This window comes from Salvia miltiorrhiza, chromosome 7 (assembly GCF_028751815.1).
Source record: "Salvia miltiorrhiza cultivar Shanhuang (shh) chromosome 7, IMPLAD_Smil_shh, whole genome shotgun sequence".
Classification (NCBI taxonomy): domain Eukaryota; kingdom Viridiplantae; phylum Streptophyta; class Magnoliopsida; order Lamiales; family Lamiaceae; genus Salvia; species Salvia miltiorrhiza.
Window position 1 is genome coordinate 59071202 of NC_080393.1, and position 60948 is coordinate 59132149.

General features: G+C 38.1%; 2 protein-coding genes and 1 long non-coding RNA gene across 3 annotated transcripts; 2 read left to right on the forward strand and 1 right to left on the reverse strand.

Annotated features, from left to right (window-relative positions):
• Window positions 1–32340: 32340 nt before the first annotated feature.
• Window positions 32341–34150, forward strand: LOC130995221 (uncharacterized). The gene is made up of 4 exons (XR_009092101.1): window positions 32341–32676; window positions 32756–32842; window positions 33240–33669; window positions 33762–34150. It is a non-coding gene; the product is annotated as an uncharacterized LOC130995221 (long non-coding RNA).
• A 4335-nt stretch (window positions 34151–38485) lies between these two features.
• Window positions 38486–45451, forward strand: LOC130995187 (F-box/LRR-repeat protein 15-like). The gene is made up of 17 exons (XM_057920339.1): window positions 38486–39546; window positions 39954–40134; window positions 40224–40356; window positions 40867–40966; window positions 41047–41244; window positions 41325–41595; window positions 41672–41770; window positions 41888–41976; window positions 42062–42161; window positions 42275–42445; window positions 42602–42754; window positions 42948–43108; window positions 43218–43416; window positions 43582–44048; window positions 44148–44211; window positions 44989–45075; window positions 45158–45451. Exons 1-17 carry the CDS (start codon window positions 39089–39091, stop codon window positions 45236–45238), a joined length of 3012 nt encoding a protein of 1003 aa, XP_057776322.1. The 5' UTR covers window positions 38486–39088; the 3' UTR covers window positions 45239–45451.
• A 4816-nt stretch (window positions 45452–50267) lies between these two features.
• Window positions 50268–55970, reverse strand: LOC130995193 (ankyrin repeat-containing protein NPR4-like). Its single transcript, XM_057920348.1, has 3 exons — window positions 55248–55970; window positions 53519–54052; window positions 50268–51143 (listed from the first exon to the last, which is right to left on the reverse strand). Exons 1-3 carry the CDS (start codon window positions 55821–55823, stop codon window positions 50520–50522), a joined length of 1734 nt encoding a protein of 577 aa, XP_057776331.1. The 5' UTR covers window positions 55824–55970; the 3' UTR covers window positions 50268–50519.
• Between the last annotated feature and the right edge of the window lie 4978 nt (window positions 55971–60948).

The window sequence follows — 60948 nt, forward strand, 5'->3', positions numbered from 1 at the left end:
GGGTGGCACGACCAACTTTCACGGCTTACGATTAAATGGTAACCCCCTGCACGGAGCATGGAAAACCCGGGGGGTGCGACCAGCTTTCGTGACTTACGGTTAAGGGCAACCTCTGCGCGGAGCATGGAGGACCCGGGGGGTGTAACCAACTTTCGCGGCTTACGATTATGTGCCACCTCTGCGCGGAGCATGGAAGGCCCGGGTGGCACGACCAACTTTCGCGGCTTACGATTGAAAGAACACCCTGCACGGAGCGTGGAAAACCCGGGGAGTGCAACCAACTTTTGTGGCTTACGGTTAAAGCAACCTCTGCGCGGAGCATGGAAAACCCGGGGGGTGCAACCAACTTTCGCGGCTTATGATTAAGTGCTATCTCTGCGCGGAGCATGGAGGGCCCGGGCGGCACAACCAACTTTCGCGGCTTACGATTGAATAGCTTCCCTCCCTCTGCGCGGAGCATGGAAGGCCCAGATGGCACGACCGACTTTCGCGGCTTACGAGCGCTGCCCTCTGTCTTTGGTGGAGTGTGATCCCTCTGCTCTGTCGGAGCGTGACCCCTCTGCTTTGTTGGCGCGTGATCCCTTTGCTTTGCTGAGAAGGGATTTTTGAATTTAAAAATTGGGACCTACGGGTATACACCCTACTCCCCCCTCTGGTGACATGTGCAATACTCTGTTATGAACATGTTGGCCCAATTATTTCTTACTCCCTTCTTCGGCCCATAAGTTCGTGCGGGCCCATTACCCCTTAGCCCATTTCTTAAGCCCCATACTGCCTCTATATATATCCTCCACCCTTCGCGATTTAGGTTATAATTTCCTCATTTCTTTTCCGTCGCCCCAAACTGCTCTCTTTTCCAACCCTAGATCTCCTACTCCTTTGGCACCAGCTGCCTCCTTATCCTGGTTGTAACGCCCTCAGTCGGGGGAGTCAGTCCTTTTGAGAAAGTACACCGGCTCCCGTTGATGGCTGAGAAAACAGGACTCTCCTCCGCCTGAGGGTTTTATCTCCAGGATTCCTGAAGAAAATTTTCTCGTTGCCCTTTCTGATCTCTCAAACCCTAGATCTGCCGACATTTTGCCTCCCTAGATCGGTTGTAAAGCACTCAAGTAAGGGAAGTTCCCCTCTGAACACTCACATCCCTGAGGGCTCCGCCTTTTCCTCTGTGCTTCTGGTGCAGATCCCTAACTTTGTGGTTGTAATGAGCGAACTTCCCTTGCTTGAGAGCGTTATTACCAGGTTTCCCAGATCTAGACGTTGGTCCTCCGGATCTGAGCGTTGATTCCTCGGATCTGGGCGTTGATTCCCCGGATCTAGTCATTGGTTTGCCCCTTTTCTGTATTTCTTCTTTGTAGCATTTTGACTTGTTATTTTCCTTGATATTCTGCAGACACAAAGTGGAGTTGAAGTAGATCTGAGAGATGAGCGTGTCCCAGCGACGAAGAAGAACTCGGAGTGTTGGATCGTGGAAGAAAAGGTGTTCATCCCTGATGTTTGTTTTCCCTCTGACCTGCTAAGAAGCAGTTTTTTGTATTTGTTTCGCCCCTGTCCTGTTAAGAAGCAGTTTGTATTTTGAATTTGTAAATTGAGGATTACGGGTATACACCCTACTCCCCCCTCTGGTGACATGTGCAATGCTCTGCATGAACATGTTAAGTAGCATTTGTAATGTAAGAAAATGATAAATAAAGTAAATAAAACGACACCAGGGAATTCCCTAGAACCATATATCTGTTTTATTGATATTATGGCCCCGGACCTCGTTAAAACCCCTGTGGGGAAAAAGAGTATCCGGTCTACAAATGATCATTCTTGCTAGGTAGCAGTTACACATAGAACTTTTTAAGCGTGTTTATATTCCATGGTCTGGGGAGAGCTCTGCCGTCTGAATCCGACAATATGTATGCGCCGCCTCCCAAGACTTCCGTGACGATGTATGGCCCCTCCCAATTGGCCTCGAACTTGCCCACCGCCTTTAACGCGTCGGCTCGCTTGAGAACCAGATCTCCCTTTGACAATTTCCTCACTCTGACCCGTTTATCATATCCCGCTTTGATGATGCCTTTATATTTGGCCGTTCTGACACGGGCTTCATCCCGCTGTGCTTCCACCAAGTCCAGCTCTGCTCGACGGAGCTCCTTGTTGTGCTCAGTGTTGTACGTGATGATCCGGTATGATTCTAGTCGTGCCTCTGCTGGTATCACCGCATTTGATCCATACACCAGCGTGAATGGTGCATCCCCTGTTGCCGTCTTTGGACTAGTTCGATAGGCCCAAAGAACGGTGTCCAGCTCCTCCACCCACTTCCCTCTGCTCTGAGTCAGCCTCTTCTTTATTCCCTCACATATGGTCCTATTAGCTAATTCCACTTGTCCATTGGCTTGTGGGTGGGCCACCGAGACGAAACGCTGTGTGATGTCCATTCGGTCGCAGAAATCCGCGATCCTTTGCCCTGTGAACTGAGTCCCGTTATCAGATATAATGATTCTCGGTACCCCGAATCTGCAACAGATGTTCCTCCAGATAAAGCGTTCCACTGTAATTTCATCGATCTTGCTCACAGCCTCTGCCTCGACCCACTTAGAAAAATAATCTACTGCCACAATGAGAAAGCATTTCCCTCCAGGTGCTGTAGGTAACTTCCCGACTATATCAATGCCCCATTTGTAAAACGGACAAGCAGCGTACATGACCCCCATGGGCTCCCCTGGTATGTTGATTTTCCCGGCGTGCCTCTGGCAGGCTTCACACTTGCGGACGAACTCTCTGGCTTCCTTGTTGATATAAGGCCAGTAGAACCCTGCCCGAATGATCTTGCGTACAAGGTCCCGAAATCCCGTATGCCCACTGCAGCAACCTGCATGAATTTCTTTCAGAGCAAAGTTAGCTTCATCTGGCGACAAACATTTTAACAGAGGTTGAGTGAAAGATCGTTTGAAGAGTTGATCATTGATTAGGCAGTAATTTTCATAGCGGGCCCTCTGATTGGATTCTTTGCTTAGCCGTTCCCCTGTCTTTAAAAAGTGTATGATCGGAGCCCGCCAATCATCTCTGATTTCTACCGAGAACACCTGCGAAGTCTCCATCTCTCTGGTATCACAGAGTAGAATAATCTCGTCGCTCCAAGTTTGCTCTACTGCGCTAGCCATGCGCGCCAGTAGGTCGGCCTTCGTGTTCTCCTCCCGAGAAATCTGTTCGAGCTTAAATTCCATGAACTTTTCTTTCATTTCACTAATTTTGGTATGGTACGCCTTCATCCTCTGATCCTTGACATTATAACTTCCCGAGAACTATTGTGCAACCAACTGGGAGTCTGTCTTTATGATGACACACTCGGCTTTAAGCTCCGACAAGATGTGAGCCCCTCTGACCACGGCCTCATATTCCGCTTCATTGTTGGATAACCGACAAGTGAACTTGATGGCGAACTGGTATGTCCCATAACCTGGTGAAGTGATATAAACCCCGATCCCGTACCCTTCTTTCGTTACGGATCCATCCACGAAAGCCACCCAAAATTCCGGTACAGGACGACGGGTCGTTTCTTGTATGAAGTCTGCCAATGCTTGCGCTTTGATCGCCGTTCTCGGCTCATAGTCCACATCATACTCTCCCAACTCCACAGCCCACTTAACCATTCTCCCCGACAAATCCGGGCGTCCCAAAACTTGCTTGAAAGGTAGAGCAGTGCGCACCACCACCCGATGTGACAAAAAGTAAGGCCTCAACTTTCTCGCTGTGACCATGACTACCAGAGCAGCCTTCTCAATCTCTGTATAATTCAATTCAGAACCTTGAATAATTCGGCTGACGAAATAGATGGGCTTCTGATGACTCCCCTCTTCCCTGATAAGCACAGAGCTGATCGCATCCTCCCCTACCGCTATATACAGATACAACGTTTCTCCCGGGACCGGCTTGGTCAGAGTCGGGAGCTTTGCTAGATATATCTTAAGATCCTCAAATGCCGCTCGACATTCCTCTGTCCACAAAAATTTAGTTCCCTTCCTTAAAACTTTGAAAAACGGCATGCTGCGTTCTGCCGAGCATGATATGAATCTGCTCAGGGCAGTGATGCGTCCATTCAGAGTCTGTACCTCCTTGATTCCTCTGGGCGGTGTCATTTCCAAAATGGCTTTGACCTTTTCGGCATTGACCTCAATCCCTGCAGGCGTGACCTTATATCCCAAAAACTTCCCTGTTGTGACCCCAAAGGTGCACTTGGCTGGGTTTAACATGAGTCGGTGGTCTCTGACTACTGTGAAGATTTCTTCCAGATCGGAAACATGATCCTCTGCCCTGACACTTCGCACAAGCATATCATCCACGTAAACTGAAATGTTCCTTGACAATTGCTCTTTGAAAATTTTCTCCATCATCCGCTGATATGTAGCTCCCGCATTTTTTAAGCCGAAAGGCATACTTCTCCATCCATATACTCCGCAACAGACGGCAAATGCTGTTTTGGCGATGTCTCCCTTATTCATCTTGACCTGATGGTATCCCTGATATGCGTCCATCATGGACAATAAAGCACACCCTGAAGTGGTATCCACCAGCTGATCGATCCTCGGCAGAGGATAGTGGTCCTTTGGGCAGGCAGCATTTAGATCTCTAAAATCCACACACATCCTCCAAGTGTTTGTTTTCTTGGGTACCATCACCGCGTTTGAGATCCATTCTGGATATTGCACCTCCTCGATATGCCCAGCTTTCAGTAACTCATAAACCTGTTCTCTGATTGCAGTGTCCTTTTCAGCCCCAAAATTCCTTGTCCGATGTTTCACCGGCTTAACCTTAGGATCCACATTGAGGCAATGCTCTGCTAATTTTCTATCAATTCCTTTTAAATCTGCGGTGCTGAAAGCGAACACATCCGCATTTCACCGAAGACAACCAATGAGCTCCTCTCTGACTTGATCACTCATGGCCGATCCAATCTTAGTCTGGAAACCCTCTTTCCCTGGAAATAACTCGATCATGTTGCATACATCACTGGTGGACACCAACGCGGTTTTTCCTGTGGAGTCTCTGTTTTGCAGTAAATCTGTCAATTCTTGGCGCTCCTCGGTTGGGGCATGCACTTCGCCTACCTTCCCCTTCTTCCGACTATCTGTCCCCTCTGTCAGTCTTTCCCTTTTCTGCCCCGCTGACTGTGTCAGCATTTGTACATGGCATGCTTTTGATGCCGTTTGATCGCCACAAACTTCTCTCACTCTCCCTCCCTCGATGGGAAATTTCATTTTCAGGTGAAACAAAGAAATAACTGCTCTGAACGCCGTCAAGGCAGGCCGGCCGAGTATGACATTGTACGAGGGTTTAGGCATATCCACCACTAAGAAACGTACCATCCTTGTTTTGTTGCCCGCAACTGTACTGCCAAGAATCAATGGCAGCTCTACATATCCTAAAGACATGACCATTTCTCCCCCGAACCCAAACAGAGGAGCATTTGTCGGCTCAACATGAGCGTTAATTCCCATATTTTGGAGACATTCCTTATACAAGATGTTTACAGCGCTGCCCGAATCCACGAAAATACGGTGGATAATGCAACCGGCGATGTCTGCCGTTATGACCAGTGCATCATCATGCGGGTACATTAGTGTACGTATATCCTCTGTCCCAAAAGTGATCGCCGGCTCCTCTGCCGCGCTGGTGACTTCCATGACCCTTTTAGGATAATACCCTGTTTTAACTGCTCTGACAACTTGCTTTTTAGCCCTATTTGATGTGGGCATCCCGTTTTCCCCACAAATCATGTGAACTTCCCTTCTATACGGGGGAAGAGGAGGCGCTTGCCTATCTGCCCCCTCTCTGCGATTATCGCGGTTAACATCCGCTCTGCGATCCCTGTTGTTCCCCTGCTCTTGTCGGTGATCACGGTTATTCCTTTGATCCCTCCGATCTCGCTGATCCCTCTGATCTCTTTGATCCCTCTGATCATTCTGCCTCTGACCCTCATTTCCTCTATCAATGAACTGGTCGAGGTATCCCTGGCGTACCAGTAGCTCCAATTGGTGCTTAAGATGCCCACAGTATTTTGTGTAATGCCCGAAAGAATTGTGATACTCACACAACTTATTATTAGACCCCTCATGTGGCGGCCCAGTCCGGTAGGTTCCTGGTGCCCGAAAGAACTGCTGATCTTTTATCAAGTGAAAAATTTCGTCCTGTGGTTTATTCAGGGGCGTGTACTCGGTGAACCGCGTAACCTCATTCACAGTGCGCTGTTGTTGGGGCGGCATTCCTCCCTGGGGTGGGAGTACTCTCGGAGGCAACCCTCTGAACGGGGCCCTATCTTGATGTCTTTGTCTTTCGGGTGCTTCCTCAGCTTTCTTGACCCTGTATTTCTCATTTTCCACCTTCCTCGCCATTTTGGCATCCTCCAACTGTAGATAACTCGGCAGCCTTTCCATGATGTCATCAAAATCCCTTGCTGGTCGAATTTGTAATTCGTCAAAAAAGATCCCCGGCCTGAGTCCTCTGACATAGGTGCAGTTTTTAATTTGCGATTCTGCCTCTGGCACCTCCAGAGCGGCAAGGTTAAACCTTGCTGTGTACTCCCGTAGCGTTTCTCCCTGCTCCTGCTTAATATCCATCAGCGAAAGGGCTGACTTCCCTACCCTCCGTGAACTCGCGAACTGACGCAAAAAACGAGTCTGTAATTCTTCGAAAGAGTGAATGGAATTTGGGGGCAGCGTCCCAAACCATAACTGAGCCGGTCCGGTAAGAGTAGTGGAGAAGATTCGGCACTTAATGCCCTCAGTGTACATGTGCAATGTGACTAATCCCTCAAACCGATTGAGATGCACTTCCGGATCGGTAGTGCCATCGTAATCCAACGAGATGGGCTTGTAACTTCTGGGTAAGGTATCTGCCAGAATATCATCAGAGAAAGGACTACGGTTGTTGATGGGGTGAAATCGTGAAGTCTTAGCCCTCTTGTCCCCCTTGTGCCTCCCCTGCTCCCTTCTGTCCCTGGGTGTGTCGTGAGCATGGCGCTTGTGAATTCTATATTCATGTCTGCCAGAGGAATACTCTGGCTCCCTCTCCTCTGATCTTTTCGTGTATCGGGATTTCTCTTGACGGTGGGACCTCTCTACTCTGTACGACCGCTCCCCTCTGTTCGACCTCTCTGATCTCTGTCCCTTGTCGTCCCTCCGGGATTTCTCCCTCAAAGATTCCTCCAGATCCTGGAGTTGATGTTTTAACTGGGATACTTGGTTTTTCAACCGTGCCTTCTCATTTGGTCTCTCTTCTTCGAACACAAGGGAGACGGATTGACTATCAGACTCGTCAACCCTCTCCTTTCTAACAACGCTGTTGAGCCTGACACGGCTCCCCTCTGGTCTTCTTTCCACTTCCCTGTCAACGGGATCCCCTTGCACTTCCAAGGGCATCACCGCCTGTTTGTTGATTGCCAAAGTGTTTACCTCCTGAACAGCGGGAGGTGGGGCCTCAGTGCCCTGCAAAGTAGCCGTTCCCACTAGTGGAGCTACAGTGGGAACAGTGGACAACATGGGAGTTCCTAGTGCCTGACGCACAGCGGAGTAGTGAAGCAGCGCCATCATCTGTTCCATCGACCCAAACGTGAGCTGTCCCGCTCCAGACGCGGGAGTTAAGCATGGCATGTCAGATCCTGGAGTCATCAGAGCAGATCTCTGGAGGCTTGCATTCAACCCTGTCAACGGAGTGGCGAAGATAGCCTGAAACCCTGGTGGGGCAGTGAAGGTAGCATTGCCCTGTAGGCCAGTGAACAATGAAGGAGGCACCTCAGTGGTGAGAGCAGCGGAGTCGAACTCCTTCTCCAGGTTGCGGTGAGCATCTGATGATCCCATGGTACCTACATGTAGACAAAGTGAGAAACAATCCTAACGACGAAAGAATAAACCCTCCGTTACCGATGTGAGTTCCGATATAAGAAACCCAATAAAGAATCCCGAGCACCGGTACGAAGACCGTTAAAAAATTCCCTTCCAAGTAATTCTACACTCGGGGAAATAAACCCAGAGTATAGATTGAGAAAACAGAGCCCTCAGTAAAATCCAACAGACGCAAGATACCCAGAGATAAGTACAAACAGAGCAACCACCAGAAGATATGTTAGCACGATTCATTAAACATGATAAGAAAAGGAATTATGTAAGAAAACAAATACTGCCATAATACGAAGATTAGTCAAGGAAAACATGGAGAACATGAATAATCGTTTCCCATAAGTGAAGATCGTCCACAAAACAATAATACGAATCTCACCACAACAAAGACAAAGTGTTAGTTATCATATTATTGAGGTAAAGCCCTCGCATCAACGACAATAAATACCCTTGAAATCGAAGATGAGCCACAAAAACCCATATATCCATAGCAAAAAACCCCAATATATCAGGAACAGAGCATAACTTCCCAATTCAGACATCGAAATCGAAGATTAGCCACGAAAAACATGAGAAACACCCCTAAATACCCTCTCTTAAACGAAAATCATCTGTAAACTCACGGCACAGAACCAACATACCAGAAACAGATTATCACCCCCGATTCAACGATACAAAGCGAGGATTAGTCACCAAAACATAGGAAGTAATGGTAATTATCAATCGCAAACAAAGAATACCCACGGATTAACAACGCGAACCCGAGCACAACAGAAGCAAAGTACTAATCGACGTATTGTCGATGCAAACCCACGAATTAACAGTAATAACCACACGCTTCACCAAAAATAGGATAAAACACGAAGATCGCTCACAATTATCGTATTAACACGCAAAACAACCACATACAAGCAACATAAACCCAAAATATCGGGGGTCCGTAAGGAAACGACGAACACAATCGGAACAGAGCACCCAATTACAATTTCCTCATGCAAAATATTAGATCGGTGAAGAAAACCTCAATTCTACAAGAGAACCCCTTATTCGCAGATAACTGCCCCAAACAAGCGGTAAATAAACGTAAATTTCCCCTGATTCATGTTTTACGCCCGTCGCCACCTTTCCCCATGCACCCAAAACACAAATCAACGCAGAGCTCAGCAGATTAACAACATATTAACCCAGAAAACGCAATTAACCGATTAAACACAGCTGGGTGTCCGGATTATCGGACCAATCGGTGCCAACGCCCGCAAATCCGATTGGATTCACAGATCTGCGTACGCCGGCGACTGTAACCTCACGTCTTAATTCAGTAGCGTTCCCACAGACGGCGCCAGTTGGTGTTTACGAAACCAACACCTAAAACTATAGAGAGAAACCGCGAACTATACCTAATGTGGTGACTTGAAGAAGACGAAGTAAAAATGATCGGAAACCTTGCCCCAAAGATAAAATAGCGGTTGTATTCGAAAATATGAGATAGCGTAAGTCACAGTACACGAGCTCGGGCCCTATTTATAGATTTAAAAACGGAGGGGTAAAATAGTAAAAACATCTGCGGTGCATGTGTAACACCCCGCCTATTTATATTAAATTTAGAATTATTTTGAACTTAGATTAAGATGATTTATGCCGGAGAAATGAAAATGAGTTTATTCCAACAAAATTATTTTCAAAAGCTTTTATAAAATTTAGTCTTTTGAATTTTTGTGCATTGCATAAATTGAATTATATGAATGTGATTAATTCTATATGCTAATATTATTTTTAATACTACATGATTTAATTTATGTCAGGCTTTAATTATTTAAATGTGTTGGGCTTTGACAAATATTTATTTGGGCCTTAGTTTTTTTTTTTTTATTATTGAAATGATATTCTATAAATACCAAAGCCCAAAAGCCCACACCAACCTCCTCATTTGTACCACAGCCATAAACAGTATGTTTCACCATGCCTCTACAATTGCTACACTATTCACCCATGCGCCCACTCCTACAAGTCATACAAAATCCCCTAATCTCAGGGATTTTGGGTAAATTTTTCAATGCTCACCTCCCTCTTTTCAATCCTTCAATCCTTCACGCATGCTTCATTTCTCCTATAAAATATCCTCCTCATTCATCTTCTCTTCTTACCACAACAACACAACTTCTACGGTAAAGAATTCTTCTTGTTTATTCAAGCCTCAATCTTCTCATTCATTTTCTAATATCAGCAGATTTCTTTCATATGCAGAGAAAACCATCAAATATCTGCCATTTTTACAGAAACCACCGAACAGAATTCATACAAAAAGGTTTCACCTTTCAATTCCTCTACTTATTCATTCATGCTCAACATCATAGTACGAATAAAACCAACTGTAGATAAAACAAAGAGATACTGAATATTGTTCTTACATTTGGTAACATAGATGAAAAGATTAAATGATACAGAAATGAAGAATTTATATGAACTGGACTTGTGTGTTGCTGTGTTGGCTTGATGTTGAGTGTGTGCTTGCTGTGGTGAGAATCGAGTAAGGAGAGAGAGGGCAGGCGGCGGTCAGCGGTGGCTCCGAGCTGCTGTCTGGCCGGAGCGCGTAGAGAGAGAGAGAGTGAAGCCGAGGGTGCGTGTGTTCTGTTGGCTGGGTCGGAGCTCGGCGACGGCGGCGGCGGCCTGGCAGCTGCTGTCCGTCGAAGCTAGAGAGGAAGAGGGAGAGAGATGGGGCGGAGGCGGTGACTCGACGCCACTGTTGTTCGGCGGCCGGAGTGAGTGGAGGAGGGAGTGAGACAGAGTCATGGTGAGGGAGGAAGGCGGCGATTTCAGATCTGGGGTCGGAGGCGGTGGTGGCCGGCTCTTCGCTGCTGCTGCCGTTGACTGCCGGAGTCGAGGAAAGGGAATGGGCGACGGCTTCCAGTTTGTGTGGGTGTGTGAGCTGTCGTGAGAGAGGGAGACAGAATGAGAGGAAGGTCAGGGGCGGCGGCGGCAGCGGCCGGAGGCCGGCTGCTGTCGTCCGCCGGAAGAGGGAAAGGGGGGAGCTGGGCGGCTGTGTGGTGTGAGTGTGTGCGTGTGTTTCTGAATTTGTGTGTGTGCGTGACTTAGGTGTAGAAGAAGGGTGAAAATTTGGGTATGAGAGTGGGCCTTTGGGCCGAAAATTTTATTTTTGAAAACTTAGAATTGGGCCAGATTTATTAGGAAAATGGGCTACTTAATTTTAACTGGGCTGCATTTTATTAAAATGTTGGGCTGCAAAATTTTTGAAATAAAAATATGGACTTCCATTTAATTGTTGGACTTGTTTAATTAATTTATTAATTTGACTCTTTATTTGAGTTTAATTAATTATTTTTGAAAAAGTTTGCATAATAGTATTTTCTTATTATGTGCATATGTTAAATATATTTATTTAATTATGTGAGTTAAAGCATGAATTAATTTTGCATCAAACATTTTACATAAAATCATTTATGATTAAATTGACTTTATTATTAATTCAATTATTTAAGTAAAATCGAGCAAGGATATTGTTGGTGTCCTTGACTCAAGAAATTAGTTTTCAAATATTTATTAAATTTTGAAAACCCGGCTAAGTGAATCATAGAAAGATAAGGACTACACTATGACTTAAGATTAGATTCAGGAGACCTATTAAGATTATAGATTTCTTGTAGGCTTTGTGGATCGTGAGGAGTAGCACTACTATACCAATTCAGAGTTAAGAATAAACGACAGGCATTGCCTAATCAGGTGGGCTTATTTTCCAAATGTATGGTTTAGCTATTGAGCTTAAATGTTTTCAATAAAATGAAAACTGTTTATCCGATAAAATATTTTGTACACTCTGCTCTGTTTAAGGCTCGCAACTATGAATCGATCGAGGTTCTCTCTTGACCTAACACGTTATTTGAGAATTGTGTACACCTATTAGCTGACTCGGTGGGTTGATCTCCATTCGGGCACTAATCATGTATGAGGCGTTATAAGGGTGCTCGACGGGATGTGTTCCGGAGCATTGGGTCCCAAATGGGAACTTGACTGGGTTACGCCCTCAGTTCAAGTAAAGCAGGAGTAATGGATCCGTCGGTGGCTAAAAGGTCCGGGATCACAGCGAGTAACGGAAAGGGAGTGTGACAATTGCGCGCAATATAATAAAATGTTTTAACATGCTTAGAAGTTCTTTCAATTTAAAACCTTCTAAGTCATGTCATGTATAATTGGATAAACTGCTCTTATGATTATGAAATGTTTATAAAAATGCTAGCCCACTAAGTACATTAGTACTTAGCCCAAAATTACTTTCAAATGTTTTCAGGTTGATTGGTCGGTGCTGACGGGGCAGAGCTGAGGCTAGGGTTCAACTCCGTATTTTGTCTTCCGCTGTTGCACTAGCTCTTATTATCTTTTGTTTCTCTAACTGGAGACTTTTATGTTAAGATTCTAAATTATGTTTCTTATCGAGCTTAGACTCTCAACTCTAGCACTATGTTAATTAATATTGGTTATCAGAAGCATGAAACCGAACTTGTGATCCTAAGGCTTAGAATGTTGTTGATTTATTAATATCACTTGATTTTTGTCTTTCTTCACTCAAAGGCTGTTCCCCGACTTTTATCCCATTATTTGAATCCCACAAGGTTCTTTCCTTATTTATTTCTATGATTTTAGTCGCACCTCGATTATATTTTATTCGTTCAAGAATTGGGGTGTGACAGAATGGTATCAGAGCATAAGTTTTCTTTCATGTCTCTGATAACCGTAAGCTTCTAATGTCGAGTCTAGAATAGTTCCTCTAGGCTTCTAAGAAAATTTGTTGACCCTCAGCTCGCCGTCACACTGCCGCAACAAAAGGTACGACTTAAAAAAAAAAATTTCAATGATTTTAAATGCTTTCAAAGTTTTTAAGAAGTGCGCGCTTTCAATGTATGATGTTATATGAATTGCTTATCGCTTTCATATTGTTATTTTGGACCTTTAACTCATATAACCAATGTATGTATGTATGTCGTGTTTGGGACTACCCGAGCCCTTAACGAATCAATGAATTTATGGTCGAGTTAGATTCCATTAATCTTTCCGGTTTAAGAAAAATTTTATGAAAGGGACATTTATTGTCCATATATTTAAAGGTTTCAAAAGAAACAAATGATTAAATGAATGAAAAGTTTTATGTTATCGTTTTAGGTCCACTGCCTATACGATTTGAATGATGAGTCCTCTTACAAATGGATTGAGAACTACCCAATGATGCCTTAGAAATGTTAGTCGTGAAAGCTCCGCTTGATCGATTTAAGTAAGGAATGATAAGATAGCAACGTTTAACATAGATATGTTACAACGTAGAAGAAATGTCATGAGATTAAGGTTTCACTTAAGTTATTCCACTTAAGTTTAGATTAGTTTCCACGTAGAACTAGTCTTTCACATGGTTACACTATAGAAGCGATATATCTCGTGTATATCTATATATGTATGTATGCCGAATAAGTCTCTTCGTCTGCTGATTCTCGTCCGTCAATCAGAATGGAAGGTGCACCAAGAGGACGTGGTAGAGGGCGCGGACGTGGCCGTGGGCGCGGTAGGGGATTTGTACCCGAAGAGCCTATTCCACAAGTAGCACCAAATCGCACAGCCGAGGAAAAGTTTCGCAAGGAAAAACCTCCAACGTTTGATGGATTGGGCGAACCTGCGGATGCCGAGAAATGGGTTAGGGCAATAGAACGGATCTTCAACTACATCCGTTGTGATGATGAGGATAAAGTGGCATGCGCAACTTATCAGTTGGTGGACGAAGCTGACTTTTGGTGGGAGTCAGTGAGGCGGACTATGACTGACGAACAGTGGGAGAATTTCACATGGGAAGAATTCAAGGCTGAATTGTATGAGAAGTATATACCAGGATGTTACCGACTGGTGGACGTCGTTTTCCACCAAATAATTCCTGCAATAGCTAAGAATTAATATAGTTAGTAGCAAGCAGGGTCGAACCACAGGGAACGGGTAATTGCAATCAATTTCCTAAAGATCTAATTTTTGGTGTAGCCACCACGCCTTAAAGTGATAGAAAAATTAATTAACTAAGAAAGTAAATTAAATCAAATCAAATAGCACTAGAAAATAATCAAAGAAAAGTAACTCGGCTCGAATAAATCCATATTAATTTAATGACTCTGATCATCGACGCAATGATTAATTAATCCCTATCAACCAACCAGTTATAGGATACCGTGAAACGCAACGGACGTACCCCAATTCCTACTTACTGTATCGATAAACAGCTGGAGACGCCAGACCTGCTTATTTCCCTTATTAAAATATAACCTAGCTGGAGACGCCAGACCTAGATTTAATATTCTAATAGCATTAAGATGAAGGAACCCAGTTTAGACCAATTATCCTAGATACGCTAGTAATAATTAATCCACCAATTTATTCCTACTACGAACATGGTAGCTTTATCACTAATCAGCCCTATTCCAACAATTACGGATTGGGGGAACCAATTGACTGTAATCCAATTTAACCTAAGTTGATCAGGCTTAAATTAAATCAGAACTATCTTTAAACACAAGGAACAAATCAAAATCAACAGGAATCAATTATAGGCTCAATTAGGTCTCACAGGTTATTAAATCAATACTTCATTATTCTCGCCGAATCAAAAATTAGCTACTCATAATTAAATTAACAACGATCAAAGAAATAACAGAAAGCATAATAATAATCAAATATGATAAATAAATAAACTGCAAATTAAACAAACTAACGAAATAAATAAAAACGATTGAATTAAGACTTGAAATAAATTAACCACAATTCTTCTGCTCCTTAAAAGATCCAGCCGCAATTGCTCTCCAAAAACAAAACTTAGAACTAATAACCTAACCAAACCTTAAACTAAAAAAATCGTGCAGAATGATGATTAAAGGAAATAAAAAGTTGTATGAATAATAAATAATCAAAGTCAAACTAGCTCTATATCTAAAGTTGCGGCTGCTCTCCAAACAAAAAGAGTCCTAATCTATGCGGCTGCCACTAACTAAGCGAAACAAGAGGGATTAAAAACCCCTAAGCGCCGCCCTTTAGCTCCAAAATAAATGGGCTGATCGGCCCTTATAAACATAATAAGGACCAAAATTAATTAAAATAAGAGTTTTGGGCTAAACTAAATCTAAAATAAATAATTCCAAGCCCAATCTCTAAATCTCTTCCAAAAGCAACGCCAACATCATCAAATCCTCGACTTTCACCGACTTCTCCCATCCACGCAATTCCTGCGCAAAATGCCAACGAACTTGGACAAAATCAAATAAAAACACACGATAAATAACTCGAATCTAGACAACTAAATCACACACATCAAATCTCCTCACACTTGAATCATACTTGCCCTCAAGTATGAAGTGAAGAAAAGACTCAATAGTAGAAACAATTATCTAGACACAACCTTCCCTCGACTCAACACACTAACACACGAAAAGGAAAAGAAAGATGGAAGATAAGAAGTGAGACACGAAAACACAATAGCCAAGTAAATGCCAACTGCTAGCTTGTAACTTATACTGCCAAGATGAACTAAGTAATTCATAAATAACTCTCAACCTTCAAAATAAAAAATTTAGAATCTTCAAGAACGCATCTCTATCATCAAATTAGTCAAAATCAGGCAATAGCAAGTACAGCTCACGGTTTCACTCATTCGCTCAATTTTCTCCATAAGATATGAGGTAATTCACACACACACAAGAAAAGATCCACTCGATCAAGATATATCGCGGTCAAATAGTGACTCAAAAAGGACTTTGTTCATTTGGCGTAATGGGGCTAGGGACCATTCATAATGTTGGCAAGATCCTAGGGGTCCTAAGCTTAAACATTGAAGATCAAAGTGTGCACATCTAATCCAAATCATCATCCACAATTTCAAGTTCATAGAGAAAGAAAGCAACCAACTAATCTTGGGGAAAACTCCAACAATAATAATGATACTACATGCTCAACTCAAATTGGTGCAACATTTTTTTTTCTCTTTTTTTTTCGATTTTGTTTTCCTTTTCTTTTTTTTTTCTTTTTTTTTCATCTTTTTTTAAAACAGCAGCACCCTTCTTTTTTCTATATCCCCAATCAACATGCAATCATCATCTAGAAAAATATCCCCACAAATCATCTCCCAAACCCATCTGAATTCACTGCCACTGTTTGGCCAAACGGATCACAGACCCTTATCATCTAGCACAAGACAGCAGTTTGGGCAAACGGCATATGTAACCACAGCTTAACTTTCTCTAGTAATTAATGGAATGAAATTCAAAATTAGACATGCATCACTGGGCCAAAGAGAGAGTCCAAAACAGGCCTTGACTAATTATTTAGTGACTAGTAAGAACAAAAATGGTCAAGGCTTCAAAAATGGCTCACTAGGGGTTAATGTATGGGTAGGCAATGAAACGCAGGCCAAATGGGCTTTCCTAGTGCCTTCTATCATTTGTCACATATGACACACTTAATATCACGACCTCATGAACATCAAATCACTCAAAAAGGAATATAGTAGAGAGTGCTCTACTCTATTAAGCTCAAATATCACTTATGTGTGGTTTTTTTACTCACTTATTGCCTTTATTTGTCATCCCAATTTTCATCTAATAAAGATTCATCCAAAAAATCACAATTCTTCAATTCCAAAAGTATCAAGTCATCTACTTCATCACAAAGTGCAACTTGGCAGCATGCATAGACAAAACTAACAAACTAACACTCACTTGGCTAACATGCAAGCCAACAACGACTCAACATAGACACACAAAAACAAAGACACATCCCCCTCCTCACACTTAGACGTTGCTTGCCCTCAAGCAAACAAGAAAAAGCATAAAAAAGGGAAGGACACAAAATAATAACAAAAACACAAGACAAAGAGAAACAAAAAAGAAAAAAACAAACACAAGGGAAAGACATCACCGTGGCGGCGGTTCTGGAGGGGGTCGCGGCGGCGGCGGTGCTTCAGCCGGAGAGATGCGAGTGGAGATGGAGGGCGGTAATGGAGGTTGGCGATGGTGATTTCCAGATGCAGACGAAAAGATATGATGGCCGGAACAGGAAGGTGTTGGATTGTGGAATTGGAGAGCAGCGGCGGGTGCAGGTTGGAGATAGAGGCTGGAGGTATGTGGCTGCGGCGGCGGTTCTGGAGTAGGTCGCGGCAGTGGTGGTGTTTCAGGCGGAGATATGCGAGTGGAGATGGCTGGAGTGGGTTTTGAAGGAGGTGGAATTGAGAGGGAAACGATGGGGGAAATTTTGACTAGGTCAAATCCTCCATCAAATCCCAGAATTGCAGTTGACTCCACCACACTTAGCATAGTGTCCAATTTGACCCCAAATTCTCCAGAATCTTCAAAATGACACTCAAACCCTACTTCTTTCAAGTCTACCTTCGATGGCTTCACAACAGCTGGCATAATCGGTTCTGTGCTGGTCGATTTGGGCATCCTGCTCGATAGGTGCCGAATTGGAATTTCGTCCGTGGAGTATAGCTGCATGATAATCTCTCGAATAGCATCATTCTCCTCTGTTTTGGCATCCTCATCATTCAGCACACTGAAAATAACTTGATCGAGCTCCTCTTCCCTGAAATTCTCAACAACATCATCTACCAAAGGATCAATCACAGTCATGAAAATAGATTCAGGATCCACTTCGATTTCTGTTTCTGCCTCTGAATCAGGATCCGTTTGGGCAAACAGATCCTCTTCCGCAGTAGAGGCACTGAGATCAGCCATGAAAAAAGGTTCCGTCCGGGCAGACAGAGCAATCTCCGAATCCAACAGACCTTGCAGCTTCCTTTCCTCAGCCTGGAGTTTTTTTTTTTTTTTTTTTTAATCCTGCTAAAAAAACAACAGAAAAAAATAAAATAAAATAGAATCAATAGGAAAAAGAAATTAATTAACACCGTTCCCCGGCAACGGCGCCAATTTGGTGGACGTCGTTTTCCACCAAATAATTCCTGCAATAGCTAAGAATTAATATAGTTAGTAGCAAGCAGGGTCGAACCACAGGGAACGGGTAATTGCAATCAATTTCCTAAAGATCTAATTTTTGGTGTAGCCACCACGCCTTAAAGTGATAGAAAAATTAATTAACTAAGAAAGTAAATTAAATCAAATCAAATAGCACTAGAAAATAATCAAAGAAAAGTAACTCGGCTCGAATAAATCCATATTAATTTAATGACTCTGATCATCGACGCAATGATTAATTAATCCCTATCAACCAACCAGTTATAGGATACCGTGAAACGCAACGGACGTACCCCAATTCCTACTTACTGTATCGATAAACAGCTGGAGACGCCAGACCTGCTTATTTCCCTTATTAAAATATAACCTAGCTGGAGACGTCAGACCTAGATTTAATATTCTAATAGCATTAAGATGAAGGAACCCAGTTTAGACCAATTATCCTAGATACGCTAGTAATAATTAATCCACCAATTTATTCCTACTACGAACATGGTAGCTTTATCACTAATCAGCCCTATTCCAACAATTACGGATTGGGGGAACCAATTGACTGTAATCCAATTTAACCTAAGTTGATCAGGCTTAAATTAAATCAGAACTATCTTTAAACACAAGGAACAAATCAAAATCAACAGGAATCAATTATAGGCTCAATTAGGTCTCACAGGTTATTAAATCAATACTTCATTATTCTCGCCGAATCAAAAATTAGCTACTCATAATTAAATTAACAACGATCAAAGAAATAACAGAAAGCATAATAATAATCAAATATGATAAATAAATAAACTGCAAATTAAACAAACTAACGAAATAAATAAAAACGATTGAATTAAGACTTGAAATAAATTAACCACAATTCTTCTGCTCCTTAAAAGATCCAGCCGCAATTGCTCTCCAAAAACAAAACTTAGAACTAATAACCTAACCAAACCTTAAACTAAAAAAATCGTGCAGAATGATGATTAAAGGAAATAAAAAGTTGTATGAATAATAAATAATCAAAGTCAAACTAGCTCTATATCTAAAGTTGCGGCTGCTCTCCAAACAAAAAGAGTCCTAATCTATGCGGCTGCCACTAACTAAGCGAAACAAGAGGGATTAAAAACCCCTAAGCGCCGCCCTTTAGCTCCAAAATAAATGGGCTGATCGGCCCTTATAAACATAATAAGGACCAAAATTAATTAAAATAAGAGTTTTGGGCTAAACTAAATCTAAAATAAATAATTCCAAGCCCAATCTCTAAATCTCTTCCAAAAGCAACGCCAACATCATCAAATCCTCGACTTTCACCGACTTCTCCCATCCACGCAATTCCTGCGCAAAATGCCAACGAACTTGGACAAAATCAAATAAAAACACACGATAAATAACTCGAATCTAGACAACTAAATCACACACATCAAATCTCCTCACACTTGAATCATACTTGCCCTCAAGTATGAAGTGAAGAAAAGACTCAATAGTAGAAACAATTATCTAGACACAACCTTCCCTCGACTCAACACACTAACACACGAAAAGGAAAAGAAAGATGGAAGATAAGAAGTGAGACACGAAAACACAATAGCCAAGTAAATGCCAACTGCTAGCTTGTAACTTATACTGCCAAGATGAACTAAGTAATTCATAAATAACTCTCAACCTTCAAAATAAAAAATTTAGAATCTTCAAGAACGCATCTCTATCATCAAATTAGTCAAAATCAGGCAATAGCAAGTACAGCTCACGGTTTCACTCATTCGCTCAATTTTCTCCATAAGATATGAGGTAATTCACACACACACAAGAAAAGATCCACTCGATCAAGATATATCGCGGTCAAATAGTGACTCAAAAAGGACTTTGTTCATTTGGCGTAATGGGGCTAGGGACCATTCATAATGTTGGCAAGATCCTAGGGGTCCTAAGCTTAAACATTGAAGATCAAAGTGTGCACATCTAATCCAAATCATCATCCACAATTTCAAGTTCATAGAGAAAGAAAGCAACCAACTAATCTTGGGGAAAACTCCAACAATAATAATGATACTACATGCTCAACTCAAATTGGTGCAACATTTTTTTTTCTCTTTTTTTTTCGATTTTGTTTTCCTTTTCTTTTTTTTTTCTTTTTTTTTCATCTTTTTTTAAAACAGCAGCACCCTTCTTTTTTCTATATCCCCAATCAACATGCAATCATCATCTAGAAAAATATCCCCACAAATCATCTCCCAAACCCATCTGAATTCACTGCCACTGTTTGGCCAAACGGATCACAGACCCTTATCATCTAGCACAAGACAGCAGTTTGGGCAAACGGCATATGTAACCACAGCTTAACTTTCTCTAGTAATTAATGGAATGAAATTCAAAATTAGACATGCATCACTGGGCCAAAGAGAGAGTCCAAAACAGGCCTTGACTAATTATTTAGTGACTAGTAAGAACAAAAATGGTCAAGGCTTCAAAAATGGCTCACTAGGGGTTAATGTATGGGTAGGCAATGAAACGCAGGCCAAATGGGCTTTCCTAGTGCCTTCTATCATTTGTCACATATGACACACTTAATATCACGACCTCATGAACATCAAATCACTCAAAAAGGAATATAGTAGAGAGTGCTCTACTCTATTAAGCTCAAATATCACTTATGTGTGGTTTTTTACTCACTTATTGCCTTTATTTGTCATCCCAATTTTCATCTAATAAAGATTCATCCAAAAAATCACAATTCTTCAATTCCAAAAGTATCAAGTCATCTACTTCATCACAAAGTGCAACTTGGCAGCATGCATAGACAAAACTAACAAACTAACACTCACTTGGCTAACATGCAAGCCAACAACGACTCAACATAGACACACAAAAACAAAGACACATCCCCCTCCTCATTGGAAAAAGAACAGAAAAAAATAAAATAAAATAGAATCAATAGGAAAAAGAAATTAATTAACACCGTTCCCCGGCAACGGCGCCAATTTGGTGGACGTCGTTTTCCACCAAATAATTCCTGCAATAGCTAAGAATTAATATAGTTAGTAGCAAGCAGGGTCGAACCACAGGGAACGGGTAATTGCAATCAATTTCCTAAAGATCTAATTTTTGGTGTAGCCACCACGCCTTAAAGTGATAGAAAAATTAATTAACTAAGAAAGTAAATTAAATCAAATCAAATAGCACTAGAAAATAATCAAAGAAAAGTAACTCGGCTCGAATAAATCCATATTAATTTAATGACTCTGATCATCGACGCAATGATTAATTAATCCCTATCAACCAACCAGTTATAGGATACCGTGAAACGCAACGGACGTACCCCAATTCCTACTTACTGTATCGATAAACAGCTGGAGACGCCAGACCTGCTTATTTCCCTTATTAAAATATAACCTAGCTGGAGACGCCAGACCTAGATTTAATATTCTAATAGCATTAAGATGAAGGAACCCAGTTTAGACCAATTATCCTAGATACGCTAGTAATAATTAATCCACCAATTTATTCCTACTACGAACATGGTAGCTTTATCACTAATCAGCCCTATTCCAACAATTACGGATTGGGGGAACCAATTGACTGTAATCCAATTTAACCTAAGTTGATCAGGCTTAAATTAAATCAGAACTATCTTTAAACACAAGGAACAAATCAAAATCAACAGGAATCAATTATAGGCTCAATTAGGTCTCACAGGTTATTAAATCAATACTTCATTATTCTCGCCGAATCAAAAATTAGCTACTCATAATTAAATTAACAACGATCAAAGAAATAACAGAAAGCATAATAATAATCAAATATGATAAATAAATAAACTGCAAATTAAACAAACTAACGAAATAAATAAAAACGATTGAATTAAGACTTGAAATAAATTAACCACAATTCTTCTGCTCCTTAAAAGATCCAGCCGCAATTGCTCTCCAAAAACAAAACTTAGAACTAATAACCTAACCAAACCTTAAACTAAAAAAATCGTGCAGAATGATGATTAAAGGAAATAAAAAGTTGTATGAATAATAAATAATCAAAGTCAAACTAGCTCTATATCTAAAGTTGCGGCTGCTCTCCAAACAAAAAGAGTCCTAATCTATGCGGCTGCCACTAACTAAGCGAAACAAGAGGGATTAAAAACCCCTAAGCGCCGCCCTTTAGCTCCAAAATAAATGGGCTGATCGGCCCTTATAAACATAATAAGGACCAAAATTAATTAAAATAAGAGTTTTGGGCTAAACTAAATCTAAAATAAATAATTCCAAGCCCAATCTCTAAATCTCTTCCAAAAGCAACGCCAACATCATCAAATCCTCGACTTTCACCGACTTCTCCCATCCACGCAATTCCTGCGCAAAATGCCAACGAACTTGGACAAAATCAAATAAAAACACACGATAAATAACTCGAATCTAGACAACTAAATCACACACATCACCGACAGAAGAAACAGAATGAGTTTTGGAATCTGAGACAGAAAACGGGAACTGTGACTGAGTACGACAGGGCCTTCAATCAGCTATCAAGATATGCTCCGACGTTGGTGGACAGTGATGAGAAACGCGCAGAGAAGTTCAGAAACGGACTGCGTCACGAGATAGCGATTTCCCTAGCAAGTCAAGGGGGTCTCACATACGCGCAGACATTGAGCAGAGCCCTCACTATTGAGTCATTGTTGCCAAGGGAAAAAGGGAAATCCCCCGAACAGTCTGGATTTGTACAATCTCAAGATGGTAGTAAGGGAAAGCGAAAATGGAATGAAGGAACTGGTGGAAACATTGGAAATGGGAAGAAACCATGGGTGGCGAATCAAAATCGGAACCAACATCAGAATCCACAACCTCAAGCAATGGTTCAAACTCCTTGCCCAAAATGTCAAAAACTCCATCCGGGAGAATGTCTGAAAGGAATGAACGTCTGCTATAACTGCGGAGAGGCCGGGCATTATGTCTCGAATTGCCCAAAGAAGGGAGGTGGAGCACCCCAACAACAAAATCCCGGGAACCAACAGCGACAAAACCAAGGTCCTAGAGGAAATCAGGGGCAACCACAATACGTTAGGGCCTATGCCATTAACCAACACCAAGCAGCAGGAGATCACGGAAACGTGGCAGGTACGATTAATGTTGTCGACATGTCAATTATAGCTCTATTCAATACTGGAGTATCCTATTCTTTCATTTCATATGCTGCTTGTAAGATATTAGAATTGACGCCACAATCGTCCATAACAACGTTAGAAATTAGTACAACTGACGATGAAAGACTGCTACTAAGGACGTCACCGCGAACTCAGAGCTCGATATAGGCGTGGAAACATTTAGACATACTTACATGTTATTCCTATGATAGAATTTGATGCAATCCTCGAATTGGTTGACTTACTCAAGTCAGAGCCACGATACTTTTAAACAAGAGAAAGATCCCTCTTCGATCTTCAGGAGAGGACGAGACAAGTTTCCACGACATAACGACGTACCAGAGTTTGAGGAAAATTTTCTAGTTTGCTAAACGATATCGCGCTGTTAGGGAATTAAGTACGTATATGATTTAGTGCCGCACAAGAGTTGAGTGGAATGAAAGTCTAGTATCCAAACTAGATGACCCAGATATGCAATTTCGAGGACGAAATTTTTATAAGGAGGGAGGAATGTAACACCCCGCCTATTTATATTAAATTTAGAATTATTTTGAACTTAGATTAAGATGATTTATGCCGGAGAAATGAAAATGAGTTTATTCCAACAAAATTATTTTCAAAAGCTTTTATAAAATTTAGTCTTTTGAATTTTTGTGCATTGCATAAATTGAATTATATGAATGTGATTAATTCTATATGCTAATATTATTTTTAATACTACATGATTTAATTTATGTCAGGCTTTAATTATTTAAATGTGTTGGGCTTTGACAAATATTTATTTGGGCCTTAGTTTTTTTTTTTTTTTTTATTGAAATGATATTCTATAAATACCAAAGCCCAAAAGCCCACACCAACCTCCTCATTTGTACCACAGCCATAAACAGTATGTTTCACCATGCCTCTACAATTGCTACACTATTCACCCATGCGCCCACTCCTACAAGTCATACAAAATCCCCTAATCTCAGGGATTTTGGGTAAATTTTTCAATGCTCACCTCCCTCTTTTCAATCCTTCAATCCTTCACGCATGCTTCATTTCTCCTATAAAATATCCTCCTCATTCATCTTCTCTTCTTACCACAACAACACAACTTCTACGGTAAAGAATTCTTCTTGTTTATTCAAGCCTCAATCTTCTCATTCATTTTCTAATATCAGCAGATTTCTTTCATATGCAGAGAAAACCATCAAATATCTGCCATTTTTACAGAAACCACCGAACAGAATTCATACAAAAAGGTTTCACCTTTCAATTCCTCTACTTATTCATTCATGCTCAACATCATAGTACGAATAAAACCAACTGTAGATAAAACAAAGAGATACTGAATATTGTTCTTACTTTTGGTAACATAGATGAAAAGATTAAATGATACAGAAATGAAGAATTTATATGAACTGGACTTGTGTGTTGCTGTGTTGGCTTGATGTTGAGTGTGTGCTTGCTGTGGTGAGAATCGAGTAAGGAGAGAGAGGGCAGGCGGCGGTCAGCGGTGGCTCCGAGCTGCTGTCTGGCCGGAGCGCGTAGAGAGAGAGAGAGTGAAGCCGAGGGTGCGTGTGTTCTGTTGGCTGGGTCGGAGCTCGGCGACGGCGGCGGCGGCCTGGCAGCTGCTGTCCGTCGAAGCTAGAGAGGAAGAGGGAGAGAGATGGGGCGGAGGCGGTGACTCGACGCCACTGTTGTTCGGCGGCCGGAGTGAGTGGAGGAGGGAGTGAGACAGAGTCATGGTGAGGGAGGAAGGCGGCGATTTCAGATCTGGGGTCGGAGGCGGTGGTGGCCGGCTCTTCGCTGCTGCTGCCGTTGACTGCCGGAGTCGAGGAAAGGGAATGGGCGACGGCTTCCAGTTTGTGTGGGTGTGTGAGCTGTCGTGAGAGAGGGAGACAGAATGAGAGGAAGGTCAGGGGCGGCGGCGGCAGCGGCCGGAGGCCGGCTGCTGTCGTCCGCCGGAAGAGGGAAAGGGGGGAGCTGGGCGGCTGTGTGGTGTGAGTGTGTGCGTGTGTTTCTGAATTTGTGTGTGTGCGTGACTTAGGTGTAGAAGAAGGGTGAAAATTTGGGTATGAGAGTGGGCCTTTGGGCCGAAAATTTTATTTTTGAAAACTTAGAATTGGGCCAGATTTATTAGGAAAATGGGCTACTTAATTTTAACTGGGCTGCATTTTATTAAAATGTTGGGCTGCAAAATTTTTGAAATAAAAATATGGACTTCCATTTAATTGTTGGACTTGTTTAATTAATTTATTAATTTGACTCTTTATTTGAGTTTAATTAATTATTTTTGAAAAAGTTTGCATAATAGTATTTTCTTATTATGTGCATATGTTAAATATATTTATTTAATTATGTGAGTTAAAGCATGAATTAATTTTGCATCAAACATTTTACATAAAATCATTTATGATTAAATTGACTTTATTATTAATTCAATTATTTAAGTAAAATCGAGCAAGGATATTGTTGGTGTCCTTGACTCAAGAAATTAGTTTTCAAATATTTATTAAATTTTGAAAACCCGGCTAAGTGAATCATAGAAAGATAAGGACTACACTATGACTTAAGATTAGATTCAGGAGACCTATTAAGATTATAGATTTCTTGTAGGCTTTGTGGATCGTGAGGAGTAGCACTACTATACCAATTCAGAGTTAAGAATAAACGACAGGCATTGCCTAATCAGGTGGGCTTATTTTCCAAATGTATGGTTTAGCTATTGAGCTTAAATGTTTTCAATAAAATGAAAACTGTTTATCCGATAAAATATTTTGTACACTCTGCTCTGTTTAAGGCTCGCAACTATGAATCGATCGAGGTTCTCTCTTGACCTAACACGTTATTTGAGAATTGTGTACACCTATTAGCTGACTCGGTGGGTTGATCTCCATTCGGGCACTAATCATGTATGAGGCGTTATAAGGGTGCTCGACGGGATGTGTTCCGGAGCATTGGGTCCCAAATGGGAACTTGACTGGGTTACGCCCTCAGTTCAAGTAAAGCAGGAGTAATGGATCCGTCGGTGGCTAAAAGGTCCGGGATCACAGCGAGTAACGGAAAGGGAGTGTGACAATTGCGCGCAATATAATAAAATGTTTTAACATGCTTAGAAGTTCTTTCAATTTAAAACCTTCTAAGTCATGTCATGTATAATTGGATAAACTGCTCTTATGATTATGAAATGTTTATAAAAATGCTAGCCCACTAAGTACATTAGTACTTAGCCCAAAATTACTTTCAAATGTTTTCAGGTTGATTGGTCGGTGCTGACGGGGCAGAGCTGAGGCTAGGGTTCAACTCCGTATTTTGTCTTCCGCTGTTGCACTAGCTCTTATTATCTTTTGTTTCTCTAACTGGAGACTTTTATGTTAAGATTCTAAATTATGTTTCTTATCGAGCTTAGACTCTCAACTCTAGCACTATGTTAATTAATATTGGTTATCAGAAGCATGAAACCGAACTTGTGATCCTAAGGCTTAGAATGTTGTTGATTTATTAATATCACTTGATTTTTGTCTTTCTTCACTCAAAGGCTGTTCCCCGACTTTTATCCCATTATTTGAATCCCACAAGGTTCTTTCCTTATTTATTTCTATGATTTTAGTCGCACCTCGATTATATTTTATTCGTTCAAGAATTGGGGTGTGACAGCATGCGTCTTGCGTGATGGAAGGGTACGCTGGTAATTTCGATAATATGCGGGGGACCTTCCCGCGCGTTTGTTGGCTCCTCTGATGGAAATGTCTTTTCTGGCGAAGGCGTCTTCTCTGGTGATGTTGACATCTCTGGTGGAGGTGACTCTTCTGGTAAACACGTCTTCTCTGGCAAGGGCGTCTCCTCTGGCGGTAGTGACTTCTCTGGCAAGGATATACTTTCTCTGATGGCAACGACTTCTCTGGTATTGACGACTTTTCTGACTAGGATGCTTCCTCTGATGAAGATGACTCCTCTGACGAGGATGACTCTTTTGGTAGTGATGGCTCCTCCGTCGAGGATGACTCCTCTGGTAGTGATGGCTTCTCTGGCAATGGCCATTTTTCCGCATGATTCTTCTGATGAAGATGATTCCTCTGATTTATGTCCCTTCTCTACTCTACACATATTACTCCTCATCACTTTTTCGACAGATGAATGTCGTCGGAAAATTGAAGGAATCCAGCCAGAGAAGATGACCTGAATTTTTTTTAAAAAAAATCCTTTAACGGCGTTAAACCGCAGTTAAACGTGATGGGTAAAATGCACCTTTTTCTCGGGAGTTCAGGGAGGTCATCGCGCCTTGACCGAGTGGAGGGGGGGTTAATGCTTTAGGGGGGTCGAATTCAGGGATCAATCTGCACCTTTGCCCTTAAAAAAAGAGGGAAATTGTTGGTCTTCTTCTCCGTCTTCTCGATATAGACTGACCTTGAATCCAGCCACCTCTTCTTCTCCAAATCTCGGCCGCCGCCTTGCTCCTGGGTCGGCGAAACGCCGCAACATCAGCACCAACCACCATAGATCCAAAACAGAAAGCCCCATTCTTATCCAAATCTTGGCCGCTGCCTTCCTCGCAGAAGGGGAAGAAATCCCCAGATCTGCAAATAGAGAGATGTGAAAATACGGTTGCAGCTACTTCATCGACTGCTCAGTCCTAATTTCTCATCACTTTGCAACTTCTCATCTCCAAACCCTCACAGGACTCCATTTTATGTCTCACTTCGCGCCTCCATTTCCCAAAAGACTAACAACCCACAATCCTCCTCCAACCTCCCAAAACCAGAGTCGACCTCTGAAGCCTCTCGGTTCGCGCGGACCGTGCTATTTGTGCCGCCTGGAGTTGAGCCGGATGAAATCATGGAAGAAAAGGTCCTCCCCGGCCGTAAAGAAGAAATAGAGTGAGTCAGAGGAGATGGAAGGGGATTATTTGTTTTTTCACTGGTTAATAATAGCATTCACTAAATATAACATACATTTGGTATAATAAAAATAAGATATAACCAAAAAATAATCGAGTGGTAAAATATATGGTATAACTAAAGCCCCCTTCAATCGGTAGCGAAGTCAAAAATTTACATTTGAGGGGATGAGAGGTTTGAACTTGTACGGGGTTTCGGGGGCGGTAGCCTCCAGCCCAAAAAGAAATTAGATATTTTCTCTTACAAAACAAGAATGATAATAGTAACAATAACGAACAATATTTTTATACATTATATAGTTTCAATATATTACAAATAGCTTAAGAATAAATAATTAGCGAGCTAATTATTTATGTTTGAGAAAATAATAACAATTAATTTCAATGTTTTCGATGTGTATTTATCAATTGAAAACATTACAATATTTTTTTTATTGTTCTCACAATGTCAATCTACTTTTACTCTCTCTCTTTACATATTAAAATTTGAAATGAAAAAATGAGGGTAGACTTCAACCCAACCTAAGCCCATTGAAATTATGGAAGTAACTTCCATTGAAACTGAAAGCCCATCGATATTTTATATGTTTTGCGTTTATTCCTGCAAATAAATACACAAATAGCTTTGTTTGTTCTTCAATTGACACATGAATCTGAGATCCAATCTATCTATCTATTATATAATGGAATACATATTGGAGAGCCCACAATGATTCTCTATCCTATGTGGCGCTCTAAAAAATCTCCATTTCGTGCTCTTTGAAATCTTCTGCTTCACGCCTATTATCTCCTAATCTTTTAGTAATCTACCGTTTAGTTATCTATTTATTTATTTAAGGCAATCTTAATCATTAATTAAGATTTTCATATCAGCGTTAATCACTCAAACGTTATATCATCTTCTCCAAAATTCATTCAATCAGCCGAGTATTAAGATTTCCATATCAGCCGTTACTCACTCAAAAAGTTATATCATTTTATATCATCTTCTCCAAAATTCATTCAAACGTTATATCATCTTCTCCAAAATTCATTCAAACGTTATATCATCTTCTCCAAAATTCATTCAATCAGCCGAGTATTAAGATTTCCATATCAGCAGTTACTCACTCAAAAAGTTATATCATCTTCTCAAAAAATCTTCTCGAAAATTCATACAATCAGCCGAGTAGTTTCTTAATCTTCATTCATATATTAGCTTATCATCGTTCTTAACTTCCTGACCATGAAAAAACTGTATATAAAATGATACTTTTGAGATGCATTTAAAATAACTAGATTATTCAATTTAATTTGATCATGAAAAATAATTTCAAATAAATTATCATTCTCGAGTTGATCTAACACATTCTCATATATATTGAATCTATACTAAATTTCATAATTCAAAATTTAAATAAAATGATTATTAAACTTTACCATTTGAAAATTTAAATGAAAAGATACTTAACTTTGAAAAAATAATAAAAATATGTATTTGAAATAAATAGGTTCTTATTGTTTGAAATTTTATCGAGATTATTAACCAATCATTGTTTGATATTTCATTTGTTTATATACATATTTTATAAATTTAAACAAATTCAAAAAATTAGTTGGTATTATTATATGGGTTTAGGACGAGAATAAGTATTAAAATAATCACATATCTATTAGGAAAATGGAATACTCCTATGTGGCATCACCATATTTTTACATTTTTATTTATCCTAATTCTCAAAACATTTTCATATCTATTCATTCTTATTTATCTAAATCTTCTCATCCCACATTGATTTTTTATGAGATTTCACCAAAATAAGATCTATATAAAAGGATGCTCTCACTCTCCAAACCAAAAACTCACGTTTAATTGGTGGAGTGATTGAGATTAATACCATTTGAATTGCTTTGTCAATAAAAGTTGATCAAAATTATTTAGTTAAATAAAAAAATATTTTATTTTATGTTTAAAAATAAATACTTGTGATTAAAAAAATTATTTCTCCATTTTAATTTGGTCAAAAAATAAGATATTTTGTATTTTTTTTTTTTGGATTACACATTGATTTTTTATGAAAATTTACCAATTGAAATACTAAATAAATTGCTATAAGAGCATTTTAATAATAATACAAAATAAATTGTTATGATATAATTTGAATATCACATCAATTTTTTCAAGCCTTAGACGAGATGATTCTCAGAACTTAGTTAACTCCAAACGAGATGATTTTAATATGGTCTTTCAAATTTCAAACAAGATGATGCTCATCAGCCAGTTTTATTTTTTCAAACTCCAAACGAAATGATGCTTGAAACTCAGTTATGGTATTTTAAGCTTTAAATGAGATGATGCACAAAAACATGTTATAGTTTTTCAAGCTCCATACAATATGATTATTAGAAGTTAGTTATAATCTCACAATCTTCAGATCGTTTAATCTCACAAGTCAGCCTTGGTCTTTCAAGCTCCTAATGAAAATAATATTTAAAGCATCAGATAGTGACATTCAAACGATTGACGCATTAAATCATGTATAATATTTTAGGGTCCAGACGAGATAATGCTAAAAAGTTTCACGTTCAAAAGTCAAATATTATTTTTTAAGTTCTTGATGATCATCTGGTCTTACAGACTTGAGATGAGATGATGCTTAGATGATAAATGAGATCTTATATTAATTCTTATCCGTCAATACAGAAAAATTGTACTCCCTCCGTCCCCGCCCAATAGGCTCAGTTGCTTTTGGCACGGAGATTAAGAAACTTGCTTTTTGATAGATAAATAGTGTGGTCCACTAAAGATTAAGCTTTTAAGTATTCCCTTATTTTTCCTTAATAATTTTTTCTTCCTTATCTCATTTATACCTTCTTCATTAAATTTAAGTGAATTAAAATAAAATGTGAATTAAAATATGCGGCTGAATCAAACACTTCAATCTGAAAATTTTAAAAAGGCGGCTAATTCATTAATTTTTCACCCGAAATTGGCGGTTGTTTACACCAAAAAAAGGCGCCAATTTTTAGTGAACCGATCTACAATCCTTTGGAATCGGTAGGGCGGAGGCTCCGCCTTTTCCTCCAACTCAGGCGCCACCACTTCATCTTCTACAGCCACCACTGTATCAGGTGGCTCGGACTCCGGGACGAAGGTCTCCGGTAGATCCACAGGAACCGCCTTCCTCTTAGCCTGTCGAACCGCCTTCCTCCTAGCCTGTCGATCCGCCTTCCTTCTACCCTCTCGAGGAAGACATGGGAAGTAGCCACCAAGATCTATACGAGAGTCACAACCATTGAAAAATTACGAGTCGGAGACGTGACCACCGCTCAGAGACTCGGAATTGGTTGAATTCTGGACAAATCGAAGGGGATTTTGGAGTACACATCACGGTGGGAGATCGAAGAGGTGGGTTGCGGTTGATCGGTGGAGGAGCGGCGGCGGAGGTTGAAGAAGGGGCAGCGCCTTTTTGATTCTAGAGTTTGAGTAGAGAGAGAAATGATAGAAAGAGCTTGTGAATGAGTTCGGTGAATGGGCTGAGTGTGTAATGAGCATTTTTAATTAGGAGTATATCTCCCTTAATTAATCCTCATACTTACACTTACACAAGCCCTAATTATTTCTATAATAAGACTGGGCCTATTGGAGTGGGACGTCATAAAAAGGAAACTGAGCCTATTGGGCTGGGACGAAGGGAGTACAAAATTTATATAAAAGAGTATTTTTATTATTCTAGCAAAAAGTTATCATTTAATTGATGAATATAGTTGAGATTAGTGCCATGTAAATACTATTACGTCAATTTAAATTAATTAAAAATTAATTATATTATAAAAAATAATATAAATATTACTATAAATAATTTAAAGTCCCGTCGAAATTCGACGGGTTATACACTAGTTCCTTCAATTCAAAACTGTAGGATTCCAAAAGCGAAATAGACGCTGTAAGAGCATCCGCAATGGGGTTCCTTGATAGCCTACTTGATAGTGGTTGTGTTATTGAGTAGGTAGTGCTACATTGGGGTTCCTTGATAGCCTACTTGATAATATTAGTTTTGATTTTATGTTTTTCATTTAAATTTTATTGCATAATTTAAATAGCATATTTTTGTAATAGTTAAATACGCCGTTAAATACGCCATTAAACCGTTAGAGCCATTAAACATATTTTATTGCATAATTTGGATCGTAGAAAGGGTTGCGTGGATCCATGTCGGAGAAAATTGTATTGTTGATAAATGGAGGAGAAGAAAATTGGAGAAAAAGAGGTGTGAAGATAGTGGGGAGAAGTTGGGGTTTTTTAAAGAGGAGAAGAAGGAAAAAAAAAAAAATAGAAAACAGTCGGTCAAAAGTGCGCAAATCGAGGAGGTGCAATCAAAATTCGAATAAAATTCGAATTTTCAATTTTTTTTTATTTTTTTTTAAATTGGGCGCGTGCCATCCCTTCCCCCCTTCGAGCATACTCGAAGACTCGAGTATGCCTCGAGTAGCTCCACGCCGCAACGCCCTCCTCGACGCCACCCCTCTCCTCGAGGAGCCCCTCGAGTACCCGCGTTGTGGGTGCTCTAAGTTAGTCGAAATTTTCTTCAAACCAAACATTCACGGATCATACGGAAATGCAGACTCAAGGAAATAGCTTGGGAATTTCAGACGCCGAGAGTTTCGAAACGAACCTCGCTAAGAAGCCCAAAGAGTGAGAAATCCCCTCTTTCATTCATACAGCGCAATCTACTTTGAATTACCTAGAAATATCGATTTAAGAAAAGAATTAAAAGAAGAAGAAGAAGGAGCAGCTGTGACTTGCACATTTTGGTATGTGGATTTTCTGTTTTGATTAGCACCTGTTATGATTTGTTGACAATAGTGGTTCTGATTTTCCTGTGCTGATCAGATTGACGTTTTGGCGTGAAGAAACTGAGTGATTTATCATGGCCGGAAAAGAGGAAAAGAAGAAATTAGAGAAATGCTCTGTTTCAAAGTTTGTATAATTTTCCTATCCCTCTTCTTGATTATGTGTGTTGCGAAAAAAAAAAAAAAAGTTGTTTTATGAGTTATAGATCTCCTGTTTGTGGCTAATTGTTGTTTTCAGTGAGAGTAGAAGTGAGGCCAGGTTTTGTTTTTTAAGAAGAAAATTGGTGATGGTGATGGATTAGGAAGCTCTATTCCAACCTTTATTTGATTCACTCTTTGTGTTTTCGTGATTAAAGTTCTATATATTTGAGCTAGGGCATTTTCCTACAATGGGATATGATAAATTTGTGAAGACTAGGAAATGTTTTAGTGATTGGTGCTGTGATGAATATGATTGATGATTCTTGGTACTTGGTTGAAGCTTCATTAAGTTGCTTAATGGATTAATTTAAAATCTGGTGAAGGATTGCTACCAGCAAAGTTTTGTTAGCAATGGAGGTCTCGGCTCTTCATCTCGTGAGAGGTTCTTCTCGAGTTGCTCTATTGAGACTATGAAAGAATAATGAAGCTCGTGTAAACTGCTAACTACTAGAGAGAGAGGGCAATGGCGCGTTCTGAAGGAAGAAGCTAGTTTATAGCAACACTAGTTTCGTAGAATCTGTTAGTCAGCTGGTTTGGTTAAGTAGAGTTGTAATGGATGGATTGAAATCTACAACCCCTCATCTAATGATCTTTGGATGGAAGATGATTGTGATTTCTCTTGCCATGATCTAACTAACTAATCTGTTTTAGTTGTTGATTCTCTTGTTGGATCTGAAAGTCTTCATATTTAGTGCTCGTTTGGTTCAAGTAAAGGAATGGAAAGGGAATGGAATCAAATAAAGGAGTGGAATGGTAACAATAACCATTACTTTTATTGAGTGTTTGGTTTAACAATGAAAATGAATCATTAGTAAGGGATTCCCTGGTGTTCTTTGGCACGACAGGTACCATGCTCGACATAATCATGGGGATCAATGCTTGTGAGAGGGAGCACGCAGAGCGCCAGATGAAGCTCTTGGAAGCGCAGAATGCTGCAGCTGTCGATGCTACTGCTGCTGAATCTTGATGCAGCTCCTCCTCCTTGGTCGATTCCTCTACTGTCTGTTGCAAGTTGGTTTGACATATCCACTGATTGCCATTCTCAAGTTCAATAATGGAACTTGCTCTCCTCTCTCTCTCTCTTGTTTGCATAACTTCTCTGTATCTTAGGGAGCTGAGACTTTTTTTATGTGCAGAAACTCAATTAAGTTGATGCATCATTTTATCATTTTCCTGTGGTGATCATTCTTGGAGTATTATTTAGTATGGATTATCTATACAAATTACTCACTCATCTACAGAGTTATATTTACTCAATAGGTAATTATGATGTGATTATAAAAATTATTGCATATATAAACAATATAGTATAATATAGTAATTATGATGTAAAATTGTTTCCCATCGAAATTCGACGGATTACACACTAGTTACATATACTCTCTCCGTCCTATTATTTATGACACATATTCCATTTTAGGTTGTCCCAACCTAAATGACACATTTCTAATTTGTGAAATAATAAGGGATCACTTAAGGTTTTAATCAATCCACTAATTATCTCTTTAAAATCATTTTCTCACTAATTATTTCTCTCTCTTCCTCTCGTCTAGTGTCTATCTCTCTTCCCCTCCCATTGGCAAAAGCAAATCTTGCCACCTCCATCTCTCTCTGTCACCTCCATCTCTCTTCGTCGAAGAGCCCTAGCTGCCTCCACCTCGTTCTCTCTCCGTCAAAGAGCCCTAGGTCGCCGTCTCCACCTCTCTCTCTCTCTGTCGAAAAGCCCAAGGTCGCCGCCTCCACCTCGCTCTCTTTCCATAGAAGGGCCCTAGGTCGCTGCCTCCACCTCTCTCTCTCCGTCGAAGAGCTCTAGATCGCCTCCTTCAATCGCCGAAAAATCTCTCACATACAGAGCCCTAAATCCCCAATTTTTCCCGCTCGATTCTCAGTGACGACAGCAAACCGCCGCTGCGACCTCGCCCCTGCCTCCCTCTCTCTCACTCCCTCATCCTGCCGGACAAACACCAGAGAAAGAGAGAGAAAGAGGGGGGAGCAGAGAACAGAACTGAGAGAAATTATAGAAAAATAGGGAAAAATGTAAAAATCAAAACTAATAGATATGTCAGTTAGTTAAATGAGTCTTCCCAATACAAGATATTGACTCGTAAGTGGTCTCCTCCATGAATGAGCATCCAACTGGCTCAACGGATCTGGATACTCTAATACACAACACAAAATATCTATATTATGTTCAAATTTGAAGTCAAAAGTCACTTTTACCCCTTCCCCAACGTTCATATCCCAATATAAAAATAAATATTTTCAATGGGAACTTAGGTGGATTCAATAGCACAAATAAATTGTCGGCCATTTTCTGGCCATAAATGGCTTTCGATAATGCCGAGGATTTGGTGGGCCGGTGGATCTTATTTTACCATGTTTTTCAGCCATAGATTGGCTTCAAGGGCCCACATGCTCATCACCAACCATAATTTATATACTAATCATAATTATTTAATGCTGTTAAATACCTGCTGATCATGATTAACATTAAAAGTTGGTTGGTTAATCAAGGAGCAGATCCAGTCATGTGACTACTCTTTTTTTTTAGGTGTGCCACGGACAAAAACACACTAACGTAGTACTAGTACTTTTCTGTCCCACAAGAGGAATAATATAATAGTTTAATTTTGTCGAAATCATTATTTGAGATCATTTATGTCTAACTACATTTGGACTGAGATACGGCTCTCGATATTTAACTAAATTTGTCTTAATATTTATAATAGCTGAAATACAGAGGCATTTTCCCGTGCAACTGATTTCTGAATGACACAACTCCAGCATATAAATGATACTTGAAGATCTTCAAGTATCATTTGTATGTTGAAATCTTCAAGTGTCATTTGTATGTTGAAGTAGTGTCATTCGAAAATATTCAACTGTCATTTTCCAAATGAAATAGTGTGATTTTGGAAATCAGTTGCACGGTGCAACCGATTGTACATGAGTATTTGTGTGAAATACATATATTAATGTAGACCTTTGTTATTTTCAGCCGCAAAGTATTTGAGATGGTTCATGGTGGGGACTAAATTAATTTTCAATAAAAATAAAAAGGGTAATTGGTGTATAAATATATGAACTTTACTCATTTTTTAGTATTTAATATGAACTTTAAATTCTAGTTATAAATACATAAACTTTGGTCACTTTTGGTATCTATATCTATCTATACTATATTAAAAATGGAGTTTTCAATTTGAAATCAATTGATTTCAAAATTGAGTGGCAATTTTGTGATTATAATAAAATTGAAGGTTTATGTTTAAACTATATATTTTTCTTTTTCTTTTTATTTTCTTTAACTTCTTATTTGTTGTTACATTTCTTTCCAAAATTGTGAAATTCGATTAATTATAAAATATTTTATGAAAATATTTGATTTAAAATGTAAACAATAAATTTGATTAAATATTAAAAATTTATAAATTTCTCTCTCCTCTCTCACCTTATTTGAATAAATATATTTTTAATTCTTTTTAATTAGTATTTTGTTTTTAATTTTTTAACTTATTTTTTTGTTTTTATTTTTCATAATATCAAATTTTATAATTGTGAATTCTTTTTTATTTTTTCAATATTCAATTAAAATTAATTTTATATAAATATAAAAATTAAAAATATTTTTCCGTGCATTGCACAGGATGCAAATGCTAGTAATATATAAAAGAGTAATTTTTTCCCTATATTTTTTCCTCTCTCTTCTCCCACCAATTTTTTCACCCCTTCATTAAAATTTAAAATTATTTAATAACTATAATTATCATTATATTTTATACAAAGTTGAAAAGTTAAGATTTTAATTTTGAAATTTTATTGAGTAACTAATGTGGATTATTTTATTTATCTTTAAAACATATACATTTTGTACAAAGTTGAAAAGTTACATTTTTAAATTCGAGATTTTATTGAGTAATTGATGTTGATGATTTTTTTAATATATTTAATATTTATACTTATTTATCTAAATAGATCATTTAATTTCAATATCCATCGTGCATCGGACGAATGGATATACTAGTTTAACATGAACTTTTCAATATAGTTATAAATACATGAACTTTAAACTTATTCAATTTTTTACTTGTTTTTCATTTTTTTCCAAATTAAAGTTGACTTAGAATGCCTGAATCTTGATGTGGATAATTTCTCGCTATAAAAATTAATCTTCACCTTTCAATTTTTGGCCCATTTTTTTCTATTCTGAATTTCTAAATTTGGCTTTTTGAATGATGAAATTGGCTTTATGAGTTAGATTAATTGGTAACCAAAAAATTATGTTAATCTAAATATTAGTATTTGATTTAAAATAGTGTGTAATAACAACGTTATTAACTTAATTAGTATAATATTAAATTCAATGAGTATTGTATACTACTACTACTACTACTACTACTACTACTACTACTACTACTACTACTACTACTACTACTAATAATAATAATAATAATAATAATAATAATAATAATAATAATAATAATAATAATAATAATAATAATAATAATATTTATAGATTGTAAAGCAAGTAATTTAAGTCAATATCATTAGTTAAGCAAATAACATTGAACCATCAATATAACAAAATCAACATCCGTCATTTAATATAACAATTTTGAGCTCTTAAAAGTCCAAATTGTATTATTATTAAAAGACTCATATTTGAATTGCCCAAATTAATTAAGAAATCAAGAAAAATACGAATAATATACAAAATATAACAACAAATATGTTTATATATACAAATAAAAAAAAATAATATGTACACATAATTAAATAAATCTATATAGAAATTTTAAATTATAATTTTAAGATATATAACTAACTTTTTAATTACAAATACTATTAAAACTAAACAAATTTCATTCTCCTTAATTGCATTTAAAAACTACTGTAATTTAAAATTATTTTAATTTAAAATAATTAAAATTAAATAATCATGTAAACTTTTTTTAAAAAGAAAAAAAATAAAATCTACTTATTTGTTCACCAATAAACGGAAAACAAAATGAAAAAGAGTACAATGTTCAACATTAAAGATAATGAGAGCGAACAAAAAATAATTTTGACACTTTAAATGATAACTTAAATATTTTAAATTTATTTTTTATAATTTTTACATCAGATTAAAGATTAAAGATTTTTTCATAATCTTTAATCTTTAATTTAACATTCATATTGAGTACTTTTTCATAAATTGAAATTAATGATTTTTCAAAAAGAATTAAAAAAGAAAAAAGTAGATATAAAATTTGGAGAGAAAGATTATGAAAATTGAAAAAAATTGGAGGTAAAATAAATCCTCTTTTATATTATATATAGATATAGATTTCTTATAATTTAAAATACTTTTGTATAATATGGATATAATTTAAAGTTATCTTTATAAAATATGACAAATCTGTTGCTCTGATGGGCTTGGCTCATATCCAGTTTTATACTTATTAACAGGCCCTACACAATTTCAACAGTCTCGGCCCATTTATCTATTTTTTGTGAACTAATTTGGACCTCAACGACGCCGTATTCCCATTTACGGAAAAAAAAAATCTTCGTAATTAAATAGACATTTACGTTTAGAGAGAGAGAGAGAGAGAGACTGAGAGAGGAGCAGAGAACAGAACTGAGAGAAATTGTAGAAGGAAAAGGGAGAAATTATCCCCATTTTTGGCCCTTTTTTTGTTTTTGTTTTTGTTTTTGTTTGAAGAAGAAGAAGAAGAAGAGTTGCTCGCAAAGATGGAACTTGTATATTGAAACTAACTTCGTTCGATCCGATCCATTTTGGATGTGCATGCAGTATGTAGATTGTTGTTGTTTTTGTAATTTGTTAGGAGAAAAAAAATGATATTTTTCATTTCCAATTTCTATTTTTAATTTTTACGATTGTGTGAAATGTAAGTGGGTGGAATAAAAGGGTAAAAGGCTAGTCATTAATTATAGTTTCGCGTCGCCTAATTATTTGCTTCGTAGTTGTGATATTTAGGGTTTTGGGATTTTTTTTTTTGTTGTGAATTAGGGGTTTTGGGCAGAAGTATGCTGGATCATTAGCTAGGTTTTAGCTAAAGTCAGCGCTTTGCACTTTTGAAAGGAAAAAAAAGTCGTTTTTATTTTTTATTATATATATATATATTTTTTTTACTTGGGGGAGTTGGGATTTATTTTTATTTTGTACATGAGGATTTGCTGTTTCCCTTTTCTATGCTTTGGAGAAGGAGAAAAAGATAACAATACGAATTCACATTATTCTGTTGAGGGGAAAGATAACATGGAGGAAGGCGATTTGGGGAAAGAGAGCGATGGATTTAAGAATCATCGTTTCAGATTAGTTTTGAAGGAAGATACCAACAATGTTGTTGGTGTTGAAGGGGAGGAGATGGAGGTACAGTGGAAATTAAAACTAGCGATCTCAAAGGAGAAAAAACAGATGTTTAGATTTGAATTTGATGAGAAAGATGTGGATTTCTTGAAGTATACTAGTGATGGTAGAGGAAGTGAGGGGATGAGGGGGGATGTTAATTCGAATGTGGGTTTGGTTGGTGGGCCTTCGTCATCGTCTATGGTTCCACCTGGACGAGGGAATCCTATGTACGATTCGCAGAACAAACGGGCCAAAGTTCAATCTTTAGATCCGTGAGTCATCTTCTCTAGTTTTGTTCATATATTTTTGTACATTAGTGTCCCTAGAGTTTTCATCTTGATTCTTGATGTTTTCAAGATGGCAAGATTGCTTTGCTTTGAGCTGCACCTCTGTGTATAAGGGTATTATCTTATCCGTTATCAATGTTCTTGGGCGCAATTCTTTCACATTGTCATTCGTATTGTGAAATGCGGTCACCTGTACTGTAATTGGGGAAGTAAATGTGAAGTGATTAGCATCCACGTTTATTCTTGCTTCTAGAACAAGCAAGCTTTTGTAGTGCGTAGTATAGGCTATTACTGTTATTTACTTATTTACTATGACCGTTAGAAGTTATATTTGTTCATAAGTTGATGAAACATTTGTTTATTGGCTGTTCATAATTATTTCTTCTATCTAGCAATTGGCGACATGATAACGAAAAGGGGATTCATTACATCACTCCAGTGCATGAGGTCAGTTACCATGATGTGGGAGATTCTGGTGTTTCTGGAGATCATGATAGCAATAAGAATGATAATTTAGGATCGGGTGATTTGTCAGAATTTCGGATTGATCTTACTGATGACTTGTTACACATGGTATGCATTGTCAAACCTCCAGATTTTTTTTTATATATTATGTATTTGGCTAGATGTTCAGGTGAATTGACCATCATCAAATGTCCTAGGTGCTCTCGTTCTTGAACCATGTTGATCTTTGCCGAGCAGCACTTGTGTGTAGGCAATGGAGGGATGCAACTTCTCATGAGGATTTCTGGCGCTACTTGAATTTTGAGAATCGACCTATATCTGAAGAACAATGTGAGTACTGCACTGATTTTGGTTGCTCTAAGAGTAACAGTACATATATTACTCCCTTTCATGGATTAATGCATGAAACCATGCCTATAAATTGGTCTAGATAGAAACAGGAAGCTAGTGGTCATTTTTCCTGGAAGTTCTACGAATTTGCAATATTTGTGACAGATTTTATCTGATTTCATCTCCAGTCTATGAAAAGAGAAACTCCTCTTAACAGTGCTTGATACCTATAACATAACAAGACGAGTGTGATTGATATAGAATTAAATATGTTAACTTATGTTCTTGGATATAAGTAGATTTTATTTCCAAGCTTCATTAGCTTCGACTTGCAGTCAAGTGTCAACCACTAATCCCATTTAGACCAAATATTAGATTGGTTAAATCCTACTGTTCTGTGGATTAACTTGTTGAAAGAGCTGTTAGAATGTATTAATTTCTTGTTTCCTTACCACTATGTTCTAGTCTTTCTGACATAAAGTGACTTCAGTTAGTTTTTTGGTGTCCCAGTTGAGGACATGTGTCAACGATATCCCAATGCGACTGCAGTAAACGTTTATGGAACTCGTGCTATCCATTCATTTGGAATTAAATCAATCAATTTGTTAAGGTAATTGATAAATTGATCTTATTTGTTAACTTTTAACTTGCAACATATACTATATTTCCAATTTTTGTGATTCTCTCCAGAAATCTTGAGGCTTTAACTCTAGGCAAGGGTCAGTTAGGCGAGACTTTTTTCCAAGCCCTAACTGATTGCCACACGCTGAGGAGTTTGACTATCAATGATGCTACTTTGGGTACTGGACTCCAGGAAATACCTATTCATCACGATAGGTTGCATGATCTTCAGATAGTGAAATGTCGATTGCTCCGTGTTTCCATCAGGTGATCAGTTGCTTCTGTTGCATGTAATAGTTCTATTAACACCTCTGTAATATGTTATTGTAATCCATTGTTCTTTTCAGGTGCCCCCAGCTTGAGACCTTGTCTCTGAAGCGCAGTAGCATGCCTAATGCTGTTCTCAATTGCCCCCTCTTGCGTGAGCTTGATATAGCTTCGTGTCACAAGCTTTTAGATGCTGCTATCCGTTCAGCAGCAACGTCATGCCCACTGTTGGAGTCCTTGGATATATCAAATTGTTCATGCGTCAGTGATGAGACATTACAAGGGATAGCTTTTTCCTGTGGAAATCTCCATATCCTGGATGCTTCATACTGCCCAAACATTTCTCTTGAAGTATGTTCTTTCCTCTTTTTGCCAAGTCATAATTATGTCTTTGTGTCTGTTAGCTAACCTTGATTCTTATTGGTAGTCGGTGACGCTGTCAATGTTGACTGTTCTCAAACTTCATAGTTGTGAGGGTATAACATCTGCTTCGATGGCTTCTGTAGCTCGCAGTTCTATGCTAGAGGTTTGAATAAATTACCCTGAAGAGCCTCAGCATCTCTCTCAATTGTTACTGTTCAATTATGTAAGTAGTTAGATACTTTGGAAGGTACCTATATTGGTAACTGTTTGCAAATTTCAGGTTCTTGAGCTTGATAATTGCAGTTCATTGACATCAGTGTCTTTAGATCTTCCTTGCCTGCAGAGCATAAGGCTTGTACACTGTCGCAAGTATGTGACTATATTCTAATATTGCATTTGACCCATACCATAGATTTTCTAGGGTGTAATCAATGACCATCTCTCATCTTTGCAGATTTGTTGATTTAAATTTGAGAAGCAGTGCACTGTCATCAATCACAGTTTCTAATTGTCCTTCTCTCCAGACTATCAGTATCACATCAAATGCCCTCAAAGTATGCTGTTTCTTTTACAAATCTTTCTCTCTCGAGTTGTGATCCCTTGTGTGAAACAAATATTTTGTCCTGATTCCTGGTTAATACGTATTTTCCTCCAACTGTTATTGCAGAAATTAGTTCTGCAAAAGCAAGAAAGCTTGACTACATTAGCATTGCAATGCTATTGCCTGCAAGAAGTCGACCTCACTGAATGTGAATCTTTGACAAATTCCATATGCGAAGTTTTCAGCAGTGGAGTATGTTGTCCTGCATTGAGATCATTAGTTCTCGATAGTTGTGAGGTTTGTCTGTGTTTTTTTGGTTTTCTTCTAATTATTTGGTGATCAAATGTCTCGCCTTTATGCATTGAAAGTTCCCCCCCCCCCTCTTCATATTACTCTTTCCCGACATTGTTGTATTATCTATTATATCTAACTGTTGCCATTCTCCTTTGTCAGAGCTTGACTGCAGTAAGTTTCTGCAGTACGTCATTGGTTAGTCTTTCACTCGGTGGTTGCCGTGCTATAACTTCCCTTGATCTTAGTTGCCCTTATCTCGAGCATGTCTCATTAGATGGTTGTGATCATCTTGAGAGAGCAAAATTTTCACCTGTAAGTTACCATCTTATACTTCCTTATCCTCTATGTTATGGTGCCCTCCATTGTTTTGTTGCTTAAAAACCCTGTGGTTGCATTCTGTAAAAAAAAAAAATTATGATCCATTTCGTGATACTTCAGACTACTACAACTGATGCACTTGCTTTTTCCTTATCACGCTTTCTCACTATCAAGATTTCAATTACAGGTTGGCCTTAGGTCCTTAAATTTGGGAATCTGCCCCAAATTAAGTGTACTCCATATTGAAGCTCCAGAGATCGTCTCGCTTGAACTGAAGGGCTGTGGAGTATTGTCCGAGGCATTAATTGATTGCCCTCTTCTGACATCTCTAGATGCTTCTTTCTGCAGGTGAGCCGTGCCTTTTGTTGTTGTATAATGTATCTAGCAATCTCTCTTGCATGACGACGAGAGTTGGTATTAAATAGTTTACTTTATACTCTATACTTGATGAATGCAGCCAACTCAAGGATGATTGTTTATCTGCTACTGCTTCATCTTGTCCACTTATTGAATCCTTGGTCTTGATGTCGTGCCCCTCTGTTGGCCCTGATGGACTTTCGTCTTTACACTGTCTTCGGAGCCTGACCTTCCTTGACCTATCCTATACCTTTTTGGTCAATTTGCAGCCCGTTTTCTTCTCCTGCGTGTATTTAAAGGTAATAACAACTATCATGTTTGGTGACATTCATTCTTCTTTTACTCAGTTCTTGGTACCGATATTATGTTCTTTCTATTACCTTTTATTTCACAATTAGTGAGTGTGGGATGATTTAGTTTTTGGGTGATAAATCGGGTTTTGTTTATTTATCTTGATCTTGTAGGTTCTAAAATTGCAAGCATGCAAGTACCTTAGCGATTCATCCTTGGAGCCTCTCTACAAACACAATGCTCTCCCAGCTCTCTGTGAGCTGGATTTGTCCTATGGTACACTTTGCCAGTCAGCAATAGAGGAGTTGCTTGCTTGTTGTCGGCATCTAACTCATGTCAGCTTGAATGGTTGTGTCAACATGCATGACTTGGATTGGAGCTTTCAAATCAAAACATTAACTTTGACAAGCACCTTTGATGGATCACACACCACCTCTACACGAGAAAGTATCGTGCTTTCTCAAGAGCAAGGTGACCGAATGCTGGAGAGCCTAAATTGTGTCGGTTGTCCAAACATCAAGAAAGTTGTAATTCCTCCCACAGCGAGATGTTTCCATCTATCATTACTAAATCTCTCGCTGTCTTCAAACTTGAAGGAAGTTGACATCTCATGTTGCAACTTGTTCATTCTTAACCTAAGGTACGGTTGCAAACTATTCTCCCATATACGTTAGCTTGCTTCTTATAGTGACAGACATCACATCCCTTCAACTTTGTGGGTTTATTTTATTTTTTCCAGCAATTGCAACTTCTTGGAAATTTTGAAGCTCGACTGTCCAAGATTGACCAGTCTATTTCTTCAGGTACGTTTACATCGTACGTGCATCATCATTTCAACTGCTGTGTTAATTATTTTCTTGATATGTGCGGTCTAATCAAAAGCGTACGGTAATTACATCAACACGCTTCAGTGACGACCGCTGAAAATCTGGTCTAACCAGCCGCCTTTATGTTTCAATACTGTCTATTTTTGAACTCAATATACCTTAAGGGTGTGTTTACTTTGATAGAAAAGGTTAGAAAAAGTATATTTTCCATCATTTTCACATGTTTCCTATGGTGGATAATTTTCTCCGGTCAGGCTGGAAAATTTATTCGGGCAGCCCTTTTCACTCCTTTTCTCACAAATGTTGGATAATATTATCCTATTGGGAGGGTGTGAAAATATTTTCCAGCATGTCAATTTGTTTATCCATATATTTCTAACAAAGTAAACACATGATAAAAAAAGGAGAAAAAGATAATATTATCTCACATTTTCTTATCCATCATTTTCAAATGAAAGGGCTATGCTAAAAGGGCTATGCAATATCATGAGATCATACCGTGTCTATGCTGAATAAGCCACTAGGTGCGATATAGAATTAAGAAGGCATTTAGACCTGCACTTGTCGTTAGCAAGTGACAGAATGTTTTAGCAATATTACTATTCTTTCATACACTGCTAGCCTAAAAACTCTTGCCTTTCGAGAATATATCAAGGGCTGCTGCATTCTGCCCGTTTCCTTCGTAATTGTAAACTGTGCTTTGATGCAACAAAGAAATGAAAGTATGACTTAACTCATCGACATTTTTGCCAGTCTTGTGGTATCGATGAGCAAGCTGTTGAAGCCGCAATAAGGCAATGTAACATGCTCGAGACACTTGATGTTCGCTTCTGCCCAAAGGCGAGTTGGAATTTTGTTTCTCGTAGGATTATCCCCTGTCGTTGATTTTTCTCTTGACTTCATCTTTGTTTCGTCTTGGCAGATATTCCCATCGAGCATGGGAACACTACGCGCAGCATGCCCGAGCTTGAAACGCATCTTTAGCAGCCTACCGTGCACGTGATATCGCCAATTTTACGAAGCATTATTAGAGCACTTTTTTGTGTCTACGGGTGACATTAAAATCTCTACTATTTTGCATCCATCCCTTCGTCTATTTTTGTGTCCTAGGATAGGTTTTACAACATGAAATCTTGGGATCTTTTTTTCATTTGATTTTAGCCTGTCAATACCAGAATCAAATCTCCTTATACTATTAAATGTTTCTCTTGGTGTCTTTGATAATTGTTCTATGAAATGAAAATATTGAAAATGATTAATTATGTTTTGTCTCTTTAAAATTGAACGTTTTCCAAAAATATAATTAACTTTCATTTTTTATTTTTTATTCAAAAATTTCTAATTTTCAGCGTTATTTAGAAAATACTCAATTATATAAAAATTTTGTGTCTCTAGTCTTGAATCTGTAAGGGTGATGAATAAGACCTATGCAAAATTAATATAATGAAATTAATAGTTACATAATGAAATACTCCATAGATCTAGAGCTTACTTTCTTAGCCTTAGATAATTGGATTCTTCTTCAGTAAATGGTGGAATTAGTGGTGGTTTTTCAAGAAGCGGTGACGAAATTGCAGGGATGTCGAAAATCAGTAAATCGGAGCTATAAAATTGATGCAAAGAAAATCAAAAATCGAAGGCAAATAGAGACAAATTGAGAACGAAGAAAATCAGAAAATAAAAAACCCCACCGCTTCTGCTCGTGTCGATCGAGACTCAACGCGCCTCCCTCAGCGCGGGAAGCGTGTGCACAGAACGAGGACTGGGCACTGGGTAGGGCAAGCGACACATGGTGACGCCGACGTACCTCCCTTAGCGCCGCCACCCTCTCACCTCCGTCAAGCAACTATGAAGATGAAGAATGGGTCTGGAAGATGAAGAATAAGAAGCAGCGCTAGCTATGAAAATAAAACAAATAAGATTTTCATGTTATGGGATTTTCTTTAATATACAAGTTTTTAAAAGTGTGTATTTGAAATATCCACTTTTTTATTTTGCTACACCCCACATCCGCTTTGATTTTTCGAATATTTGTTTGATGAAAAAGATGTATTGATTGTGACACGAGAGACAATTCTTGTAACTGAAATAATGATTGGTGCTATGATTCGTATTCTTTTGTCATTTAGTATTGCATTCGTATGAGTGTGAGATAGTAATTGTATGCATGTGAATGAAGTTTCCTGCTTTTATTTGTATTGTTTTAAGCCATGCATCTGTTTGATGAAGATCTACATTTTCAATCAATGGACTCGGAGAAGGAATGGATTAATGGTGCGTATACGGGGTTCATAAAATCGGAATTCGATTGGGATGATATTAAAGATGAGATAAATAGTGAGTGTGAATAGGGATCCAAAATGTGGACCTAGAGGCCCAAACCGCCTCGAAATTAAATGGGTAATTCTATTCACAGCCCTCATTTTACTCAATGTAGCCTCCATATAAAATAAAAATAATAAATAGTTATAAATATACTATTTTACCCTATAATTCATAGCCTCAAACTAAATATTATTCTTTTTATAGTCAAAATTAAATCTCTACTTTTATATAGCCCCCAACCACACCCTAACGCAATTCAGTGCAAAACTCTTCTTAATTTTTTTCATAGCCAAAATCATAGTCCCTTTGTTTGGCTTCGTCTCCGCCATCTTTCGTTTGCTTTGAGCAAGTAATACATGTTCTCCTGTTCTCTTTTACGTGCAGTGGAAAATGGAGAATAATTTTTCTTTGCTTAGAAAAAGGCCGATTACGTTTGTTAATTGCAATGAATGCGTGAGCAAATTCTTGATATTTGAACCCACAAATCTTGAGAGGAAATGAATACGAAAATATTTTAGTAACTTTGATTGGATATGAAAATCGATCCAATTTAGGAAGATAATCAAATCCAAAATTTTCCTGAACTAAAATAATTTCATGGAGTTACTGCGATCATTCAATGTGCATTCTTTTGTTTAAATCTGCAGAAATCGCTATAAATCTCTACAAAAATTCCAAAAAGGTAGCCAAATGAATCTCAGATTACATCATCTGATAGCTACACATCGAATTTGTAAGAGGAAGAACTTCATAGTAAATCTTCTCAAACGATTGCAATGTATTTACAATTAATGAACAGATGTAAGCAAATATGACGTACACAAGCACCTAAGTTGTCTGGTTAAAAACTGCCTTCTAAACCTATACAGTACATACCATTGGTTTCGAAAAGAGAGCAAGAAAATCTAAAATGGTTAAAAAGTTTATAAGATCTGAGGAGAGTTTTTGCCATGAATTGCGTTTGTGTGTGGTTGGAGGCTATACAAAGTAGAGATTTAATTTCACTATAAAAAGAATAACATTTAATTTGGGGCTATAAATTATAGGATAAAATAGTAAATTTACAATTATTTATTCATTTTATTTAATATGGGGACTATAATGAGTAAAATGGGGGTTGTGAATATAATTACCCAATTAAAAAAAGCCACGCCTCCACATAAGTCGCGGGCCTTGGCCCAATCTAGCCACATTGCTAATCCCAGATCCTTAGGAGACCATTTTACCATGTGTCATAAATTAATTAAGTGGTACAACAATATACACTTCTTTTGATATGTTAGTACTATTATTTATGGATCAAAATTCTTGGCAACGAAAATAATTCATAACGGCTGACTACTCTGAGTAAATCCTGCTTATATTCTTTTGTATATTACTATAGTATATAGATATGATATGATATTGCCAATTAATATGGTATTTGAACGAGCATTAGTTGTCATTTAATTCCACTATAGAAATCATTAAATTTCCGGTCTTAATATAGACTTGTCAATGATATTCCAGAAACTAATCTTGTTTTCTGGTCAAACTATATAACAAAGTCCACGGTTGCTATGAGTAGTCACTCATGCTCATTATTGTACTATAACTCCAAACGTGATTATTTGATATTTCAATTGATTTTCAATAGAGAGAAGTTTTTTTTTTTTTTTTTTTTTTTTAAATAAAAAAACTCTATATATATTTCATACCTCACAATAAAATCTCCCTAACAATTTTTTTAATTCTAGTCACAGGTAGCGTAAGCAAGTTGTTACACATTAATTGTAATAAAATAAATAAATATATACATACGTACTCCATAAGCTAACTAATACTTCCTCCGTCCATGAAAGAACTTCCTAGGGGGGAGTGACACAGGTTTTAAGAAAAAATATTATTGAGTGTATTGAGAGTGAAGAAAAGGTAGTTGAGTGTATTGAGAGTGGTGAAAAAATATTATACTAATATTGAGAGTTGTGAAAAGTGAAAAGTAAGAGTAATTATAAGTGGTGGGGTATAGTCCACAAATAGGTAGAAAGTTTTTTTATGGACGTCCCAAAAAGAAAAGATAGGAAGTTCTTTCGTGGACGGAGGGAGTATTAAAATACTATGTTTTGCATGCAAGCAACTCATTCATGATATTCTCAACAACAACATTTTTACATATATACTTAAATTTTTTATTTCAACACAAACATCTAGAACAAAAAAGAGGTAAACTCTCAAACCCAAATTCGACATGAAAAGAATAGCTACCTGCATCTATGAGCAAAGAATCCAGTATAGGTTGAGCCATATCAATTTCAATCGAGACGCGTGCAAAGTGACCAACGACATCCCCGATGGCCGAAGCACCATCGATCTTAATCCTATGCCCAAGCGAGCTTGCAATACCCGTTATAATTTTAGGGTGCCAGTATTCCACTGGCAAATAATATAGATTCTCACCCATACTTGTGCAAGCGAAGAATTTTCTTGTAGGGATCAAAGTTCCTCGACCAATCACGTAGACGTAGATGACCCGAGGATAGTTCCCAAATCGGCCGCAGCTTTGCCGCCTTCTTATCCTCTAAATTCTCGAATTTCATGGTGAAATATATAGCCTTTTTCCATGGGGATAAGGTGCCATTTAGTGGCGGATCCAGGATTTTTAAATTGGGTATGCAAAAAATAATCTTATAAACACTGGTGGAGCTAGGATTTTTTTGAGGGAGTTGAACTTCTACGGGGGTTTGGGGGCCCCCGGGAATTTTTTTTAGGCCTTCAATACATTTTAGACATTTTTTTTACTAAAATACAAATATAATAGTAATAATTTTGCATTTCAAATGCAAAATGTATACTTTCAACTTTTTTGTTTAATTAAGAATTGAGGTAATTGATTGATTAAATGATGGGCTTGATCAAAAGAATGAAAAAGAAAGAGATGATGGGCTCTCTTTTTAGTTGGGCCAATGGAATTTAGGATTTTAAAAACTGAATTTCTCTTTTATTTTGGATTAAAACTTTTAATTGGGGGTGCAAAAACTAAATCTAAAATAATTTATATATGAATATTAATACTACTATTTTTTTTTTTTTGGGATGCAGCTGCACCCCCATGTTCCTAGCTGCATCCGCCAGTGGTGCCATTCAGTCGAAATATTCCAAAGACGTTGTAGCTCCGCTTTAATATCTAAGAACATAAAGCTAGTAATATCTCAATTTTCGTGCATTACACGGAGGTACAAATGCTAGTAATATCTAAGAACATAATGCTAAAATTGTGATTAGTTGTAATAAAAACTTGATTAAAAAATTACTTATAAATTTAGATACATGAAACGTTAATTTTTAGTTTTTTTTTAAATAATTTTAACTTTATTTGTAATTTGTAAGGATCAAATTCATGTATTAAAATGAAGATGGATAATTAGATAATAAATTTTATTTTATTTTTATCTTATACACAAAAGCGGTTCACTGATAGAAAAATTAAATGAAAAATTAAAATCTACTTTCCCCAATTTTTCTTATTAAAATTAGGTGCATATACTTTCACAAAAAGAAATCAAATTATATATATTCTTTTGCATTCACGATTCAAAAGAATATTAATTCTCTCTATATTTCTCGTTATATTGTTTTTTATACTTTCTCTAATTTACCTATATACTTTTTCAAATTACATATTACTCCCAAAAACATTTAAATTTCATTTAATGTACGTATGTATATAATTTTAAAACACCAATAATAAGATGATTGATTGAATGAAGGGGCATTAATCAATAGTTTTTACATATTACACATTGGATAAAAGATTGGAGTCTAAAGGGAAAATGGCTTAACATGGGTGTATTGAGGAGCTTTTTTTTTATATATATATATATATATATATATATATATATATATATATATATATATATATAGATTATTCATCACACGCATATATAAAAAGAGTTTGAATAAAATACACAGAAATGGTGAACTCAAACATTTGTCCTTAAATATCGGTAAATCCAAGAGATGACGGTTAGTAGCACTACCAACCCAGCTATAATGCTTCCAACGCAAAAAATATAGTAGCCAGTTAATGGTGTATCGAAGGTGTTGGGACTGATCACCTGTGTCGAAAATCCATAACTCAACATGATAAACATAATCGAGCCACCCATTGCAGGTCCGACGGCAAAGGAAATAAAGGGAAACGCGGATGTCAATCCGGAGGTGATGAGGAAGATTACGAGGAAGGATAAGTTGAATGACATCTTGTTATAAAATAACAAATTTCTGTATATGTCGGGATGAGTGTATGCTATCACAGCTTGGCCGGCCTTGTGTGATGGCGTGTCGTCCTGCCACACCCCACCGGGTGGGGTGACGCTGTTCTGGAACGCCATCGTTGCTATCAGGATCGCCACCACCATCATAACGTTGTCCATATTGGTCTTGAACATTAATTCTGATGGCATATTTCTTAAGATTCTCCTCATTTCCGAATAGCTAGGAGTTGTAGCTGGAGGGCTCTCATCCAAGATTTGCAGTGCTGTTTTGCCCATGGAATTCCGCTTTATCCTTATGATTTTGTTGCTTTTCCACAAGTATCGGAGAATCTGAGATTTTCATAATATTAATACCTTCATCAATTGCATGTTGCAAGACATTCTCCTAATAGCCATTTGGATAAGAACTCATTAATCTATATCTTATTTTACAAAATTTGATTTGCCTATTATATCCTTTATATATAGAATTAATTTAAGGTCAATTGTGTAATTAATATATTATACATATAATATATCTATAAATATATTATGGCTTATATATCTTTATATTTTAATAGTTATTTAAGTAGTAGTATCCATTAAGACTCTTCATCATATAAGTTACTATTTTTTTATTATATATAGAATTAATTTAAGGTCAATTGTGTAATTTAATATATTATACATATGATATATCTATAAATATATTATGGTTTATCCTTTATATTTTAATAGTAGTATCCATTAGGACTCTTCATCATATAAGTACCTATTTTTTATTATATAATTTTAATAATTTAGAATTAAAAAATACAAAGAATTACAATTTTAATTTTGCTTGAATCTTTGGAATTAAAATTAATTATGTAAAGATGAAACCTATAAAATAAATATGAAGACAAAATTAGGTGAGGTTTAATTAAATAAAATTAGATTTTAATTTTAATTTTATGAGTTCTATAACATTATACTTTTAAAATATTAATCAATAATTGGTTCAAAAAATACATTAAAGTGATAAATATTGCTATCAAATGAAATAAAATATAAATTTACACTCATAACAATTTATTCATTAAAATAATTCATTTTTACGTGCGAACGCACGTCATCTCTGCTAGTCCTAATAAGTAATAGCCATTTAATTTTCTATCTTTATTAATAATCCTTCAACCTAACTATTTATTTAATTTTTTTTGAAATAAAAGTTAAAAGTATAATTTCAAATTGGGGTAATTGCCTGTAAATTTCTAACATTTACACGGAATTGGTTTTTGCACCTATTTTTATTTTTCTTCTTTTAAATACCTAACCTTTAGTTTTTGTCTCAAATTTGTCCGGCGACCGGTTTTTTCTTACATCGGCGCCGGAAATGCCACTGTGGCAGCCGGAATTGATGAGGTGGCAGCCGAAATTGACACCTAAACATATTTTTTACATGTGGCAAAAAAATAAAAATAAAAAAACAAAATAAATTCCAAATCATCGTCATCTTCCTCAAACCCTTATCCCCCCCCCCCAACAAGCCGTCGCCTCCCCCCTGCCAGCACCACCGGCGCCGCCCCCTTCCCTCCCCCAACTCGCCGTCGCCGCGACACACAGAGAGGTTCTCGGCACCTCCGTCTCCCTTAGAACTACGCCGCCACCTCCGTCGCCGTGACACACAGAGAGCTTCTCGGCACCTCCGTCTCCCTCAAAACTACGCCGCCATCTCCGTCTCCCTCTGAAAACTTGGCACACCCACCTCTTCTTCTACGGCGACTCAGAGCACACCCTCCAATTTCCGACGCCAAAAACCCTAGATCCCCAAATTCTAGCACCCATTCCCTCCGATTTTCGACGACAAAAATGACTCCCTTTCCTCTGTTTCAACATTGGCCGACAGTAGCAACTCTCTCGATTTGGAGAGGGGCTGGCGGAGATGGGCCTCTCGAATTGGAAAGGGGCCGACGGAGAGAGGCCAACAGAGGAAGACAGGAGAGGGGCCTCTCGATTTGGTCAGGTAGCGGCGGTGGAGGGTGGGGGAAGGGGAGGGGTCGACAGAGGATGGGGAAGGGGAGGCGGTGGTGGCGTGGCCGATTTGCAGAGATCGTCGCCCTGTGGCAGATGGTGGGGGAAGGAGAGGAGGGAGGGCGGCGGGTGGGGGAACGAGGGAGAGGGGGAAGAAGACGGGGGAGGGGTCGACGGAGGATGGGGGAAGGGGAGACGGTGGTGGCGTGGCCGATTTGCAGAGATCGGCGCCCCGTGGCAGATGGTGGGGGAAGGAGAGGAAGGAGGGCGGCGGGTGGGAGAACGAGGGAAAGGGGGAAGAACGAAGAAGACGGGGAGGTTATTCCACGTGAATTTTTTTTTGTTTAATTTTATTCCACATGTCAAATATATACTTAGGTGTCAATTCCGGTTGCCACCTCGTCGATTCCGGCTGCCACAGTGGCATTTCCGGCGCCGGCATAAGAAAGAACCGGTCGCCGGACAAATTTGAGACAAAAACTAAAGGTTAGGTATTTAAAAGATGAAAAATAAAAATAGGTGCAAAAACCAATTCCGTGTAAACGTTAGGAATTTACAGGCAATTACCCCTTTCAAATATTATATAGTAATAGATTTCATGTGCTTAAAAATACTATGTAAATAATAAATATAATAGTAAGACATAATGATACATACAAAATTGTGGGATATTATGACTAATTAATCAAATTAATTCAAATGATGGTGGTTACCTCAAGTTGATTGCACCTGACAGCCAAATGCAATAGGGTCTCCCCATCATCATCAACTGCAAACACAAACTCTCCCAATTCCACCACCAAAACCTTCAATGCGTCAAGCTGACCATGTTTCACACACAGGTGCAACACAGTCTGCCCGCGATGCAGTCTCTCCATAGCAGGCATATGACTCTCTTCAAGCAGCACCTTCAAGATGTTGACATGGCCATTCATGGCTGCAATATGAATCGGGTTCATATCATGACAGTCTCGCCACCAGCACGCCTCTGGGGCTACTGATAACAACTTCTTCACTATCTCGAGGCTCCCTTTCGCAACTGCAATGTGAAGAGGCGATGATTGTTGGGAGTCCAAATCCCGAGCTAGCTGCGGGTTGGTGTTCAACAACCCTTCAACCATATCTACATGCCCCCGCAGTATTGCTATCTGTAGAAGGTTTCTTGAACGTGCATATGAAACTTCATCAACAAGATCCACAAGAACCTTTACATTATTGTTTTCCATGGCCACCACATGCTGTACCATCTGAGATTTTGCATGACACAAAAACCTCATCAATGTATTGGACCTAGCTTTATCAATCAATTGCACTTTCATAATTTATGTGCTGCGTGATAGTAAAATATGCATTTTAAGACACTAAAGATAAAAACTAGAGAGACAGAAATATATAGAGTTCGAGGGTTTTTTAGGACAATAACTTAGGTTGATTTGGAAATTATGACAAAATTTTTTGAACTTGTAAAAATAAGAAACTAATTAATAAGTATTGCACCCGCAGGACATTTCTCGGCCAATTATCAGCCGAGAAATGTCCTATTTTTACGACGCTTATTAATTAGTGTCCTATTTTACTCTAAAAAAAATTATTGTCCTATTTTTACAAGCTCAAAAGTTTTTGTCCTAATTTTCAAATCAACATAAGTTATTGTCCTAAAAAATCATCCGACTCGAAATATATATATACTCTATATATATATATATATATATATATATATGAAAGTTATTGTCCTAATTAATTTTCAAGTTCGAAAGTTATTGTCGTAATTTCAAAATCAATCCAAGTTATTGTCCTAAAAAATCCTCTGACACGTGAATTTATATGAAAAATAGGTATCTATAATCTATGTTTATTGTTTGTTGAGTATATATATATATATATATATATATATATATATATATATATATATATATATATATGTTGTTTTTTGTTTATCAAAGTTGGTATAAGTCATCATTAACTACCCCATATTTATAAGAACGTACATATATATAAGACCAGATGCTCTTTTTACGTATTTCAAGAAACAATTAGGAGAAACACATAATCTAAGGGTATGTTCTCTTATATCGTAAATTTATTACGAAAAAATGAAAGGTAAAACAAAACTTTCCTTCAAATTTCTCATTTCTTTTTCCTAATTTTCTACAAAAGAGATTTTTTTTTCTATTCATTCTTTTCACTCCAATGAGAAATAATATTATCCTTTTATTTTTGGTGAGATAATAATATCCCGCTTTAGAGTGAAAAATGAGGAATGAGAGAAATGGCGAAATTAACTTTTGTAAAAATTAGGAAAATAAATGAGGAATTTAAAGGAAAAAATTTTATTCCTTTTTTTTCTCACGATAAATTTACTATTAAAGAAAACACACACGAAATGTAAAAAAAAAAAAAGCTAAGTAATTAAATCCAAGTGAAAGATTTAGTAGTAGTTACCTCATCTTGATTGCACCTCACAGCCAAATCCAAGAATGTCTCCCCATTATCATCCTTTGCATACACAAGCTCTCCCAATTTCTCCACCAAAACCTTCAATGTCGTAAGCTTACCGTGTTTCACGCACAGGTGCAACACAGTCTGGCCGCGATGCAGTCTCTCCATAGCAGGTATATGACTCTCGTTAAGCAGCATCTTCAACACCTCATCATGCCCATTCATGGCTGCAATATGAATCGGGTTCATATCATGACAGTCTCGCCACCAGCACGCCTCTGGGGCTACTGATAACAACTTCTTCACTATCTCAAGGCTCCCTTTCGCAACTGCAATGTGAAGAGCCGATGATTGTTGGGAGTCCAAATCTCGAGCTAGCTGCGGGTTGATTTTCAACACCTCTTCAACAATGGCTACTCGCTTCCACAGTATTGCTATGTGTAGAACATTTCTTGAACATGCAAATGAGGCAGTTTCAACAAGATATGGATCTTGTTGAACCACTTCTCGAAATTTTCTTACATCCCCCTTTGACACAGCATCGTAGAGTTCTGCAGCCATTCTTCCTTCACCACTCATTATTAATGCCTTTCTATCTTTTTTTCTCTGTTTTCTCCTTTTGTTATTTTTATTTTCACACACACAGACCCAACTACTCTGGCAATATATAAGGACCTCGCATGATAAGGTTCTACTTATTTTTTTTATTTTTTTATTTTTTTTTGCGAAGGAAAATTCTACTTAATTTCCTCACTCCTTCGTCGAAGTGTTAAAGAAAGGACCACAATATTAAGTAAGCTTGACTCAAAAGAAAATTCCCACCTAGTTTCTAATTATCAAAACTAATTAGTATAATGACAAGCAGGGTCGATCCCACAGAGAGCAGATAAAATCATTCAATCCCCTAAAATCTATAATTTTGGTGATGGCACCACGCCTTAAATTTAAGAAGAATTAATTAAAGCTAAGAATGCAAAATTAAATAAAAACTATTCTTGGAATAAATCAATAAAAAGGTAATTCGACTCAAATAAATCCACACTAATTCAAAGCTCTGATCATCGACGCAAAGATTAATTAATCCCTATCAACCAACTAGTTATATGATACCGTGATACGCACTGACATACCCCAATTCCTACTTAAACCTAGCTGGACCTAGATTTAATATTCTAATAGCATTAAGATGAAGGAACCCAGTTTATATCAATTATCCTAGATACGCTAGTAATAATTAATACACCAATTAATTCCTACTACGAATACGGTAGTTTTATCACTAATCAGCCATATTCCAATAATTACGGATTGGAGGTGCTAATTGACTGTAATCCAATTTAATCAAAGTTGATCAGGCTTAAATAAAATCAGAATTATCTTTAAACCCTAGGAATAAATCGAAATCAATAGGAACCAATTTTAAAACCAATTAGGTCTCACAGATTGATAAATTAGTGTTTCATTACTCTCGCCGAATTAAAGAATTAGTTACTCATAATTAAAACTAGAACAATCAAATAAATAAAATCAAACATAAAACAATAAAAATAAAATAAATTGCAATTGAAATAAATAAGAGATCACCACTTGAAATTCAAAGGAAATTAAACCGTCTGCCTTGATTCTCCACAACCAGCCGCAACTCTCAATTCACAAAATAAAGAATAATCAAGACTAAAAATTCTAAACTAAAATTGAAGGAGCCGAAGCAAAAACTAAACTAATTGCTTTGTATAAAAGTCAACTCATGAGCATAACACAATACTAAACTTGCGGCTATGTCTAATAGTAATAGAATAAGAATTATAACCTAATTAAAATCCTCACTATGCGGCTAAGTGGGGGAGTTATAACCTAAGGGAATTAATCCCTAATTAAAATCCTCACTATGCGGCTAAGTGGGGGAGTTATAACCTAAGGGAATTAATCCCTAATTAAAATCCTCACTATGCGGCTAAGTGGGGGAGTTATAACCTAAGGGAATTAATCCCTAATTAAAATCCTCACTATGCGGCTAAGTGGGGGAGTTATAACCTAAGGGAATTAATCCCTATTAAAAACCGCAAGGGAGCCCACAGAAAATTGGATTCTCGGCTCCACCTGCAACTCAAGCCCAAAATTAATAAAACAAGAGTATTAGGCTTTAATTAAATCTAAAATAATTAACTCCAAGCCCAATCTCTAATCTTCTCCAAAATTTATGCAATTCTTTATCAAAAATCTCGACTTTCACCATCTCTTTGCATCCACGAGCTTCCACTCTCCATCCATCTAATTCCTGCGCCAAATTATCGCAAACCATGTAAATGCATATAAAACCATAGTAAAACTCACACTAAACTAAGTAACTAAAATGCACACATCAAATCCCATCACACTTAGATCATACTTGTCCTCAAGTATGACATGAAAGAAGAATTTAATGGTGAAAATCAGCCATTAAAGACAACTTCCCTCCTCGACACGACACTAAAGACTTAAAACGAAACAAAGAAAAACAGACGCAGCAACTAACGGAAAGAAAACAGAAAAGAACAAGGACACTAACAACTCAACACTGACAACTAAACAGAAAACGACAGCCAAGTGATCATCAAAACACTAGTAACGGAACATACTGCCAAATCGAACCATGCAACTCACAATCAACTCTCAACTCTCAAATCAAGAAAAGGAAATGTCAAACAAGTGTTTTCATTGTCTATCCAGTCCAAATCAAGCAACAACAAATTCCTCTCAAGATTCACTCTTCTCTCAAATAAGAATTTTGGAAATTCACACTCAAGAAGGAAGATCCACTTACTCGTGATATGTCGTGGTCACATAGTAACTCAAAAAGGTCTTTTCTCATTGGTTGTAATGGGGCTAAGGACCATCAATGATGTAGGCAAGATCCTAGGGGTCCTAAGCTCATACATTGAAGATCAAAGTGTGCATATCTAATCCAAATCATCATCCACAATTCAAGTTCATAGAGAAAGAAAGAAAGCAACTAAACTTAGGGGAAAAACTCCAATAATAACAATGATACTACATGCTCAACTCAAACTGGTGCAACATCTTTTTTTTCTTTTCTTATCTCTTTTTTTTTCGATTTTTTTTTCTTTTATTTCTGCAGCACCTTTCCTTTTTTATATCCTCAATCAACATGCAATCATCATCTACAAAAGATCCCCACAAATCGTCTTCCAAAACTGCTCTCATCCCAAAAACTGAACTGATCAATGTCACTGTTTGGCCAAACGGATCACAGATCCTTATCATTTTACACAAGACAGCTAGGGGTGGGAATCGGGTCGGGTTCGGGTACCCTACCCGAAAAAATCGGGTACCCGAACCCGAAATTTCCCTAAATCTCCTACCCGACCCCGAGTAGAAAATCGGGTACCCTAATACCCGACTCGGGTACCCGAATCGGGTATTAGGGTACCCTAAATCACCCGATTTAGAAGTGCCTCCAAGTTTCTTCAACAAATTCGATTTGCTCAGCATTATGGATCCAAAAAGTAATGGCCAACAAATTGTATTAAATTCCTATTGGGTTTACAAAGCTATTCTATTGATACTCTGAAAACATTTGCAAATGCCTTTTACAATTTTTGGAACCTTCAAAGGGGACGACGATGGTTGTCTTCAAACTTTGAATAGAAATCACCTGAAAATTGCACCGATGATGTCTTCAATAGGAAGTCCGGTGATGGGGCGGCGAGCTGCGAGCATGCGGGGCGGCGCGGTGACGCCAGTGAGGCTCACTGCTTCGGCCTGAATCGATTCTCATTCTGCTCGGTAGCGGGGCGGGGCGGCGAGGGCTCACGTTATGCTCGTAGTTGGAGAAGGCTCGCGGCGGTCCGGCGGGTAGGTGGAGAAGGCTCGCGGCGACTCCAGAGGGACCGAGGGATTGAAAGAGAGAGAATTGAGAATCTGAATTTGAGTCGGTGGACTCAATACAGATGTTAGAGAATAGAGAGAGAGAGAGTTGAATAGTTAATTAAATTGATTAAATAAAAAATATATATAATAATAAAAAATTCGGGTATTCGGGTATACTCGATACCCGATCGGGTATACCCAATACCCGATTTTTAGACCACCCTAATACCCGAATCCGACCCGATACCCTAATTTTTCGGGTATCGGGTACCCTATACCCGATTTTTTCGGATCGGGTAGTCGGGTACCCGATACCCGATACCCTATCTTCCCACCCCTAAAGACAGCAGTTTGGGCAAACGGCACATGTAAACACAACTTAACTTTCTCTAGTAATTAATGGAATGAAGTTCAAAATTAGACATGCATCACTGGGCCAAAGAGAGAGTCTAAAACAGGCCTTGGCTAATTATTTAGTGACTAAATGAAAGAACATGGTCAAAGCTTCAAAGGGCTCACTAGGGAATAATGTTCAGGTAGGAATTCAAAAGCAGGCCAAAAGGCTACCCTAATGCCTTCTATCATGCATTACCAATGACTCACAACATATCACAACTTCATGAATAACAAACCACTCAAAAAGAAAAATAGTAGAGAGTACTCTACTCTAATAAGCTCAATTCTCACTTATATGTGGCTTTTTACTCATTGTTGCTCTTATTTGTCATCCCAAATGTCATCCAATAAAAACACAAATTTTCAATCTCAAAATCCCAAATCTCAAGTATCAAACCTCAAGTTCATCACACAACTCAATCCGGCAGCATGCTTATCACTAATACTTCAACAATCACAAGGCTCACAACACACAAAACGACATAAAAAACGGACTCAACAGAACAAAAACTCAAAGACGCCCCCCCTCACACTTAGATTTTGCTTGCCCTCAAGCAAACAAAACAAATCATAAGCAAATGAGCAAACGAGACACACAACTAAAAGAGAACAAAGATAACACAAACACACGAAACAAAGTAAGATAAGGAAGGAAGTCACCGTGTGCGTTGCCGCTTCAACTCCTGCCGAATCGTGGCGGTCAAATTCGTGATGCTTTCCTGCAGTGCAGCCACGTTCCCGTCGATCTGATTTTTTTTTTTTAAATAACAAACCACTCAAACTAAAACGTAACAGAAAAAAAGAATTTTTTTTTATATATATAACTGAAACATAACAAAAAAATTAAAACTAAGGAAGGAAAACTAAGAAACTTAAAAAAAAAACTAAACGAAAAATGAGAATTAAAGAAAAGAAGAACAAAACGAAAAATTAAAAGGGAAAGAAAGTCGGGTTGCCTCCCGATAAGCGCCATTATTTAACGTTGTTGGCTCGACTGCTCAAGTGCTCAAAACGTGCCCGGAAGCAGCAGCGAAACAGACTCCGCAGGAACCAAAGAAGAGGCATCATAGTACGGCTTCAAACGTTGTCCGTTCACGGTGAATATCTTAGCCGTGTCTAAACTGCGAATCTCAAACGCCCTGTCTGGGCAAACAGACTGTATCACGAAGGGGCCAATCCACTTCGTCTTCAATTTTCCGGTCATCAACCGCAGCTTTGACTGGAACAAAAGTACTTTTTGGCCGACTGTAAATGTCTTTCCTTGCAAGTTCTTGTCGTGCTACATCTTGGTGCGATCCTTATACCATATCGCGGCGTCATAAGCTTCCAGATGAAGCTCATCCTCACATTTATCTTCTAAGTCGGGTGGTTCCACATCAAAATACAGACTTCTGTCGTGTGGCTTCCGTTTGGGCAAACAGAACGTATTTACAGAATC

What these genes read in the sequence shown, in the direction of transcription:
- LOC130995187 (XM_057920339.1), top strand. Translation starts at nt 39,089, where the DNA reads ATGAGGATTTGCTGTTTCCCTTTTCTATGCTTTGGAGAAGGAGAAAAA. An exon ending in TTGCTCCGTGTTTCCATCAG is followed by an intron (nt 41,245 to 41,324) that starts GTGATCAGTTGC and finishes TGTTCTTTTCAG; the next exon opens with GTGCCCCCAGCTTGAGACCT. An exon ending in TGACCAGTCTATTTCTTCAG is followed by an intron (nt 44,212 to 44,988) that starts GTACGTTTACAT and finishes CATTTTTGCCAG; the next exon opens with TCTTGTGGTATCGATGAGCA.
- LOC130995193 (XM_057920348.1), bottom strand. Translation starts at nt 55,823, where the DNA reads ATGAGTGGTGAAGGAAGAATGGCTGCAGAACTCTACGATGCTGTGTCA. An exon ending in TGAGGTGCAATCAAGATGAG is followed by an intron (nt 54,053 to 55,247) that starts GTAACTACTACT and finishes GCAAAATCTCAG; the next exon opens with ATGGTACAGCATGTGGTGGC. An exon ending in TCAGGTGCAATCAACTTGAG is followed by an intron (nt 51,144 to 53,518) that starts GTAACCACCATC and finishes TGAAAATCTCAG; the next exon opens with ATTCTCCGATACTTGTGGAA.